Source organism: Humulus lupulus, chromosome 2, assembly GCF_963169125.1.
Source record: "Humulus lupulus chromosome 2, drHumLupu1.1, whole genome shotgun sequence".
Lineage (NCBI taxonomy): Eukaryota > Viridiplantae > Streptophyta > Magnoliopsida > Rosales > Cannabaceae > Humulus > Humulus lupulus.
The window spans coordinates 1861265-1928371 of record NC_084794.1 but is presented as its reverse complement, the minus strand read 5'-3'; the positions used below and the strand labels follow the sequence as shown (position 1 = coordinate 1928371).

Below are 67107 nucleotides of genomic sequence, written 5' to 3'. Positions count from 1 at the left end.
TGTAAGGTGACGTCATCGAAATTTTGAGTAGCGTTTTCATATTCGCTGTGTGTTTGTTTGGTGTGTTATTTTGGGGGCTACGAAAGTTGTGTTTGGCGCTCAAATCCCAATTTAGACAAAACAAATACAAAACAAAAGAAGTGAGTAGTAGTGAGTGAATACAATAGTGCACTACTATTTGCTTTACTATATCTATATCTATATCTATAGGCTTGAAAGTGATTTGCATTTATTACTATTTTAATCAAATGTCAATTTTAATTTTAATTTTAATTGTAATTGAATTCTACCGGCCAATTATTTATTCTAGTTATAGGCAAAGTTTAGTTTTATTACAAAATTATTATATTTTTTAATTAACATTTATATTTTAAATAAATAAATAATATTATAAAGTAGGGGATTATTTAATAATACATATGTACAAAAGTTAGAAAAGTTTTAACTCATTTATAGGATGTTTCAAACATTGTTTTATTTATATATAACTCAAAAGTATTTTTTTATAAAATTATGGTTTGTGTTGATATCAGATTTCTTTGTTCAATTTCTAAAGAAATTATTAAACAAAAATATATTTCATGGTAAAGGCATATATATATATATAGTATACATGTTTACATTTATAGAAATATAACTCATTTAATGTGAACTAAGTCGAGAATTCCTCTTTATCCTTGCCTATATATATATATATATATCATGTGTATTAAAAAGTATTTTTGTAATAAGTAATTTAATTATAAAGTTGCAATAATAACACAATTAATTAAGATAGTGTTCCTAAAACATCAAAATAAAATTAAGAATATATTGACAATTAGAGTCAAGTTGTTATAGAGGGAGTTTCCTACAATTGATTAGACGGACACCAGCAACATGTTAAGAACAAAGAGAAGAGAGACAAGAGTTCAATTGGGAGCACCGGTGGGGTGTCAGCCAAAGAGACTCCGACGCTCAAGTTAATCGGGTTGTAATGAGAGCTAATAGAAAACAATAAAATTACGATATAAATAACGAAATAATGATGGATGGAAGAGTCGTAAAATGGTTAGAGTGACGGTGGCGATGAAGGAGAAGCCGAGCGACTAGGTCAAGTCCAATCAGGCTGACTAACTAGTCTTGCTTGACTGGATCGCTCAAAAATAGAGTAGCCTTTGTTTCAATTAGAGAGTAAAGAAAGTCCGGTGATTATCTCCTCCCCTTTCTCAACCCCTGATGGTCTTATTTATTGTCCTTCTTTTCGTTATGTTATCCTCCGTTTTTCTGATTCGTTTGACTCGCTCCAAGTGGTTTTTTCCGAAATATTCTCGGCGAATGTGGTGGGAGCCTTGACTGTTTCAAGGTCCCTGGCTGACTGAGCGTATCTGGGTTCATGTTCGGGTATGGTTTTGGGCGTTTGGATGGTACATTGTATATGCGAGCCCATTTACATGGGTTTGGGCCTTATTGGCTAATTAGGCTAGCTTATTGGGCTGAGTGATTGCTTGTTGGATTCTTTTTTATCAAGCATACTGATTTTGCCCACTACAGTTATAATGACTCAAATTCTCTAATGTGGTTTAATGCCTATATTAGGGGGTCAGGAGGGTCATAGTTGATTTATTATGCTATTGTATGATTAAATGCAAAATTATATGATGATAATTGCATGCATGTGGGTTCATTTATCATTATAAGAGCATTTTCGTAATTTGACCCGTTGAGGGCATATTTATATATTTATATGCATGTTGATGATTTATGGGTGAGACCACATTGTTATGTTGATATATTTGAGCTATTTGGCATGAGACGATCCTAGGATGCAAGTTATCAGTTTTGTCATATAGGGGTCAATTATTGGGATATTGGATAATGAGAATGATTATTTTATGATATATTGTGAGTTAGTGAGATCGTGAGGAAATTATGGAAATTTTGACTATTTTACCCCCGTGACATTTTTGGGACCCCGAGCACTAGGATTTACTTGAGGTTACTTAAGCTTTAAGTAACCTGTCTGAAGGAAAAAATATGTTCAAGCACTTTCTCTCTTTCTCTTGTTATCCATCTTTATTGTTCGTCGAATTTTCGAATGAAACTTGAGTTTTAGAACTCGGATTCAAGCAAGGATCGAGTTATAGCAATTCTAGGGAATATTATAAGTTTTTTAACAGGAGGATTTAGTGGGAAACGACTTAATCAGAGGTAATTCAAGCTTTAGGTTTTGAGTTTTTGAGTTTCTAAGTTTTGAATTGGATTTTATGTGTTTATGAGTTTTCGAGTTGTTTGAGCCTCGGAGTTTGAAGGCCTTGGATCATTGGGATGTTTGGGAACTTTGATTTTAGAATTTGGATATGTTTGGATAGGTTTTTGGAGGATTTTAAATGGGAGAAAACTGAGGTTTCAGTTGGGTTTGTGATTGGGTCGCGGCCCTGTTCTTGGGCGCCATGGCCCAGGCTTGATGAAGGAGGAGGCTTGCTGTCTGGGCAGTTAGGGTCGCGGCGCTAGGCATAGGCAGAGATGGGTTCAGCCTCTGTTTGGAGGCGGGGCACGGCGCAGGTCTAGTGTGGGGTCGCAGCGCTTAAGGGCATTTTTGGCCAAAATTGTGTTTTAATCATGGGAACTCAAACCTACGGCCTCGAGATCGTACCTAGTACTCAGTTTAGTAGGATTTGACGTCCCGAAGGCTAGGTCTGGGTCTGGGAACCTTTTATTACTTATTTTATAGATGGGATTTCATATATTGGTTATAATTAGGTGACCGGTAAGGAACTTAAGGACCGATCGTTCTCAAGAGTCGTTCTTTTGTTATTTCTCACTCGAACCAGATGTAAGAAAACTGCACCTAGTATGTGACATGCATGGTTATTGATGAAGCATGTTGAAGACTCTGTATATTGACATTGATTGAATAGTAAATGCATAGCAGCTTTGCTTATTTATGTATGGTACTGACTTATCAGTCAGAGAACGGCAATGGTGTTTAGTATTGATCCTGAAGCTGTGACTTACCAGACAAGTTCAGCGGTGATATGAGCACTGGTCGTATAGTATTGGCTTAAGAGTCAAGAACGACATTAATGTGTTTAACACATGCCGAAATGATTAGATCTAATCACCATGAGTATGAAATGCTTGACCGACCCTAAGTTCAATGAAATCTAAAAGCGTTTATCTAGTCTAAAGGCTAGTTACATGGAGCCAAAAGGCTAAAGTGACTGAATGTCACATGGCTTAGGGTGCAGAGCCCTAGAAATAGACTTACTAGTCATCTATGCAGAGATAGACTTATTAGTCACCTATCCAGAGATAAATTTATTAGTCATCTATTCAGAGTATGACTTAATAGTCACTTATCTGATTAGGGTGTAGAGCCCGAAGTGTGACTCACTATCTGATTAGGTCTGCAAGCCTCAGAATGATTACCATAATCATTTATTGATATTACATACTTGCAGTAATAAGTTTTCTTGCTAAGCCTTGGCTCACGGATACTATGTGGTGTAGGTAAAGGGAAAGAAAAGCTCACTCAGCCTTGAGTGGAGAGCTTAGGTAGCGATGTGTACTTATGCGGTCGCTTGATCACCACGGTCAAGGTGTTTCTTATAGGAACTAGGGGTTAACCCTATTTTTGCCGCTTAAGTCGGCGGGTTGTAATTTTTACATTGTAATGACCATTTTGGATTGTAAATAACTTTGTAAACACTTTTATGGGCACATGTACAGTTTTATGTTTTAAATAAAATATATTAATTCATTTTTATCACAATTTTTCGCCTTAGCCTATTACTAACACCTAGATGCACGTTTATAGTCAATTGACTCGTTTAGCGAGTTAAACACTGTTTAAAGTTCATAGTAACGGCATTGGAGTAACCAAGGCATTACACAAGTTATACAAGTCATGCAATTCACATGCGATTGGGATCCAAAAATGTCATCTACATCACATGCCCAAGTTTTATCCACTTATTTCAGATTAAATAAAAAAGTTTGATTCACTTATCAAATAATACACATTGTAAAGTTGAGAATAATTTATCTATACTTATAATTAGGTTGCATGAGTTTGCATTAGAAGTTGCAGTGAATTTTGTTATGATGTATTGGGTTGCATTTGAGGTTGCACCGAGTTACATTGAGTTGCATTGGATTTGTATTTAAGACTGTAGTGAGTTGCTTAAGAATAAATATTGGGTTGAATATATTTACGGGCTACTTAAGGTGATTTATGGGTTGTTCTACATGTTTTTTTGGTTGCTTTTTTAAATTGTTTTAACATGTTAATTAAGTTTTTTAAGAAGTTATCATTGAAGACTTTTAGAGATTGCTAGCAACAAGATTGAAATCAATAAAGATGATAAAGAGCATGAAAGTTGTACGGATGAAGGAGCAAGAAGGATATAGCGCCATTTAACGTGAGATGAAACAATAGTTTAGCTATTGGAAATGTCTAAATGTTATCTCTCATTATGATAAGTTTTATTATTTCTAAAAGTTAAAATGAATTTTAAAAAAATTATTGTCTCCATATTTTTTTTTATATACAAATTTAATATTTAATTAAATGGCCGGTGATAGAGCCTTACAGTATTTAATAAAATTCCTTGTTATTTTGATCAAAATTTAGTTTAGTACTATTTTAAATTTCTAACTAATTTATAAAAAAAGTTATATCATTTTGGATTTTGTGTTTGTCAATTATTTGTTTCGACTCTATATTTTGATAATTTTTTTTTTAACTTTATGTTTTATAAAATTATTTAAATAGACCCTAATTCAAATTTTGATCAATTTTAAAAAAATTCAAATTAAAAATAATTTATCAAACTAACAACTCAGCACAAAAATATAATTATTTTGTCTATCAACTATGTTGCTATATTCAATTTTATTTTCATCAAAATTTGGTTTAAGAGTCTATTTAAACTATTTTACGAAACATAAGGTTTAAAATATAAATTATCAAAACACAAGATCCAAATAAGTATTGAAACAAAACACATGATCTAAAAAATTATAAATCATTTATAAAATATAGAAATCAAAAATGTATTTTTCAAATTAGATAATCTAAACTACATATTGAAAACAAAGTTACTTGGTTAGACTATATTCTGCCTTGTATTATGACTAATGTACTTCATTTTTCTTATTAATGAGTATTTAGTTTGGCAAAAACAAAAAATTAGGTAGTCTAAAATGTTATTTAGTTATTCAAACAAAATGAGCCTAAAGACCTATAGAATTAATGGAAGAATTTTCAATTATTGTGGTTACATTTTTTGTAACAAGCTATAAAAGGTTAAAACAAGTTATCTATAAATAAGTTTATATTCAAAATTGTATTTCCATATTTGGATTTTTTATTTTAATTTAAAATCGCAATCATGCAATTATAGGTAATAAATAATTTATAATGTCAAAAGTCTTTATATACGTAGTAGCAGTACTAAGATCTATTAAAACTTATGTTTTCACTATTACAAAAAATGCTTTTTAGCGAGTCTTGAAAAATCTCACTGAGTGCCTTTAAGTAAATTTTTAGGATTCGCAATGCGTGTCCTAAAAAATCCAGTTGAGTATCTTTAAATTAAATTTTTAGGACTCTCTTTGCATGCCCTTAAAAGTATATTTTTTTAAATGCAGCTACAATTTTCATTTTAATTTAAAAAATATATATATTTTCAGTGTCCAAAATATATTAAAAGAAAATACTAAAAACAGAGAAAAAAAATTTTAAAAATTTAAATTTCTCATTAACATGTGTTGTAAGCTAGCTTATAACATCTTTAAACATTTATCAATAAAAATAAAAATAAAACAATACATAAAAAAAACTCAAACCAACTATAAGTCCTACTAACAATCTAAATATTTCAATATGATACTCTATTTCTATTGATGGATCTTACAAATAATGTCACTCTAAAATTGTTATAATTTTACATTATTTATAAAAGGACAAGCCAAATGGTGTATGAGAAGTGTGTGTGAAGCTTGTCCCCTCAACAAAAAGTATCAGATTGCAATAAATATAATCTCGGAAGTTCTCCTTAGCTGTCCAGTGGCATATACTGCCATTATCCCTTTGGTTTCTGAATCCATGTAAGACTACAACAAAAATATTAAGAACATCACGAACCAAAACACTTGGCCTACAAGGAATTAAATTTTAATTATATTTATATACATACTTCAATCAAGTACTAAGCTAGTGAAAAATGCACATATGATGATTTAAAAGCACCAATATTCCTAGGCTAAGACCAAAGCATATATATCACAAGAATCCTAAGACCAATGTCACAAAATATGTTGTTCAACCTGCGTGCACCATCTGCTAGCAAATGTTATTGACTTCAAAAGAAAACAACTGAAATTCTAACAACAAGACCAGCTTGATATATTTACCTATTGTTATGTCGGCATATATTTGACAAACCTCAAACAAATTCTAAAAATAAGGGGAATTTTCTCCAAGATTATCTAGCAAAAGAAACAAATATGTATCACAACTATAACATTTAGAAATAATATGAACAAAGCCATCAAGCATAATAAGATGACAACAAATAACAAGTCAAATATCATAGTCTCTAAGAGCACTCTCTTTGGATGAGATAAAATATTTTATTATTTATAATATAGAGAAAAAATAGTTATATAGTCTTTCAATTGGTGATGTAGACTTATATTTTTTTACCTAAATAAATAGTATTTTTCTATATGTAGTGAAATACTATTCACCAAGCTATAAATATTTTATTATTTTTTTATAAACTTTTGTATATTTATGAGTGTGATACTATTATATTTAATTATTTTATTTCTTAAAATGAATAAAATTTTTAAAAAATATATAATATTTATATGATTTAGAGAAAAAATAAAGAAGGTGATGTATGGTATATTGTAAAAATTTGAGGTAAATTATAAAAAAAATATGTTTTGATGATGTATTTTGTAATACACTCTCTATAATATTTATCTAAAACTCACAAAAACATATTTTATCAGCTCATTTATACATATATTTATAATAACTATGCACAAACTCTAATTAATCAATATCTACATTTACATATCATTGATATACTATTTTAATATTATTATTTTTCTTTATAAGCTTTCTCTCTCCCATTTAGTATATATTTATTATTTCTTTTTTCTTTTTTAATTATTTTATTTTACTTTAATTAATAAAATATGTTTAAAGATGTAATATTTATATGATATAGAAAAATATATAAAGAAGCTGATGTGTGGTATAATGTAAAACTTAAAGGTAAAATAGAAAAATATATGTTTTGATGATGTATTTTAAATAATGGATTATAGCATCCATTAAGAGTACTCTAAGTAAATTAGATGATAAGAAGTCATCTTTGTTTATAAAAAGAATGGTGAAACTACAATCATAACTACATCTAATGATTCCAGTCCTTACAAAAAGAAAAGTTTGGTTGTTTCTTTCGAGCCAATGTTTCCAACAAATCAAATAGCTACATCCAAAAAAAAAAAAAAAAAAAAAACCATAACTTAGTTAAAAGTCCAATAGTCCATAACCACAAATCACAATTCATATTTAAAAGTCCAATGTCTAATAGAGTAATAAACTAGTCTAATACAACACAAACCATTTCTAAGTCCACAACATAATAGAGAAATCACACCAAAAAGTCCAAATCGCAGAGTCTAAATATTTAACAAGTCTAAAAGCAAAAATTCAAATTAAAACAAGAAGGTAGAAAATAAAGTCCAAACCAAAATTCAACATTCATGGTGATATCAATTTCCCATGACCACCCGCGCCAAAGACAAAGCAAATGGATACATGAATAAATAATAATGTATAAAATACTATAATATTTAGGGATATACATAATGTTAATTGAAATACAACTCTAAGAATTAAGTTTCTTGTTACCTTGAAATTAATTTCTCATGAACAACAAGAAATTAATTCAAAACAAGTAAAATAAAGATAGTTCTGGATTTTTTTTACTAAAAACACAAGACATTAAATCAAAACAAGTAAAATAAAAACAGTTTTGAATTATATTTTTTATACTAAAAACAATACATTAATTCAGAACAAGTAAAATAAAAAGAGTTTATGAAACTACTTTACTACAATCATGTCAACCTAATCACAAAATACATAATTATTATATCCAATATAAACACAATTTCAGCAACAAAGCTATGACATAATGAAGTGAGTTCATGAAATATTTTTACTAATAACAGAGAATGAATGATCCAAGTAACCAATCACAAATTTAAGTATATGACCCATTAGTTTGACAAATCAAAACAAGTAAAGAAAAATGTCCCTGCAGCAATGGAAATAATTATTTTTAAGAAATATTGAAACAAAAACAAACCCACCGCGAGCACTAAGCAGAGATAACTTCCAAACAACTGAAATTAATGAAAATTGATATGATAATTTTCCCACCCACCAAATCTAATCCAAATTAATATTCACAAGTCATAAATTTCAACCACAAGAATAAGTAAATAACATCACCAATTCAAAATATCCAACAGAAACAAAAGAGTTGGAATACAAATCTCTATCTATATCTAAATCCAAGTAACCAACATTTGAGATTTGACAAAACTCAATCCATCCAAAAGATGCAAAACAGAAAACTTAATCAAAATAAAACAATAGAGTAATGAACGTACACAGATGATAGATTTTTTATAAAAAAAAACATAACACAAAAGCAATCAATAGATAAAAAACAAACAAGATAACCCAAGATATTTGGACTTATACCTCTATGAGCAGTGAGCCTGTGTGAAGCTTTCGGAGGGCTGACCCCCGCCGTTCATCCGGAGCCATTGTCATCGTCATTCGTCCCACGCCACCATCATTCGTCTCGAGGCCCCTTCGTTCAGCCAAAGTCGCAGCTGCTCCAAGCCCCTCCGTTCGGCCCAAGCCGCAACCACCCCACTGTTTGTCCTAAGCTGTCGCTGTTCCGAGCCCACCATGCTGCAATGGAGATTGATAGATGTAGTGTGAGAGAGGGAAAAACATTCAGAAAAAGGGAAGGAGAGAGTGATACGGCAGGGCAGCTGGGAAAAATTTAGGGAGAGAAAAAAGAAAAATAATTTAGAGTTATTAGAGAAAGTGGGCTTCGACCCATGTCAATTTTTTTTTTTTTAAATACACATTGGTTTTTTTTTTTAAATTTAGTTATTAATAAAACTTTAATTTTTTTCTATTCTGATTTAATATATATGTAACGCCCTGGTTATCTCAGAACAATTACGGTGAATCAAAAATTTAACTCGTTACCCGAGTTCTTTGGTTAAAAAAATGTGCTTCTAGGTATTATTAACAGGCTAAAGTTGGAAAAACAATAAAAAGGAAATGATATATTTTATTTAAAACATAAAACTGTTCATGAGCCCATCAAAATATTTACAAGTTATTTACAGCTCAAAGTGGTCATTACAGTTTCAAATTTACAACCCGCCGACCTAAGCGGCAAAATAGGGTAAACCCCCTAGTTCCTCTGAGAACTCATTGGCCGTGGTGGTCAAGCGGCCGCATTTGTACACAACACCACCTAAGCTCTCCACTCAAGGTTGGGTGAGCTTTTCTTTCCATTTACCTGCACCACATAGCACCCATGAGCCAAAGCCCAGTAAGAAAACACAATATAGCATGAATATAATATCAACAATGATCATAATAATCATTCAGGACTTTCAGTCCAAAACAGATGAGTGACGGTCGCAAAAGTCACTAAGGTGGATTCAGTTCCCTCTAGCCATGTGACGATAGGGTCACCGGGGCTTTACATATAAGTGATCATTTCACTAGCTTAATCAGGATAGGTGCTCGATGAACCAGTCACCGACATAACCTTCCTCGTGACCATAGAGTCACAACCATGGGATTCCGCTCCCTAGCCATGTGACAAGCAATCACTTAGGCTTTTTGGCCCTGGCTCTGAGTAACTAGTCTTAGACTAGTCAAGCGCTTATAAGTTTCATTGACCTTAGGGTCGGTCCAGCATTAATGCTCCTAGAGCCATTCAACGCTGATATCGATTAGATCTAATCTTTTATCGATCCTGCGTTCAGGACGCTTATGTCGTTTCTAACTCTCAGGTCAGTAATATGCGATCAGTGTCGTCATTGACTAATCAGTGCCATACACAGGTAAGCAAGCTCTGCTAAGCATTTAATATGCAATCAATGTCCACATTTATCAATCAACATGCCTCAACAACAATCATGCATGTCATATACACATGGTGCAGTTTTCTTACCTCTGATTCGAGCGAGAATGAATAAAAGAACGACCCTTGAGAACGATATGACTTTTAGCCCTTTAGCGGTCACCTAGTCATAACCAAATATGGGACACCATCAATAAAATGACTAACAAAGGTTTCTGAACCAAGATCTAGCCTCCGAGACATCAACCCCCACCAATCCAGGTAGTAGGAACAATCCTGAGGCCTAAAACCAAGTTCCCGAGGTCAAAACACTCAAACAGCCTCAAAACCACCCAAGAGCTGCGGCCCTAGAAGCTTGAGCCGCGGCCCCCAGCCACAATAGGAGCAAGGGTCGCGGCGCCCAGCAAGGCCAAAAGCCTCCACTTGCTTCTTCGAGCTCGGGCTGCGGCGCCCAAGAACAAGGCCGCGACCCCCCACCCAGAACCAGCCAAGAACTCGATTTTCATCATCTCAAACCTTCAAAAAACACACATAAACATCCCCAAATCCAAAAATCAAAGTTCCCAAACTTCCCAATGATCCCAAACCATAAAATCCCGAGGCTCAAACAAACCAAAAACTCAACGATTCACAAAATCCAATTATAAGCTTAGAAACTCTAAAAACTCAAAACTTAGATTGTAACGCCCTGGTTACCCCAGAGCAGTTACGGTGAACAGTGAACCGGAAATTTGACTCGCTACCCGAGTCCTTTGGTTAAAAACGTGATCTAAGTGCTATTATCAGGTTAAGGTGAAAACCCAACAAAAAGGAAAAGGGTACATTTCATTAAGTAAACAAACTGCTCATGAGCCTTTCAAAATGTTTACAAGACGTCCTTAATACAAAAGAGTTGCTACAGTTTCAAATTTACAATCCCCGCCGGCCTAAGCGGCAAAAATAGGGTAAACCCCTAGTCCCTCTGAGAACTCCTTGACCGTGGCGGTCAAGCGGCCCTGTATGTACACAACATCGCCCAAGCTCTCCACTCAGGGTTGGTTAAGTTTCTCCTTTCCTTTACCTGCACCACATAGCACCCATGAGCCAAGGCCCAACAAGAAAACACAATAAGACATGATATAATATCAACAACGATCATAATAACCATTCAGGATTATCAGTCCAAACAAATAGGTGACAACAGCCAAAAGTCACAATAACGAGCATCGCTCCCTCTAGCCTTGTGACGATAGGGTCACCAGGGCTTAGCGGATAAATGATTCTTTCATGAGCTTGTTCTGGATAGGTGCATGGTGATTAGTCACCAACATAACCTTCCTCACGACTCTAGAGTCGAAGTTATGGACAACGTCCCTTAGCCATGTGACAAACGATCACCGGGGTCATATACCTTGGCTATAGTCATCTGGTCGTAGACCAGGCAACGCTCATAAGTTCTTCGACCCTAGGGTCGGTCCCGCATTAATGCCATAGAGCTATTCAACGCGTGATCATCGACTTTAGAGTCGGTCCCTGACTAGTCAGTGTCATAAACAGGTAATCAGCATTCATTAGCATTTAATATGCAATCCACGTCCACATATATCAACCAACACGCCCCAATATCAAACCATGCATGTCATATACCTATACAGGGTGCAACTGTATTCATACACTATTTTCTTACCTCTGGTTCGAGTGAGAATTATTATATGAACAACTCCTGAAAACGATCAACCTTTAAATTCCTTGATGGTCACCTGGTCATAACCAAATTATAGGATTCATTAATAAAAATGATAACTGAGGGTTCCCAAACCAAATCCCAGCCCCCGAGACATCAAATACTACCCAACCGGGTACTAGGTCCAGCCCCGGGGCCTAAGGTTTGAATCCCCAAGCTAAAAACATCATTTTGGCAAAATTGACCTTAAGGGTCGCGACCCTCCCCTGTTGCTATGCCGCAACGCGCCCTCAAACAGAGAGGGCTCCCCTTTGCCAAACGCCAAAGGCCGCGGCGCACCCCTGCTGCGCCGCGGCGCCCAGCCCAGACCAGCAACCGACCATACACGAACCTAGTTTTTCCCCTGTACTCCTTCCTCTCCAACCAGCCCCTCAAACCATCTCTAAACCTCCTCCAAACATATAATTAAACCCCCAAACAACACCCTTAGCTCACTCTCATCAAACCCCAATCAAACTAACACTAAAACCCCCTTTGATTCACACTTTCTACATCAAAATTCTATGGCTGAAACTAACAACCAAAACAGAGCATATATGAAAACCAATGGCTAAAAGCTTACCTCAAGTTCAGGTTATGGTGCTCTTCAACAGTGGAACACTCTCCCAAAGTATCAAGGCTTAGCTCCCAAGTTCAAATCCTCAACAAGCTCACAAAATCTCACAAGGAAGATGAGGGAAAGAGAAGGTACGGGAAGAAGAAGAGAATTGCCTCTGTTTTACTCTGTTTATTCTACAGCCTTCGAATATCATATATATCCAAGCCAAAAGACTAAAATACCCCTAGGTCTTTTATAGCTTCTAAAACCACTTCAAGGGTAATTTTAGCACTTTCCGCTTATCCCGTTAATCATAATTAACGCTTCCCAATTCCCGCTAATCTCAATATCCTCAAACACCAATAATTCATATCCCGTTACCCTAAAATCCCCGGTAACGCTATAACCATTAATATCACCCCGAGACTCACCCCGAGCCCCGAGCTCAAACCTGTTATGACCAAATCGATAAATCATGTTTAAAGATCGTCTCATGTCGAAATACTCGAACCAATCCACATTATAATGTGGTCTCACAATATATATCATAAGCACGCAAACAACTATTCAATTATACCCTCAACGGGCCAAATTACCAAAATACCGCTGTAAACAAATGTGGACTCACATGCATGCATTTAACATCATATTATAATATAATTCTCATAAACATGCATAAACACATTTAATGACATAATTAAACAGTTATGGCCCTCCCGGCTTACTAATCCAGCCTTTAACCATAATAAGGAATCCGGGGCATTACATAGATTACCTTCGATTGGGTTGTTTTCCGTCAAATCCTTCGGTCAAGAAGCTTTTAATCTTTCCTAGGATCGTTATGCCTCGATCCTCGCTTGATTCCGACTCCTATAACTCAAGATTTCTTCGAAATTGCCTCGAACGGTAAATGGAACTAACGGGAAGAGAGAAAGGTGCTTTTAAACGTACGGTTCTATCTGACAAGCTACTTCAAGCTTAAGTAACCTCAAATAAAACCTAGGGCTCGGGGTCTCGAAAACACCCCCGAGGACATTATAGTCAAAACTCCAAGAACTTCCTATTGATCTCAATAACTCCAAATTTATCATCAAATAAACATTCTCGTTACTCAATATCCCAATAAAAGACCCCGTTATGACAAAACTGCTAATTAATAATATAAGACCGTCTCATGCCGAATAGCTCGAATATATCTCCATAATAATGAGATCTCATCCATAACTCATATTATGCACCAAAATACACAAATATGCGCTAAATTATCAAAACACCATAATAATCAAATGTGGACCCACATGCATGTATATAACATCATATTATAATATAATTCACATAAATATGCATATATTTATTTAATGGCATAATTAAACAATTATGACCCTCTCAACCTACTAATCCAGTCATTAAACCACATTAGGGATTTCAGGGTATTACAATATACAATAAAACTTTTGTTAAAAAAATTATTTAAACTTTTAGGACACATAAGTTTTTAGGGCTCGCACTGCGTGCCCTAAAAGAATTTTTTTAAGGACTCTCAATGAATGTCCTAAAAAATCCAAGAACTTTTGTTAAAAAAAATCAACCTTTTAGGACACACATAAGTTTTTAGGACTTGCACCGCATGTACTAAAAAAATTATTTAAAGACTCTCAATGAGTGTCCTAAAAAATCTAGGAGGTGTTTGTTAAAAAAAAAAAAAATCAAAGTGAGTCATAAAAGAAATTCTTTAAGGACTCGCAACACTAGTCCTAAAAAGTTCAGAAATTATTTTTAGGACTCGCATCGAGATGAATGCCCTAAAAAAGTGTCTTAAAAGAGTAATTTTGTAGTAGTATTTTACATATATTTTCTTAAAAAAAAAAACTTAAGCATTCATCTTGTGTTATATAATAAGTGTAATATTTTTTTCTTGGTCATTTCTAACCAGAAAGATCAAGATCGACTTGAGATTAGATTTGTTCAAAAGAATAAACAAAGACCGAAGGACCTGTATGTTGTTTGATGGAAGATTTATTCATCATTAAGTATTTTTACATTTTGTTTGGTAGAAAAGAAAGAAATTAGGATGGAAGGAAAAAATAAAAGGGAAAAATTGTGTTTCTATCATAATTGTTTGGTAAGTAGAAATGAAATATAGTTAAATTATTTTATAATTATATTTATATTTTTTTATTGTTATTTTAAAATTAAAGGAATAAAAGGTATATTAGTAATTAAACTGAAGTTGGAGAGAAATTTTTTATATGGGAGTACATTTTTTTTTTCCACTCATTTTTCCTTCCCTCTTATTTTCTCTCCTACCAAATATACAATTTTTTAATTTCTAATAATTTTTCTCTCCAAATTTTTATTTCCTCTCTCTTTACCCCTTACCAAACATAGGGTTGAAAAAATAGAGATCATGTAACATACTAAACATTAAGTAATACCATAACTTTCTATAAATAAGCAGCATTAAATTAATTTATTTTTTCTATTTCAAAAAATTGTGATACTGATTATAATTAGCTAATTAATATTTTTTTAATCATCAACACTCTAAGGTAGAGTTCGTTAACCATTAATAAAATATTTTTCTATTTATTTGATTAAAAATATGAAAACAAAATTCAAAATTATGTTCGGTAATATTAAATGTATTTTCTATTTTTTTTTAATTTTAATTAAAATTTTGAAAATGGTTTTTTAATAATTTCAAACCATTTTTAATCTTTGATGAAGTCGTTTTTTTTCAATATTTCTATTTTTTTTCTCTACCTTATTGATCGACTTTCTCCTTCTTTTGTGATTTTGAAGAGAACATGTGAGGCTTTCTGTCACTGTCACCATGGTTGTCGGCGAAGATGCAGATCTAAAGATCAACCTATTCCCTCCGACAGTATCACCATAGTCGTTGGCGAAGATGCAGACCTCAAGATCGACCTATTCCCTCGAGCATATAACATCTCCTACATCCTCAAGAATAAACTTTCTTCAACATGCCTAGCATTATGATATTTCTTCTCTTACTGATGATTGTTGCCATGGTCGCCGGAAAACATTGCCATGGTCGCCGGTGACTAGAAATAAATGGTGATGTCCCTATTGTTTTCTATTTTTTATAAACAAAACATAAAGTGGTTAGCAAACAAGTTTTTTACAAATAAAAATAAAAAACTTAAATGAAAAATCATTTATATTTTTATATTAGAATAAACAAAAAAAAAAACAAAAAATATTACCAAACAGACCCTAAATTAATAATTCAACGTAGTTCCTCACAAAATAATAATAATAATTCAACAGAGTTTTGCAACTATAAATTTAATTTTATTGTCGATACGAATATTGTGATTGTTTAAACTAGAGAAGAGTGCTTATTTTGAACTATGATGAACTTTTATTTAATGTTTGGTAGAAAGAATGGGGAGATGGAGGGATAAATTAATTAAGATGGATGGAGAAGAAATGGAAGGAGATGAGAGTGATAATACTTTAAAGTTGTTTGATATAAGAGTAATGATACGTGTACCCAAATATTACACACAGTGACATGCCACTGCTTTTTAAAATAGTGGGTCCTAATTTTAATAAATGTGATTGGCTACCGTGTGTAATGTTTGGGTGTATATTTTGAGTGGATATATCATTACTCTTGATATAATAGGAATGAAATAAATGAATGATTTTTTTTTTTACAATTTAAATAAATAACAATATTAAAAAATTTAGTCATTTTAATTATTTAAGATTTTTTTTTTGTTCTACAATCCACTCATATATGGAAGGATTGATTTTTATGGACACAAAAGATTTACAATCCTTAGCCATTTCCATCCTTTGTTTCCATCCATTCCTTCTTAGTTCTTACCAAACAAATTTATGCTAAGGAAGGATTGTTTCATTCCACAATCCTTACGGTGATATTTGGTTGAGGTTAACGGAATAAAATCAAATTGAAATGAATCAATTTTCATTCCATTCATTTGTTTGATTGTATTTTAGAGTATTGAAATGTCATTCCAATGAAATAGTTTTTTCACTATTTTGGTGGAATGACAATTCTATTTGAAAATTAGAGGAAATACCGTTCTAATGCAAGATTGAAATAAGATTAATAATTATTTTTATCAATTTCTTTTATTTTTATTCCAGTCATATTCATTTTTACATTCTCATTCTTATTCCTCAATTTTCATCCCCTCAAACCAAACACAACCTAAATGTTAAATAGAAATATAAAATTGTGCATTTAAAATCTAAGATTAAACATAATATGAATTTTGTTAGACATTTAAATGTAAATTTTAAAATTAGAAATTTAAGTATACAAAATGGAAAATAAATTATGAATTTTATTACTACAAAAAATTATATAAATTTTTTTGATAAGAATAAAAACTAATTAATAATTAAAATTTTAAAATAAAAAATTAATTTCAAAGTAAGACTAAATCTTAATTATTTATTTTGAAATAAAATATTTTAAATAAATATCATTAGGTTATTGGTCATTAATTACTATTTATTAACTTTTTTTTTTGGTAACTATCAAATTAATCACAGTAACTAAATAACAATTTAATGACTAAAATTAATATAATCATAAATTAGGAAATATTGACGTAAGCATTAAGTATTAACCCTAGAATTAATATATTAACTATTTTTTTTAAAACTTATCTCCCTTAAAATAAACCAATTTCATATTTGAGCAAAAAAAAAAATTATAAATGAAATTAAAAATAAATATATAATAATAAAAAAAAAATATTTTTTTGATATGTTAAAAAGTGAAAATACCCATGTTAACCTTCTCCTTCTCTTTCCCTTCCCGTTTCTGATCCGAGAACCTCTAAACTTCGAAACTACGTCGTTTCAAAACTCGATCACAGGAAAAACCCTCTCTGTCTCTCTCTCTCTCTCTCTCTTTGCTTTCGATAGCTTTAATTGATTTTCCTTTGCTTTCAATACACTTTCTCTCACCGAAAAACCCTCCCAATTTTTTTTCTTCATTCTAGGGTTTCCCACGTACCATTTGATCGCAGGCAAGTCAATCTCCGCTAAGGCTATCACAATTCTCTTTTTCGATATCTTGTAAGGGTGTTTGGTTCCTGAGAAAATGGAATGGTTGTTATTAAGAACGAGAAATTTGAAAAAAGGGATTTGCATTTAGAACTCAGTGTACATATAACATATGTGTGTATGTGTATACATATATACTAGATGAGCGAAGTTATTAGACGAAGTGTGTACAGTAATTAGAAGGTGATAACAAAAGATAGTTTATTTTCTGATCATATCTAAGGAAAAGGGAAACAATCCAAACCAAACTAGTGAGTATATAAGAAAGTGGATTGCTAACTTGTTGGAATGAAAAAGAAAAGCTTTGTAATGTGTTTAATATTATTCAATTGAATACTCCTCCTAGTTTATCCATTTACTGAAAGATAATATTCTTTGCTTTTATCGAGGATGAAATCTTTAATTTTTATTTTAATATTTCCAGGTTGCCTGAAGTTTGTTTGAATGACCTTGCAACGACAATTGGAATATGACATCAAGTACATTGTCTGGAGATCGAAGGTAAGGTGTTCTCTACATTTCAGATGCTTCTTTAAGTATGGATCTGATCTGTTTTTCGATGATTTATTTGTGAGAAGTTTGGCATTGCTGGTATTATTGGCTAAACTCTGAATGTTCAGGAAGAGTTGATCACCTGTTTTTTTATTTTTTATTGACAGACATTATAAAAAGCTAAAAATAAAATAAAATAAATAAGAAGTCTTGAGTTCATAAATACATGTGGTGTTCTGCAATGGCATCATGTTAATTCTTGCATTACTAAGTTGTCTACATTTTAATGTGTTTTTGCAATGTTGTTGCAGATGGCCCTCTTCGGCCAAAAGAGGTGGCTTGACTGTTCTGGGGAAAGTTGTCGTTCCAAAACCTATTAACTTACCCAGTCAAAGGTACTTGCTTGTTATTCAGTTTTTTCCCCCAATGCAATGAACGGTTAGTTTTCCCTGAAACTTGTATTTTTCTGTTGTTTCAAGGTCAGAAAATAATGGGTCGGATCCCAAAGTTGAAATTGTACCCAAGTGAGTGATATCTCTTTCTCTCTCCTGCTATTACATATCCTTCAATACTTTTTGTCACTTAGGATGAATGCTCACCAGTTGCTTGAATTGGATGCCTAAATGTAGGGGTACCCTTGGTTGGGGCAGCAAATCCTCTTCTCCATGGGGTTCTTCATCACTTTCTCATAATACTGATGGTGGTGGCGGCTCACCAAGTCATCTAAGTGGCCGCCCTTCTTCTGGAAGTGGCACTCGCCCATCTACTGCAAGCAGTGATAGAGCTCATGAACCTACAACTAATGTATGTGGTCCAAATTCTCGGCCATCGTCCGCTTCTGGGGCATTGACATCAAACCAGACATCACTGGTAGCATTGCGTCCCCATAGTGCAGAAACAAGGCCTGGTAGTTCACAGCTTTCTCGGTTTGCTGAATACTCTGAACAAGTGGCATGGAATGCTGCTGGGACTGCAGAAAACTTGGTATGGTAAAGCTTGAATATTCTTTGTATTACAAAACTATTGATGCACTTTTTTGGAAGAGGAGGATCCGGACAAAATCGATGAAATGGAATTAACTGCATATGTTGCTTCTTATATTTTTTAGTCTAATTTGATGTAAAAATCTACTTTCTTTTCTTACTTAACAAAGTTGATTCAAAACGCTGCCCATATATAAAAAAGACAGAGAAAAGGAATTAGCCTTACTTTTATACGTTTACACACTTAAATGATCTAGTAAACATGCATGTTGTATAGCTGTATTGGGTGGATATATGATAGTGGGAATTTGGGTAGGAGAGTATTCTTACGTAGTTAATTGCAATGTCCATTATTATTATTATGTAAACAGCCAATACATTATGCATTTGGTCCTCTTTTGTTATTCAGCAGGGAGTGACACCATCCAAGAATGATGGATTTTCTCTTACTTCTAGAGACTTTCCAACACTTGGTTCAGCAAAAGAAAACTCTGGTAAGATTGTGGACTTTCCTACACTTTTGCTTTGAACTTGTTTTGGTTTGCATTACTGTTTGATTCTTTATGCTATAGTTCATACTTCTGTATATTTTTTCCTGTTTGGAACCTGTCCTACTGTTACCTGGATGAGCTTGACTGCATTACTGTTGGTTTGCTTGATTGCTAATAGCTATATCTAGATGAGCTTCGAAGAATCTGGTCTTTTTTTTCTTTCCCAATTCATATTAAATTGGATAAAGTGATCCTACACTTACCTTTTGCAGTTGGGTATAGATAAGTTGGCATAATATGTTACTACCAACCTTCCTTAGGCTTTAGTAGAGGTACAGTGACCTGCCAATTGCTTTAAAGAGTTACCTTTATGGCTTCCCCTTTACGTTGTAGTAGTTTTTTCAACTCTGAAGTTTTGGTAAATTATTCTTAGTGGTGAAGGAGAAGAACTAGCTGTAGCGAGATTTCTCTCTATCAATAGTAAATAAATAAAAGAGGAGAAAAAAGTTTTTGCACAACAGATATATTGTATTGGATTATGCGATATGATTTTGAAATGAGTTTTTTAATTAATTGTCTTTTTCTATGCACTTAATTTCCTGTACATGCATTTGTCTTTCTTTCCATATATTTTCAAAAGCACACATGCATAAATGTATGTGAGAAAATTGAATGGAAAATAACATGGAGCACAATGCATTTCTTAAAATTTAGTTGAGAATGGGTATGTGCATCAAGGTGATGAGGATTTTATGTGAAATCTTGTGTTGCGTTCTAAGCTGTTAAGTGCTTATGAATTTTTTATATGCCACATTTGATGACAGATCAGAGTTCTCGTAGCCGTCCTGGCTCATCCTCTAGTGGATTGGGAACAACTAAAGAGAGGATTGAAACATCTGGAGCTAGTTAGTGTGCATGCTCTTATAACTTTCACTTTCCCAATCTTTTACCATTTTATTAATACCTAGTCTACAGTTTGTAATGGGTAATAGTTAATATATATATATTTTAAATTCAGGCAATATTTCTACCAGCGACAATGTAAAAAATAGCACAGTGAATTCTTGGAAAAGAGACAGTCCACCAAACTTTGAAGATGGAGGTAGACCTGGTAAGGAAAAGTGGCAGGGGAATCCCCAAACTTACCCTACCTTTCCACAACATTATGATGGTTGGTGTGGTCCTCCATTAAATAGTCCTCAAGGGGGTGTTTGGTTTAGGGGACCTCTGGGAGGTCCATATGGAAACCTGGCTGCTCCCGCTGGTTATCCAATGGAACCCTTTCCATATTATTGTCCACAGATTCCCACTGCTTGTCTTCCAAACCCACATCCAGTTCCCCCACTTGGAGTTGGCCCAAGAGGTCCACATCCTAAAAATGGGGATATGTACAGACCTCATATGCCAGATGCTTTCATGGGCCCAGGTATGCGTATCCGGCCTGATTTTTATCCTGGTCCATTAGCCTACGAGGGTTACTATGGTCCTCCTACAGGATACTGCAGTTTAAATGAACGAGATGTTCCTTTTATGGGAATGGCAGCTGGTCCTTCCATTTATAATGTGTACTCGGGTCAACGTGCTATTGATCCTGGCAATTCCCAGGGAAGGTCCAGCGAATATGGTTCTACCAACCAGACACAGATAGGAGAACAAGTGGAATCTATTCATCCTAAGGATAATCAAGGACCATACAAGGTTCTTCTGAAGCAGCATGATAGTGATGATAGAAAAACTGAGGAACATAGAAGCAAGAGTGTTGTAGCCACTGATGCATCAAGGGAAGACCAGCCAAGAACATTTTGGGAAGATGATTGGAGATCATATAAAAAGGATGAGGGGAGTGATTTAAGGAAAGCTCCCGTTGAAGAAGCTTCATTTCAGAATTCTGACAACAAAGGTGCTCCTTTAGTCCTTGCCAAAGTGAAATCCCCTAGAATTGGGGGGAACATGAAAGCCATCATTGACATTTCAGGGAAGAAATTGGAAAGTGAGTCCATTGGTTTGTTAAAGGTTCCACAACCACTCATTGCTGCCCCAAAAGATTCCAGTCTGATTCAGAAGATAGAAAGATTAAATGCAAAAGCACGTGCTTCTGATGGACGTAATGAAGCCATTAATGCTTCCAGTGGGGAAGATCGAAAAAATAAATTTCAAGCCAATGCAAAAGTTATGCAGAATAGGAATGAATCTAGCGTCGGGTCCTCATATCTTGAGACTTGTACAACTGAAATTAGCAACTCTGACACCCAACAAGTTGTCATGTCAGTTGGAGATAAGAACCTTGATTCAAGAGCTGGCACCGAGACAAACATCACAAGGTTGTTTATACTTTTCATGTCTCTTTTTTGTTTTTCTTTGTAGTTTTTAATGCTGTTTAGGAATTACTCATTTGATTAAATACAGGAGATCTACACATTCCTCACAATCCAGAGATGATCATTATGGTAGAGGAAGAATTATTACCCAGGAGGTTGAAGGCTGGCAAAAGGAGCCTTCAATTTCTGAATCTGCTGCTGTTGTATCCACTGTGTATTTGGAAACTTCTAATATTCATGTGCAGGATCACCACAATGGATTTTCTGAAAATTCAGGTTCAGTGTCCCTTTCTCATGGCAAATTTGAGGGACGATCTGTGCTGCCAATGTTTGATCGAAGTGATAACCAATCCCAGGTAAATTCATTAATTTGCATAACTTTATTTTATTTTATTTTGGCTAACATTTGATCTTTACTTGGGAATTTTTTTTGTGGTTGGCTTATTTTATTTAATTTTTTTCGTGTGTGGTTTACCAGCGTGCTAAGATGAAGGAGTTGGTTAAGCAAAAAGCCAAGCAACTACAGGAGGAAGAGGAGGAGCGGAATAAGAAGCAGATAGCCAGGGCTTTTGCAAAGTTAGAAGAATTGAACAGGCGGACACAAGCCATTGAAGTGTCAACTCAAAAGCTGGAAAATCCTTCAAGTGGTACTGTTCAGAATAAGCAAGAAGAATCTCAGCCATCGGGTGAATCCTCTATAGGTGACAAGAGCTATGGGATGCCAAAGACAGGTTTGGGTTCTAAATTAAATGTAGTTGCTCAAGTTGACAAGGGCTGCACAAGTGGAGTTGAAAATTCCTGTTTATCACGTGGAAAACTACCTTCAGAGGCTCTAAAGAGTGTCTCTGGGGAACCTGTAAGGATGCATGCTCAATCCATGCCCTTGCAGCAAGAGATTAATGGTGCTATTGCTGCTCATAACAGTAGTGGTCCTCAAGCTCATGAAAGTAAGGTCTCTAAACAGAAGCATACAAGTTTTAAGCAAAAGCAAGCCACCTCCACTGAGGCCCCAAAGACTCAGGCGGATGTAGAAGATAAAGTTACATCTCTTGGTGTTGTAGCCAATGAAGTTCTCTCGAGTGGTGGGTCAACTGTCACAGTAAAATCAAATGCCAATGTAGATTCCTCTGTGCATCCTAGAAAGAAAAATAGTAAGAATGGGAAGAACAAGCACAAGTTAGAAGATGCTTCTGCATTATCTACTTCATCACCATTGGGATCAAAAGAGAACCTTGCAAATTTTTCTGTTGAAAGTTCTCAGCCAAAGGCATATGATTTTCAGTTGAATCCTAGTGCAGTTCAGTTGCAGACCATTTCGAGAGATGCAGATCGGTCTTCAGAGCAACACCCATCTTCACCAAGTGACGACTCTCATGGTAGAGTAAACAGCCGATGGAAACCTCAGCAGTCCCACAGAGTTCCAAGAAATCCACAAGGTAATAGACCTTTTGAAAAGTTTCACGGCAATGATGCTGTTGTTGTTTGGGCACCAGTTCGGTTACAGAACAAAACTGAGCTTACTGATAAAGCAAGCCATAAAAATGGAGTTGATGGTGTTGATCCATCTGTCAAGTCTCATCCCCAAGTACAGAACAATTTGAAAAATAAGAGGGCAGAAATGGAGAGGTATGTTCCAAAACCTGTAGCAAAAGAAATGGCGCAGCATGGAGGTAATCACCATCCCATGACATCTGCAGTCGATCATACTATCTTTGATGGATCTATTGGTAGAGATAATTCTGAAAGTACTCATAATACTATGATGGTTGCTGGGAAAATGGGCTTCTCTGCGGAGCCCCAGAATGGGATTAGCAGGCATAATAAACAAGGGAAAGCACAGGGGTCATGGCGGCAACGAGTATCAACAAAATCATCCAGCACACAAGTTTTGCAAGATGCTCCATCATATACTATTAATCATGGCCAGGAAATGCAAAAACTAAATGCGCATGAGCACGTGCAAAACCCTGATGCTATCTCAGTGCAAGAACAACAGAAGAGTACTACTGATGAATGGAGCGCTACTGATGAATGGAGCACTACTGACAACTCTGTCTCTGTTGAATCTATCCCAGTACCTACAGTAAAAGATCAGGGAGTGGCAGTTAGAGGGAAGAGACATGGTTTTAAGGGACACAAAAGCATGTTGAATAATCGTGATCTTGATCGAAATAAAAGCTCTAGTGCGGAGAATGACAAAAGTTTCACTCAATCTTCAACCTCTGAGATGAGTCAGATAGAGTTATCTGTTGTTTCAAAAGAAAATCTAGGTATTGGGGAACAATCAATATCTCATTTGCAACCAAAAGCTCAGGCAGTTTCAACTGGTCATCAACAGGGGAACAGACATAATATTAGTCAAAATGTTGGTGCTGAAGTTGTTTTGACTAACAAATCACAATCCAATCGGCATGATGGGGTGTTGCCACCACCGACACATGGCAAAGTTACTAATGATTCTTTACGCCAGATTTATCGTGATCAGCCAGTTTCTGGAAGAATCAATGCTGAGGATGCATCACATGTTAGGCAGCAAGAACCTAGAAGAGAGAGCAAGTCTGCTTCACTCGAGGGAAAACCCCACTTGCCATACCAAGGTCCTGGTAATCCAGTTGAACCTCCCCCCGGGAATTTTGATGCCAGGCAGGAGCAACACATGTCAGGATTTCGCAAAAGAGGAAACCAGAACAGCATGTTCAACAAATCTCAAGAATCACGTGGAGATTGGAATTATTCTGGACAAGATAACAAGCAACATATCCCACCTTCACACAGGGAGAGATCAAGGCGAAATTCACATTATGAGTATCAACCAGTTGGACCGTACAACAATAAATTTAGCAATTATGATGGACCCAAAGATGGTACTGATAGTTCAGGATCAGGTGCAAGGGCCTGGGGGAGGGGGGGCCAGAATCATTCAAGACGTGGTGGTGGAAATTTTACTGCACGACAAAGTGGAGTTTGAGTAGATGCTGGTTAGGATTAGTACCTTTTTGGACGGCAAAGTGGAGTTTGCAGTGACTTGTTATGGTTAGTGGATCATACAAAGGAAAATCTCTACTCTCAATGCACATTGGGAATAAAATCAAATTTCCAGGTACATAAATGATATGCTTTTAGAATTTTCTGATGTTGTTGATACTTGTAAAATCAGAGGGGTGGACTGATTGATTCCTATGAAATGAGCAGGGTGGTGGAGCAGTCTGCTGATCAGCAGTAACAAAGCGGACTATATTCCAAGTGGTTTGGAGTTTGGGGTATTTGGATGTGGAATTTTTTTATTTATTTTTAAATAGATTTATCTTGAACGAACATTGTGGTTGGTCGCGGTTTCCTGTGGACCCCTTGTAGTTAGTGACACTTTATTCCTTTGTTTTAAAATGTAAAAACCCTGTAGAGGGAATGAATTAGAGAAGTTTTCTGGTTCTCAATCTGATTGCTGCTCACGGTGGATGTGTAGAACCTAAACCGTTGTATTTGCATTTCTTCCACTCCCTTTCTCTGCTGAGTCTAAAAATCCTGTAAAAGGACATATAGTGTATATCTGGTTTGTTAATTCCTCTTACTTGTAATGAACTTTGGAAGCATTGGGAGTTGGCTCCTTTAGCTTTTCCATTCTGTTCAACTTTTTTTTTTTATTTAATTTTTTATAGGTGGAATATCTTTTGTTTTAATTGATGAAATGTCTCACCAAATTACTTCACTGCCAATACAAAACATCCACCTAGAGTTTTTGCCATTGAGACCTAATGAATGTTACACGTGAAAGAGCAGGTACAACAAATAGAGCATTAGACCTCATTGCTGCAGCATTTGGAGCTGATTCCATGGCCTCTAACTGCATAAACTCAAGGATAACTCTAAGGTAATGGGATTTTAGCTTTGGTTAAATAACATTTCCTTTTGTTTGTTTTGGGACTTGGGTTTTTGAGCTGGTTATGGGGTGAGGTGAAGTGGGCGGTAGTGCTTTGCTAGCGTTGGATTGACAGCAATGGTTTTTGAATGAGGATAGGTAATGGGTTGTGGTAATTTGAGTTCCACTATTTGAGGTTTCTTTATTTTTCAGGAGATTGGTTTTTGGGGATTTGGCTAATTTAATCTGTTCTCTTTTATCTTTTCGTGTAACTTTTGGGCAGCTCACAAGGGAGAATTACTTTGTGCTGAGACAAGAAACAAGTGAATTTACCAGACTACTCGAATGCGAAACTTGATCAAGTTATTGTTGCTGATAAATCTCTAAAACTAGGTGAGCAAGTCAGATCTCTTGTTTACTTGTATGACTTGCTCAAATTAGATAGGGAAAGCTTAACTTCTCCAAGACTTTTCTTTTGGACCTTGTTCAGTTTTTTTGGTATGGATTGATTTTTAAAACTATTGAGAGGGTTGTTTTTGCAATAATGATAATCATTGGTACCTTACCTTGTTCTTTGGGTTGGGGATTAGTTGATCATATTGTGGGTTATCTTTACTTTTTTACAGAGATGAACGTGGATGTCAGATCAATTTTTCTTTGAGGCTGATCAAGGGAGAAGAGAAGAGAAGAGAAGATTGTTACTCCATATATATATATATATATATATTTGGTATCAAAAACTCACATATCTATTTTCTCAAACTTTGTTTAGCATTCCCTCGTTTTTTTTTAGCTCAAGACAGTTGTGTAGGCTATGTGGGATTGATTTGACTAAACTGCCCTCCAAATAATTTTATAAAGATGAACACCTTTATTGGAACTTGTTTAAATTATATCTTTCAATAGAAAATTAAAAAAAAAAACATGACAAAGAAGGATCAAGCTCCTAATGAGAACCGAGAACTTGAACGATAACATTTACAAATGCACCACCACGGCACCCAACCCATTGATATTCCATTTTTACATTATACTTCATAATAATGCAGACTTGTACATATTTTTGGAGTAAAAAATAATTTTCATCAGAGATCCTTCTTAGAAGATAAGATGGTTCAGAGTACCATCCAGCTAAATATTGCTTCCATGAACGAGTCCTCTGCCACCAAATATAATGGCCAACATATGGCAACAAAAATTACATATCAGTATATACACCTATGTAGAATTAGAGGAAAAGAGAGACAAATATATATATATATATATATAGACAATTCTCATATATTATCTTCACTTTAAGTCATACCTGTAAATCCCGACTAGTGAACAAATTTTGGTGTGTGTATATTGTAACTATTTAAAGTCTTATACAAATTTTAAAAAAATTCTGAATAGTTTATAATACCGAAAACTAGGGTGAAATCATATTTTTTTTCACGCTTATAAAAAAAAAAACATGTTGTTTGAGCATCCGTAAATTGTATATTGAACATTCATTTACAAGAGTGTGATGTCATGGAATCACCATCAGACTCCATTTCCCACCAAGAACAGTTCTGATCTTTCTTCAAACTACTACCACCACCACAATCTTCTTCCTCGATCCTTCTCTCAAAATCCTCATCATCACCAGAACCAAACTCACTCTTCTCCTCTTCTGGCTTATTATCAAGCATGTACCCTTATAGACAATCAATCCCATCCTATTGGAAGATAACTATTATGTCTACTCAAGGAGTTGTTGGGTTCAGAATATGAAAAGATTAGCTGTGTTGGGTTCATAATTTCAAAAAATTCAGAGGGTGCCGAGCCTGTTTGAGCCATAGGCCAATAGTGTTTTCCCATTATCAAAAGCAAACAATATTAGAATTTCCTATATTGTAAAACTAAGGTGTAATATAGCAACGATTTACAAATGTTCTTGCCAAACCAACCAAAAATGTCATACTGCCGCACTTGGTTTGCATTGGCTGAAAAGCTCGAAATGACTGGTTTTAAAACTAATTTCAAGAAGCAAAATGTGTTTGAAGGAGTCGCCAAAATGTGTTTGGATAATTTTGACATGAAACAACCATGGAGATACTCGAGAAATCAAAAACTTACATAGTCAAGGAATGCGGAGGAGCTTGTTTACAGCTGAATCTAGCACATCGACATTTCTCCTCAAGATTTTTAACTGTGTGGCTAGATTGTCAATACCCTTCATTTCCTCGTTTAATCTGAGGCATGAATTTATGTATCGATTTCCCTTTGTTGCAGCATCAAGCACGGATTCTTGAAGACGACCAGCAGCATCGCTGAAACACTGCATGTGGTCAACCGAGTTACTAGTAACCCCGGAGAGAGCCACGCGAAGTGAGGCGAATAGAGATGCGAAGCTCTCCGAGATCGCTAGCGAATCCTTCTCGACGATTTCGAGAGCTCTCAAAATCTCAGCTCGGTTAACCAGTGGTTCCGATTCGCACTGACCATCATCACCCTCAGCAGAATCAGTAGTAATGCGTTCGGGACTTGTGGAGTGTAATTCAAGGCCTGTTGGTGAGACTAGGGTTAGGGTTTGGGAGTTCGTCGGACGATGATCTCCCTCCGGTGCTTCTCTTTCTCCTACACTTTGCTCCATTTGCCGCAGTTTTTATCGGATGAGGCACTCTGTACTTATCAATCTAGAGGGACAAAAACTTCAATAAAGTATTTTAATTACTCAAGGAAAAAGTATAAAAATAAAAAGAAAGCCATGATTGTTAAAGAAAACCCAGAAATGAAATGCTTCTGTGTACTCATACAAAAGAAGAGTAATTAAAGGCGTCAAAGAATGGAAGTAACGAAATTAGTGCTATGATTCATTGCAGCAACCAAATCATCAAGAAAGAACAATACACTGACTGACTGACTGACTGACTGACTGACCTCATTCACCGTCGACGACGGAGAGAACAAGGTGGCTTTGCTAAGACTAAGCCTTTGTTTGTTAAAGATGAAAAGTGGAAGGAGGGAATCATTTGGAGAGAAGATAAAAAAATTGGTGGTCTGATAGGAGAGAAAAAAAGGGTGGAAAGAAAAATGTTGAGAAAAAAAGTGGTGGATCTACACTAAAAAATTTCTCTCCAAAATGTTGTAGGGTTTGTATGAACATAATACCTTATGTTTTTTACCTTAAATATAAATATTTCAACACATAAGTATTATTTAAGTTTATTTAAATTTAATCTTAGGTTTATTAAATTATTATCATTTTAGCTATAAAAAATAATTTTATAAAATCACACGTTATCAACAATGATAAATAATATTCCATATATAATGAAACATACACATACCATCTTTATCAATTATTTTATAATTATAATTATATGTATTGTCAACTATTTACTTTATCTTCATAATAAATTTGAAAAAAATATTTTTATTTATGTTATATGTGACAAAAATATATATTTTTAAATATACAAAAATATATTTTTTCAATAATGAGTAATACATAAATACTAATATAAAAGTATAAATGTCAAAATAATATTTTTTTCCTCTTAATTCTAACTCAAATACCAAACAAAGGTTTCTTTTCTTTCCTTATACCAAACAAGAAGAAGAGAAAATGCATTTCTTTCCTTTCTTTTACTTTTTCTCTCCTTTCTATTTTTTCTTCTTCCTACCAAACATTTCATAAGAGAGATAGCTGTACCTGTAATGGAAGATGGGGATGGGAACATGAGACCTGACACCTTACTGTCTCCACTTTTTTATTTGGGCTCCTCATTTTTATCAAAAAGTGACCAATGCCAATCATTCAATTTTAAAATTTTGACCAAGTCATTTTAATGCTTTAGCATCACTTCTATGAAACTATTTTACAAATGGCATAGAAAAGGATTTTTTTAATAAATTGTAGGGTAAATAATGTACATTGTGTTTTATTGAAATCTAAATTTGGTATCTTACGATATCCTATAATTGTAAATCCCACATATTTAGTAACTTGAACTCAAATTTAGTTTATCTATTTTTAAAATATGGCTAAATTATCCCTTAGTTATATGTAATTAATTAACTAAAATTAATTTGAAAAAAAATAAAAAAAATATCTGCCACAGTGTTGTATTTTCATTAATCCAATTTTTAAAAAATATATTAATTAATAACCCATCAAGAATATGCAGTGTGGCTTCATTACTGAGATTCAACTTGAAGTCCATAAGCAAAAAAAGAATGCACACATTTTATGAGCTTTTGTATTTTTTTTATTTTTTTATTTTTTTTTAAGGATTGTATATATTGATTATTAGAATATATAACAATATTAGTAAGAAAATCATGACGACACAAGTTAAAGATAGGATAATTGTATAGTAATAGTAGTATCACTTCAAATATTTAAGATCAATCATTAAATCTCTGACATATTTTTCCCAGAAAATTTGAATGATATACATGTATTTTGGCAACAGATACTGATTTTTCATATCCCTTTTACTCACCCATCTGTTCTGACAAAGAATCTCCTTTCCATTCTTGGTTTGTGGAAAATGGATTCCTTGAAGAAACTAATCAATGCTTCATCAAATGGCACTAACATAAGCATAGGATCTTAGTAAAATGCAACACATGATTAGCAGAGCCACACTTGATTTGATTTATTGTTCTATCCTATGATTTCTTTTCCTCCATTGCGTCGGCATCTGCATCATCTGTTAAATTGCCTAATCTGATAATGTCTTCCACTAGTATTTTTCCCTCTGTTCGAACAAGTTCGATGTTAGGATAATGCTCGAACAATGTGTTATTAAAAGAGAGAACGAAGCTCAGCTCTTGCGGCATCTGTTAGCCGTTTCTATTTCGATTAAGGTAGGAGGAAAGGATATATACTAACCATGATCCTTGGAAAGGTTGCTAATAAGTTCTTGCATGCCCTCTTTGCCCAAAGTGTCCTTAAGGTACATAGCAGCAGAGGCAACCTCCTCAGGAGTTACTTTCCCATCATAATCCCTGGACAACATTTTTATAGTTTATGCACACAATCTTATGACAAAACAAAAAAAGAAAAGAAACTCTTTCATTATGTTTATACTTTTTTGGACTCTGTTTTGTCCCATTAACTGTTTAGACCCTGTGTTTTTACAAATTATTTTTTGGACCCTATGTTTTGTAAAATGATTAAAATAGAACTCTAAACTCAATTTTGATGAAGAAAAAATTGAATATAACAACACAGTTTTTAAGCAGAATGATTTTATTTTTGTTCTGAATTGTTAGTTTGGTAAATTATTTGTGATTTTAGTTGAAAAAACATTGACCAAAATCGAGTTTAGGGTATTATATTAAAAAATTTACAAAACATAGGGTCCAAAAAGTAATTTGTCAAAACACAGGATCCAAATAGGTAATAGGACAAAACACAGGATCCAAAAAGTTATAAACACTTACTATAAAGTTACTGCAGTTTCAGAACTTGTTTCATAACCAGCTAACATTACAAGCAATAATAAAAAAAGTTTCAACAAACAGTATCAAATGCATAACTAATAGTGATAAAAAAAAACCAGAAAAGGCAACTAGAAAAACCTGTCAAGCAACTGCCAGCGATCCCCGATTTTTGCATCAACATCATCGATTTCCTTTTCAAGCTTCTGAAGCATAGCATCAACCTACATGTGCATATGAACCATGAGTTAATTTCTCATAGCACAACACCACAATGAGTGTATACCAATCCTTGGAAGATAGCTGATGAGTTTAGTTGTAATTGAACTTAAAAAGAAGCTTAAGATTGTTTTAGTTCTATTTACCCTGTCTATAAGTGCTGAAGAAGCCTTGTCACCCAGAGCCGTCTCGGCAGCAAGGTTACTGTCCTTCCTGGCTGCTTTGTAAGCCTTCTTAGCTTCTTCTTCGCCATCAGTTCCCTCCTTCTCTACCATATGATTATAAAGATCTACCTGAAAAATAAATATGGCAACATACAAATATCACCAAAGAAAAATCAAATCAACCCAAATGTCACTTTGATGGATTTTCCAAATGTCATTTCTTGGTGAGAAATACTAAAATATTATTAGGCATACCTCCTTTTTCACAAGTCTCAAAAACTCTTCACGCTCCAGCCTGACCGACTGAGAGTGGTAGACAAAGAACATTGAAAGTCAATGTCGAATTTGTTACTTAACAAAGAAAATCACTTGGTCAACTTACAACAAGTAATTACTTATAGTCCTTACAGATGCTGAAGCCAAAACAGCCAATGCACGACTGAGCTCACAAAGCTGCCCCTGTTTTTCTAAAGCTTTCGCTTTTGCTTGTTCCTGTGCTTCTCTAGCTGTTGGAATAGTCATCTCTTCCAGAGCCACATCTGTTTGTTTACTAGCAGATTCCTTTAATTTGGCCTGCTCTTCTTCCTCTTTCTCTTCCTCCTCCTTCACAAACAACCAATTAGACCCACTAATCAAAGTAAATGCAACCATAACATTTAAGATTGCATTAGCAAAACTCATGTTTCAGTAGAACAGTGATCACTCATTAACAATAAGTAAAATCAGCCATGAATAATTCTCACAAAAATATTTCTTTTTTTCTCTTTTTTCTTGATAAGGAGTAAAATGACTTTTTTTTCTTTAAACATTTTATCTGATGTTGTTACCAGACAAAATTACAGTAGAAAGTGAGAACTACAAAGTAAACAACTTCTAGCAGAGCCAATCTGCTTAACTATATCAGTAATATTTTCTAGGGGGCCGTCATGTCTTGTTCATTTTTGACATTTTTGCGATTTTTTTAGTTATGAAATTTATTATCCGTTTCTTATCCAAAAACACATACATAAAGCACTATTTAGTAAATCCCCACGAAAAATATAAATGCGCAAAAGGTAATAAAAAAAAGAAGCTAAAGCATATTTAATCAACCAACCTTGATCAATTCTTCCTGCATTTCTAGGTACTCCAACTTTCTTCTTCTTTCTGCAACAGAGTCTTCAGATGGCAAAGTGGTCACCCCAACTGTATCCACAACCTCATCAGGAAGAGAGGAGAGTGTAGCTTGAACAGCTTCCTCTGGCTTGATTTTACCATGCACTGAGAAAGCTCTGCATAGTTTACCAGCAAAAGGAAAAAAAGTTACACAGTTCTGCCGAGAAATAGTTTAAAACAACACATGCTTTGTAAGTACCTTGAAAGTATCAAGAGCGAAGATGGTACAGAGTAATTGAGAGACAGATCCAACCAATTATGCAACTGCAAAGACAGAGAAAGTTACATGCCCAACGAACAAGCTTTTACTATTATTATTTTCTTCTGATTTTATGCAAAATACATTTTCATGCAAAAACAAGGTCCAACTAATATGCTTTTGAATGGAGGCCTATTGTCAATAAGGAAAAACCTGTTCAATCTTAGATGAAAAAATGGAAAGGGAAAAGCCTGTTCAGAAAGTTATTTGCTATTGATCTTTTACATGAAGTTAAGAGTTTCAAAAAAGATAAAACTAAAATAGATCCATATCAGCATTATATAATACGATATGATGCATATTGTTCTTTATAGTATACTTCAAAGAAACGTAAGCTGATGATATAACTATGGGCTGTTTAGAAGAGGTTGCAGCCAGTCAAAGCTTACATTGGCTTATTGACATCCCTGACAGTAACAAATGAGGCGAAATCACCATGAAAATATAGTATTCATGAACCATAAGTGATAAATTTAATAGACATGTTTCATTCTATCTTCAGTCAATGAACAAACTAAAGAAGTCTAGATTAAGCTCAAACCTCTTCTCGCATTTCCTCTACTGAACGTGTTCCAAGTATGCCTCGTTCTCGACAGGCTGAAATAAGCTCTTTTTCTGAAAGGGACTCCACTCCCTCAGCTTGAATCATCTTATCATCCTCCTTGATCCTGTCCAATTATGATGAATATATACATTACAGAAATGCCAAGCAATATTGTCAATTTAAAAAGCTTATCATCTGAACCAAAAATATAACTATAAACAGATAATGAAAAAATTATCTTACTGTTGTAGTCTTTTTCGAAGCATATAACGCAAATATGCATCTGTTCCAAAGGGGCTAATGCCCATATATTTGCACATATTTACTAAACGTGGCCTGTATAAAACATCCAGAAATGTAAATTATCAAATCACCATAACATCACATAGACAAGGATAATCTTCACCTGTAAAAGAGCAAACAACTTCCCAAATAACTTAAGCTCATAAAAAAATTCAACCTGCTAATGTTGTCTAACGTAAGTTCATCATTGAATAGCTTGGCAAAGCCTAAAATCTCGTTATTAGCAACACGCTCGCCTGTTCTAACCTGTAGAATGGCAGAACACAGCCAAATGCAGAATGGTAAAACATAAATCATAAAAGCGTTCTTTTCTTATGGAAGGGAGAAGAAAGATTAAGAGTTAAATCCTACCTTGTTCATAAATTCATCAAGATCTTCTGCTGTCTGCTTAACTTCTCCACTTCGTGAGGTTTTGATTTCCTTTGCCATTTCTTTTACCGTGTCTTGAAGAAACTTTGCATATTCTATTCTTGCATTTAGCTTTCTTTTCAATTCCTCCTACAGTGTAAATTTTAAAAATGTATTATCACCTTCCTAGACAAATGGAACTTGGAAAACAAAACGGATATTTCAAAGGGACGCAACAATGTTAAAATTAAACTCTGGTTCATGCTTACAGTAATGTTGATTGATGATTTGAAACCAGCATAAAAAAAACATTTAACATATACATTTACCATAAGTTATGATTGTCAAAAAGTTTCATGGACCATAAGCTAAAACCATTTATATAAAGAGGTACTGGTATTAGTTTAAAGTAAAGCTAGCCCTATTTTGCATCAGTTTAAAATGTATAACAAATTTGATCATCAATTGAAGCCTAAAAACAAACTGAACAGCAGCAAACATCCACTGATAAGATTTTATTGGCAAAAACAACTTAGGAAATAGTCTATGCAAAACAAAATCTTGATTATTGTTTTAGTACAATCACCAAATTCTAGATATAACAAGGGGGTGAATGTTCTAATAGTTGTTGTTGAGAAGTTTACCTGCTCTTTCATCTTGTCCTTGAAGGTTGATGGTAACATGTTAGGGAACAATTTAAGGAATACTGGCAGCAAGAATTCCATGAATGGAACTATAATAAAAACAGCAAAAGGAACTAGTCTGAAAATGTCAGCAGTGGTGCGTGTAAGTTGTTGCCTCTCCCTTCGAGAAAGGTTCTTCCCACTAGCAAGCTTCAGCAACAACCTTGAGCTAATCCTAACATCAGCCCAGAGGAGTTTTGTACCCAACCAATAGTGTTGCATGGTAGATTTAAATTCATCCTTCCAATGAATTAACTTCTTAGCCCAATCCTCCCTAAAAAACGAGATAATTACTAGATGCATCAAACTAAACCAAGCATGAGATTGTAAAGAGAAAAGTTATAAACCTGCTCATGGAAGCCACAGCTTTTAGGGCAGGACCAATTCCCAAAAGCATAGTCCACATTCTCATCATTACAGATTTAACACTCTTTGGAGAGTCCTGCATCTGTTTAGCTTTGGCTTTGGCTTTTACTGAGCTCAAACCTTCGACTGCTTGATCACATTCCTCTGGTGAAGCTTCTTTTTTCTGTCCAGAAACCTGCTGTTCATTTCCACGCTTGCCGTTCCCAAATTCTGGTTGACCAGCCGTTGCTGTGGAGTAATAGTGTGTAGACTGCAAAGTCTGCACAACTCCCATTGAAGAACCAAAGTATTTCCTTTCAACTCCATTGCTCCAATTTAATAGACCAAAGGAGTTATGCCTGAAAGATCCCACTACACTAAAAGTTGGAGGTACACTCTTAGGAACTAAAGTTATACACTCATCATCTTTATCATCAGTAGTTACCAATACTTGAGTCACAAACGATCTAACACTGTTTAAGTCATTAGAATGGGATGATTGTTCATGCTCAACACTAGAGGAGCCCCGAATCAAGAATGTAGGCTGATTTAAGGAATTGAAGGGGTAACGCTTCCTTCGCAAGATTGCTCGTGAAACCATTGTGTATGTTGAGGCAAACAGCAACAGATCTCATGCGAGCACTTGACTTAGCCAGTTTCAGTCTGTATGCAATGCAGCCAACAAGCAAATGAGACTGAAAGACAACCATTCTGATTGACCATTATTTGTATGTAATAAACATATTTTTCCTAGTATGTTTTCACCATTATTTACAAATGACACAATTGAATTTTCTGAATAGATACCAATCATCAAACAACCATACCTTTACTCATATATCCAATTCTATCCATCACACCTACCAATATTAGTACAATTCATATGTATACGAAAGAAAAGTGTAAAATGGGACAGACTTATAGTATCCTATAACATATTTCTTATTAGAACTCATGATAGGACAAACCAAGAGACAGGTTTATCACAGCTAAAAAGAAAGTCACTTTCTTCCCACAAAGTTGGTCCAATGTTTGAGAAACGAAAGAAGACCCAAATAAAAAACAAGAAAAACAAAGCAAACCCATGATCTGTGACGTCTTAATTCTGATTTTTTTTAGTGACCCAGAAACCAACAAATTTATATTATTAAATTTCATACATGTATGTAGAATTTGAGTTGGTGCAAGTAACAAGAAATTGCAATTGATCTGATACTGATTACATACAGAGAGAGAGAGAGAGAGAGAGAGACACACACCCTTTAAAGCTCGCTCAGAGTCGCAGCAATTGGGTCAATCGTGTAGCTTCGGTAGAAAGAGAAAACGAAACAAAACAAAATTGCAGCACTGGTCAGAGTCAGAGAGCAAAGGAGGAGAAGATGGAGAAGAAGAAGAGAGCAGGCGCGTGATGTGCACGTGCAGTGCTTCCCGAAGCTACATGCTAAGATGTTTGATTCAAACTACCTCACATTGTCGTTTTTCTATTTTTAGTATAACGTGGTCGTCGTTTGGAAAGTAACTCTATAAAACCATTGTCGTTTTTCTATGTTTAGGAAATCTTGGTCGTCGTTTGGAATGTTACTCTTAAAATCATTGTCGTTTTTTTGCTTCTTAAAGTTCTTATGCCTGCTTTTTTCTTGTCGTAGTACGAAACGCATTATTTAGTGATGTCGTTTGTTATGGAGAGATAATATACTTACGTTATGCTTTTTCGATAGAGACTCCACAAGTCCAAAACCTTTGAGTACACACGTTGTGTTTTCTCAACAACTTTGTCCTTAAACTCCAATTATTATAAGTCTCTTATGTTGTCATCGAGGCAGCAATAATACGAATTTCATCCTCAATAATCTTCTTTAAACGATTATGGGAAGGATTATTAATAAAAATATTTTGGTATGGATGGACAAATTTAGTGAAAAATAAAGTGAACCATAATTGTCTACACGATTATGGGGAGATTATCAATAGAAATAATCTTCAAAAATAAGATTGTTACTGTTGCATGAGCTCTAGTTATCATTTCTCTGCTATTTGCCACCAGGCCCAGCCCGGGCACAGGTGGGCCAAACTTGTGCCTAGGCCCCCATATAATGATGCTCAATTGTTTTGAAAAATAATATTTTTGTATATGTACATAGGCCCTAAAAAATTAAAAAATATCATTTTATATATAAAATTTTAAAAAATAACAAATTTTGTTAAGGGTCCCCTACAACTCAGGCTCGATCCTGCTTGCCACATCTGTCCAGTCTTGCTTAATATTCTGTAGATTCCAACAATACATAATTTATATAAATTCTTAGACCAAGGCATGACATTTTAAAAATATTTAATAGTTTTATAAATTAAATTAATTTTTAGATAATCTAATTACTAGTATTAATTATAAAACAACAATATAGGTAGTTGTACACCCTAATTTTCCACGGGCTATTAGCGAGCTGAGATATGACCTAATTATATCAGCCATGTGGATACCACCTGGCCGGAGCTGCTGTTGTTAGGTCCTACCTCTTTAGCTTGAGGTAACCAAAGGTTTATCAAGATTATTTAAGGGCCGAGTCAGGAATATGAAGACTGCAGGTCAAGAAGGCATTCAGCTCGAGGCACGGGCTGGAGTTGGAAGCTGTGACCCTTTATAAAGTCAACCACACAATGTAAACGTGCATATATCAGACATCACGTGTCTGATATATCCCTGAATTCTCGGACACGCAGCATGAACGTGCGTGTTCAGGCACCCACGACTGGGTTGGGTCGTGCGGCCCATTATCTCCCTTACCTATTGATTAGACCACACTTCATTTGTCAGGTTTTAGGAATTAATCATGAATGTCACAGAAGTGACATGATAGGTAAGAAGGTCACGGGATGACCCCCCTTACCAACTCCCAGGTGCCCTCTCCTATAAATATGGAAATCCTGGGAGTTGCAAATGGTTGGATTCAATTGTGTAATGAAATACCTTGTAAGGAATACCAGAAATATAGCAATAATATTGGCTGGAGGAGTAGAATGATTTTAATCTTTGAACCACCTAAAAACGTATTCGTGTCATCAGTCCATTTTAAGATTATTCATCTGTTTCGGTTCATTATTCAGCATTAATCATTTTCTCTTATTTTCTTAATTACCTGTTGGCGAAGAACCGCGTCAACAGTAGTAATATTATTTTTAATGAAACATTAATGTAATTTAAAAAATATTATGTATTTTTAAAAATGTCATGAAATATTTTTTCTCATGTTATGTTTGTTATTGTCATAAATTAAATGTTTAATATTTTAATAATGATTCACTATTTATTTTGTATTTTTTTAAATATATTTTAAAAGAAAAATAAATAAAAATAGCATTTAAGAACCTAAATGATACAATTTAAAAAAGTTAGGGAACTAGCTGATACAAAATCAACTTTTTTGACGTAAATGTTACAAAATACAAAGAATGGAGACTGCAACCGAAAAAATAAAACCCATATTTTACATGAAGAAAGAGAAAGAATGATGAATCATATTGCAACTTTACAAATGCATTGTGTTATGTTCTACTCAACTTTGTTGCATAGAAAGTGCATGGGAAGTTTGGTTTCAAAACATTTGGGCCTTTTAAAAGCTAAAAATCATTTTTAACTCTAGAGTGAATTTATCAATGTTTGGTCTTTTTACTATTCAAAAGCTCTTTTACAATAAACTTAGTTTCTAAAAAAAAAAAAAGAAAGAAAGAGATAACATTAATAAACACTTTTTTATTTTTAAAACCAAACAATTCTTACAAAAACTTTTATAGCTAAATAATTGATAGAGTAATGATATGTGCACTCAAAATATGTACTCAAACATTACACATTGTGACGTGTTGCTGCTTTTTGAACAGTAGATTACAGTTTTAATAAATATAATTGCCTATGTTAAGCTACCACATTACTATGTATAATATTTGAGTCTATATTTTAGGTGCACATATCATTACTCATAATACATGTGTTTGTTTTGAGTTGCCTTAGAAAGTGTAAAGAGACTTAGGACGGATTCACCTTAACCTTAAAATATATATGAGACTGACACAAATTATTAACTTTGCATTCTTAAAATTTGAAGCAAACATAAAAATAAAAAAAAATAAAAAATTTAAATTACCATATTTACTCTACCTCTAACCAAACAACCCGTACTATTTTTGCAATTAGTATAGCTTTTGGAAGAAGATGCATCTTGAGCTACCAAACATGTCACGTTCTACTCGTGTATTGATTGAAAGTGTGGCTTCTTCAATTATTTAGGCATTGCTACTTAATTTTCGACACGCATTAGTTCAATTAATTCATTAATATAATTTACTTATAAAAAAATAATTTATCAAAAACAAGGTTGCGCAAAAAATAATTTATCAAAAACAAGGTTGCGCGAGTAATGAGGCAATCTAATAAAAGGTACAACCCTATTATTATTGATCATTACATCTGACATTTTAGAGAGAGGAAGAGGAAGAGTGAGAACGATGAATCATCTTGGAGGAAATGGAGAAATGTGGGAATGGAAGATGATTGGTTTTGGTTTTGGTTTTGGTTTTGGGTTTGGGTTTGGTTTGAGATTGATGATCAAAGCAGTCAGGAGGGGCTTGCCACTTAGAATCCTCAAGCACAGCACCGACCTCGAAGGTCATGACATGAGCATTTCTGCCAGTGTAGAACTCCCAATGCACGGGCCTCTTCGTCACCACATCCTCGTAGTACCATATGAAATCCACTTTCTCCCACACGTTGCACAAGAACCCGTCAACCTCCCTCTGCCCTAGATACTTGGCCCCCTCCAGCCAATTGGGCCGCAGAATCCCCACCTCCAGCTGAGCCGAGCTGCACTTCTCCGCGCGGTCGTCGTAGAAGAAGAACGAGGTCCCGTTGTTCCACTCCAGGTCGTACAGCACGTTGCCCAGCTGGTGCTGGATGATGTTGTAGTTGCGACCGTTGGGCCAGTCGTACCACAGATCTATTATCTGGAGTATTCCCGAGTAGTTCATCATCAGGATCGAGTGGAATTGATGCGGCCATGGGGTTGGGGTTGGGATCTCTGGTGATTCTGATGAACAACGACCCATTCCGATTCCAATTCCGAAGACGAAGACGAAGACGAAGACGAAGAGGTTTGATTTTGAACCCATTTCTTTCTCTCTCTCTCTCTCTTTCTTTCTTTAATCAAACAACACAGTCAATCATCAATGATTAATTAAACAAAAATTGGTATAAATAATAGAATAAAAGTATGAATTATTTTATTAAAAATAAATAAGTGAAAATTAGAAGAAGAATAGTACCTAGCGAAGTAAGTAGTCTTCTCTCTGCCTCGTCCAATAATAGCGATTCTCTGATAATAATCATAATAGGATAAAGAACTCAGATAAAGATAAAGGAGGATAATGAATTGATATGAGTGAGTGAGGAACTCAATATGTTTGGGCCGTCATGGGCTTTTATGGACTACAACACAACCCAACCCAACCCAGCCCAGCCCAACCATTCATAAACCAACTGACACTCTGTTTGATCTGATATGGGCTTTCGTGGGCTCTGCAAACTCAAGCAACCATTCGTAAATACATATATATATATATATATATTATATTATATATTTTATATTTGCCTCAAAAAAACTCAAGATTTAAGATTTGCTAACATTCAATCTTTTTTTTTTTAATATAATTTAACATTTTTTAAATTAGCTTTATTTATTTTAAAAATACTTTTTTATGATTAAAAACTATTATAAACCCTACCCTAAAAACTAAAGCCAATTAGAAGAAGAAAAAAAAAACTAATTTTCTTCCTCCCCTTCTTTCTTCTTCTTCCATTGTCGTGCCCTCCCCGACCTCCCCCATTGATGTCCTTCGCAACCTAGGACCACCGTGCCTTTCCCAGTCTCCCTCGCCGAAGTCCTTTGCTCGCTTCGAGTCCTTAACCTAGCTATTGATTGGTCTCTTCGACAATGGCCTGGCACTAGAAATCGGAGCAAGTTTCAATTCTTTTTAAAATATATTTTATGAGTAAAATTATTTATGAATTATAATCAAAGGAAAAATTTGGTAATTTTTTAAAATGTCAGTTGCTATTTATACTTATATTATTTATTATTATTTTAATGAAATATATTATTATATTAATTTTATGAAAATATGAAAACTTGACAGATTCTTAAGACAACCAAACATAGAAACTGATTTTCTCATGAATCATAGATAAGATTCCACTGCATAACCAAACATAGTGATGAAAATTTCTAGACTATTAAATTACCATCTTCAACTTTTCCAGTAGTATGAAAATTGTGAACTCCTCATACCAAACAACCCTAACTAGTTGTTGTCTGTGTTTCTATCATTAGACACGTGGCAGTTAGAAATTATTGATGACAAGGCAATTCGTGGGGCTTTCAGAGTATGAACTCTTCGGGGCGGCCTTGTCCGACCAAGACATGGGTGTCTCCGAGTGAGGCCATTCCCTGAGGTCTGTTTTCGAAGCGAGGATGTCTCCGAGTGAGGCCATGTTCGTAGAATGCCCCGAGCCAACCTTCAGGTCGTGGATGTCTCCCAGCAAGGCTACGTCTCGAGGTTCGTTCTAAAGGCGTGGATGCCACGTTCCGAGGGGCTCTCCTCATTCGCCAATTTCCCAGGTAAAATATATGTTTACCAACTAATAAATATTTTTTATAAATAATTTTATTTTGATAATTATGTATAAATACATTAAAATACAAATGTTAAATAATTATTTGTTTTATTTAAAATTTTATATTATTATTTTTTAATAATGTATAAGATTAATGAGAATTTGACCAAATATTATTTCAACCAAACAATGTAATTCAATTAATGGAAATTGGACCAAATATTTTCATGTACAACCAAACATGCTTTACAAATTTTCCTACAATCCTATCATCCTCCTTAATATTCCCACTAATAGGATTATTTTGAACTTCTGGTACAAACGACCCCTAAATTATAAGCCATATGATAATAAAAGTGTCAAATGTAGAATAAAAGTCAACAATATATTAACTTTTTGAATTTTGAATAATTGAACAAAAACTTAATATTAACCAAAAGCTTATATATACAAGGGGCTAGCTGCCAAAATACTATACGCGACGGGTCTTTAGTTGAGCCACCTAAAACAATTTTTATTTTAGTTTTTTTTAGGACGATATTTATTATAGTTATAATATAATTTTTGTAAATTTTTAAGAAATTTATAATAATTTATGATGCAAAAATTAGGGTTCAAAATTTTTATTTTTTATGCGTGTCTATTTTTTTATATGCATGAAAAATAAATTTTAAACCTTGATTTCGGCACTATAAATTATTCTAAATTCTTCAAAAATTTTATAAGAGGCCTGCTATGACTACAATAAATATTGTCATAAAAAAGCTAGAATAAAAATTGTTTTAAGTGCCTCAATTAGGATATTTTGGCGTGTTAACCACATCATTAACCTTGAAGTCAAATTGCTTTAATTTTTATTGCAATCTTTTTGAGTAATGACATACTATTTTTTTTAAGGGGCATTATATTTGCATAATCTGATACTCTTTATTTAATTAGTACAACTCATTTTTATTAAAAATTAATATATAATATACACTTTTTTCAACTTATGTGTTGAACGAAAAAAATAATATAAAATAAAAATATAATAGTATTATTGTTAAATTTATTATTATAAAAATTAGTACCAATCAAATTAGTGGAGATGAATATCTCTACTTTTCTCTCAACTTTCTCATTTTCCACTCTCACTACTATTTGCATAACGCAAAATAGAGTCTATAAAAAGGAAAGTAAATCAGACAAAAAAAAGAGAGGAGAAGGAAAAGAGGAGAAAACTCTTTCAAAACACAAGAGAGAAATTAAGGAAGAAATACAGAGAGTTAAGGGTCTGATTGGTTCGCGATTAGAAAACTGTATTTTTTTAAAAGTGAGATTCTGAAATGAAAATCTGAATTTAGTGACTAAAAACATATTTTCGAAAATGTGATTGGTTCAATGTCTATAAACTGTTTTTGAGTTTTAAAAAAATAAATCTGTGATTGGTATTAAATTTGAGAATATAATAGGAACTGAATATGTGATTGGTTCAAATGAATCTGAATATTATTTTAATTTTATATATTCTATATACATAGGTTGTATGATTTTAAATTTTTCAATAGATTTAATTAAGTAAAATTTAATAATAGTGCATTGATTATATTCATAAAATTGCATCAGTATATATGTGCTTTATTGCTTCAGTATATATATATAGAATATATATATGGAAGACTTCTCAATGGTTACTACCCATAGAATGGTACTAACAATTATGATGATGTGGCAAGACAGTGACTTGGTATAGCAAGTCACTAACAGGTAAATATTTTTTTTCTATATTAATTTCGAATTTAGTTCTTTTTTGTCATAATTAATGTTGTTTCCAACTGATGAGAGACACTACCTATATTTAGAAATTGACATGTATTTGAAAAATGAAAATTTTACAATATTATATTTTTATAATAAATACACGTTTTTCATCAGGTAACCCTTCCAAAAATTTGAAAAAATCAAAATTTATTTTTAGAAATATTAATTAACAACTATAAATATAGACATGTGATTTTAATTCAATAGTTAATATTAAAGTAACCATCAATGGGTAGTAACCATTAAAAGTGCACCCATATATTTATATATATATAAATATATATATACTCGAACACACAGTAGAATCAAGTCTTACTGAAAAAATTAGAAAATAGAGAAAACATATAGAGATAAAACATAAAACTATGTTTTATCGTTTTCAACTATATAGGCAAAATTATCTTTTGTTTTAGGAAATAACTAACCAATCACATGATTATTGTGGGTCCTACATACTTTTAGTATTTGGAAACATAAAATTGATTCCTAACCTGATACCAATCACGCCCTAAGATTTTCATCTTCAAGGATTTCTATAAAATGAGTACTAATGTTTGCCCCTATTTTCTTCCTGGTATTCCAAACATCTTTTATTTTCCAATGATTTTCTTTTTTTGTCTTTGGTCCACTTTGACCTAGGCTTTATAAGCACAAAATGTCTTTAAAAGTGAGATATAACCAAAGGGGAAAGGAGAAAATCTGAATTCTCCATGTTGTTATGCTGCCCAAATCTCTCGTAAAATTATAATTGATTTTCATGTTGTTCATGATCCACTTTGACATATGCTTTGCCAACAAAAGGCCAAAAAGACATAATAAATCAAAAAATTCATATCTGGTTATGTTGTCAAAGTTTTCTTAAAAAAATAAATTTTGCTAAACATTAAAATCAAGAAAACAAAACTTTGCCAAAATCTAATATCTCGATTGAATTTCAGAGCCAAAGCCTAAGAATATAGAAATCTAGTTAACAGTGGTTGTTGATCTAAATTCTCTACTCATCAGGCAACGTCAAAAAAAAAATTATATATGTATGCCAAAACATATGCAAAAAATTCACTTTTAGAAGAAATATATATGCGTAATCATACACATATATTCCATATTCAATGGAGATGGGCTATTTTAGAAAAAAAAAAAGACTACACCAGTCAAATCATCAGTCTCATGCTATAAATGTGATAAAGACTACAAATGTGAGAAAATGTTTTTATTTTGAGAAATGTTTATATGTGAGAAAATGTGAGAATGGACCACAAAACCTCACATGCTATACATATATAAATCATCTTGCTTTTGGGCTTTTGAAAAGTCAAATGTGACTTTGAATCTATAGTATATATATATATATATGGTTTTATTTTCTTTTTTTACCATCTCATTTTTCCTATTATCAGTTTGGATCTTGTGTTTTGACAAATTATTTTTTGGACCCTATGTTTTGTAAAATGGTTAAAATAGAACCTTAAACTCAATTTTGGTCAATGTTTTCTCAAATAAAATCACAAATAATTTACCAAACTAACAATTTAGAGCAAAAATAAAATTATTCTGCTTAAAAACTGTGTTGTTATATTCAATTTTTTCTTCATCAAAATTGAGTTTAGGGTTCTATTTTAACCATTTTACAAAACACAGGGTCCAAAAAGTAATTTGTCAAAACACAGGGTCAAAACAAGTAATGGAGAAAAACACAAGGTCCAAAAATGTATAAACTATATATATATATATATATCTTCTATATAATAAGTGTGTAGATAACGGAAATTATTAGTTTTAACGGTTTTTTATTTTTTTTAATGTTAACTTTAACGGAATATTCTTATATTTAACAGAATATTCTTATATTTAACGGTAGTTTGTAAACACTTAAACTTACATAAAATAAAATAAATAATTAAAAAAAATTAAAAATATGATATTTTTGAGATATTTTATAATGATAATTATTTAAAAATAATATATAATTAAACAAATTAAAATATGATATTTTTCATATATTTACAGTAATAATTATTTTAAAATAATAAATAATTAAAGAAATTAAAATATGATATTTTTGAGATATTTTACAATGATAATTATTTAAAAATAATAAAGTCATACGTTTTATAACATAAATGAAATTTAATTAAATTTAAACCCACTTATTAGAATAATATCATATTAAACATATAATATAATTTATTATGAATTAGCAACAAAGTGCTTTTTTTTTTTAAAAACTAACAATAAACTTAAATTTAAAATCAACATATAATATTTAATATTAAAATAAACATTTAATATATAATTGTTATCCATAAAATTCGCATTAGTGACGTGGCAAGTGATCCCTGGACACGTGGCTGATACCTGGAAATGTTCGGCTAGAGTATCGACCAGAAGATGTGCTGAAGGTAGTAAACGACCCAGTCCTACCTGCGACCAGTCTGGTCAGTGGTTCCGCATACACGGCAACATTAATGGGAAGATCTTTGTGAATCCCGAATTTATCTCACACAATCTCCTGAGTATCCGATTATTCAGGAAATAATATCTGTAACAATCTTTTGTAATCCCCCTTGAGCTTATAAATAGCAAGAGATAGCTCAGAGGAGGGGACTTTTGGCTTTTGAATCATTGAGAGACTATAGTAATTCTCCTAGTAAACTTGTATTGTTCTTCAGAGATTAGTGAAACTCATTGAACCCCAGTTCTTTGATCACACTTCTAATTTCTATATCAATATCATTCTAAGTGGACGTAGGTCATTGCCAAATCCTGGGGCCGAACCACTATAAAATACTGTATCTTATTCCCTTTTGTCATTACGTTCTTCTTATACTTTCATTCATGTTATACCCAGATTTCGAGCCATAGTAAATATGACCTCGAAAGCTGAGTTCGCAACAAATGGTCTCGTGAGGATTAGTGATCTAGGATTGTAAGTCGAGCCTGCAAAGTATGATGTATGATTTCGAAAGCGGTGATCTCGAAATGACCTCGATCTCGAAAGGTAGCTCCGAGAACACTTTCATCTTCAGGAACTTCGGAGTATGGTTCTTGAGCTCGATATCCCATCTCGAAAGGAACGTTAGCTCGGGAGATGTCAGTGGCTCGCCCAATGACATGAGACCAGAAATGCTGGAGACTTGAAGATACGCCATAACCACCTTGAGTATCTACAAGTGTAATAACTATGAGATGTAGTCCTCATTAGTTGATGTGAATCCCCAAGAATTGTGGGATATTATTTAATACAGTTATACGCCCCCTGATCTTTGGGGGACGTTTCCTTTAATATCTGATTATTGGCATTTAAAGCCATTTATTTGTATTCACAAAAGAGTAACTACCCAAAATATGTGGGATAGTATTCTGCATCATTCTCTATAAATAGAGAAGGCATGCACCATTGTAAAGGACCGAAATCCTAATCCTTGAGAGAAAACTCTGGAGAATTCTTGCTAAAGAATCGTTTAGAGATAATCTTGAGATTAATAACAGAGACTCGTGGACTAGGCAGATTTAACTGCTGAACCACGTAAAAAACCGTGTTTGATTCGTTTGTTTATTTTTGGCCATTGTCTTAAATTATTTGCGTGCTCTATTCTTTTATCTGTTGACGAAAAACGGCGTCAACAATTCACATCAAGCATATTCTGACTCCGTGTCAGTTGGCCAAATCTTGGGTCAACAATAATCTTTTGTTGTCACTCCTAAATTAAAAAATTAGAACAAATATAAACTTAAACAAAAATAAATAAATTATTTAATTAAAATAAGATATTTATTTCAAAATTTATATGACATTAATATAAATTTAATAAAAATAATTAATAAATTCTATAAATAAAATTAAGCAAACGTGCATATTGCACGTTACTTGTATCTAGTATATATATAAATATATGTGTTAAAAAAAATGGAAACCAAACGAAAGTTAAAAAAATAAACAGCAAAATCATATATTCTTCCACACTCAATCAAAACAAATCAAAAGCAAAGTATACATGCATGTGTATGGATATAGCCATATACAGACCAAGAAATAAATAAATAAATAAATAAAGACTCATATTTATATTTATATTCATATTCATATGCATATATTGTATATGTGTAAACGTAAGTTTTGTTTACCAAAAGTAAAGAAGCAAACTGTTTTACTGTTTTAAGGAGGATTCTTTAAATCAAAAAATAAATGGCAGTTGAAGATAGATAATTGCTACAAATAAATCTTCGTCGTCTCCTAAAAAAAGATATATAAGAGATTAAGACTATATTTATACAGATGTTTATGATATAAACAATCAAGGAGAACAAATATACATATCAAAATATATGCTTCACTTTCTTTTTTAAGGTTAAAACATGTCTCTAAAATTTGAAGAACTTTGACGAATGCATTATGTTGAGTATGGTAAAAGGTTTAAATAAACAAAAGATGATATCTTAATTCTATTTCAAATTCAAATTGAAATTTAGAATATGAAATAATGATATTATCTTATAAATATCTATATCAGTTTTTATCACAAATTTTAAAATTTAAATCCCTAAAATTAAATTTTAATTTTAGTATATAGATATTATCTGATATGAAATTTAATTATTCACTACCAAATTTTGGAATAATTAAATGAGCAGATTATAGAATCTGCCAAAATTAGTTTTGATCTCTTTATTTTATATAAAAATAATTTTCTATAAATAAAGAGATTTCAATATAAAACAAAATTCTAAAATCATATCAAATGATAAAAAGAATTTTAAACAAGAGGTCTTTCACCTGAATTTTTTTCAAAAACACCTAAAGAGTGTTTTGAACTACGTTTGACTTGATTCTTCTAAATGATACGTAGGCAACTTAGTCGCTAAAACTAAGTGCAGTTACATGATCCACAAATTCCCAAAATTCTCAAATATCAAACACAACTCTCAAAATTCCATAAAATGTCATTTACCTCGGAATTTTTCATAACTTCCAAAACATTAAATGATTCCATGATATGATCATCTATCGAAATTTCATAAATTTCTAAAAATACCATGAATTCCTATGAATGGTTATTTACTGGAATTACTTCACTCATTTCCCAAAAAATCTATTTAGAACTACAAGTGACTTGATCCTTCATAAAGAATGTATGTAGGCAGCTCAGTCAGTCAAATTTACTCAGTACAGTCACAATTTCAAATTCCTCAAAATTTTTCCAAAATTAAACAAGTAATTAATATCATCATAATTTGAATCAAAATGTTTTCCTTTAAATAAAAAAATGATAATAATTAAGAGGTTATTATTATAATCTTGGATGAGTCGAACTCAAATTAATAAACCTTATGCTATAAAATTGACATATGTGAAATTGTGTTTGACAATAATTTTAATATATTAAATTTAAAATTTTGGTCTAACATGCTTACTTTTTTTTTGTATTCTAAAAAATACATATAAATGATATATGTTTTAAATATTTAAATAAAAAAATGAAAAAAAAATATAAAAACTTGCTGAAATAAGAATTTTTTTTTCTAAAAATTATACATTATTTTTAAAAAAAAAATTATAAAAATAAGATAAAATAAAATGATTGAATTAAAAAAAATAATGTAAAAAAAATTGAGAAAAAGTGTTAGAAATAATTTTAAAAATGGATATTTGTGGCATAAATAACTAATGTTTTACACTTGTTACAGTTAAATACATAATTTTTTATTTTTACGACAAAAATACTCAATGTTCAGTATATGTTAAGATAAATAACTAATATTTTTTCTTTGCGACAAAAATACCTAAAGTTTTTAAAACTTTTTTTTCTTTTCAATACCTTATCTATTAGAGTTGTTAAGTGTTGACTCACCATATATTAATCACTCTGTAATTTAGGTATTTTTGTTATCATAATATGTATTTTTTAAATTTGTATTAATTTAAAATGTCTTTTCAATTCATTTTTCTAATTTAAAATATATTTTAAAAAAAAAATAAATATGAGATGGATCCATTAGAGAGTGACAAATATCTGCTTAGTCAATATGCTTATCGGTTCCAAAAGTAATGTTTTAACAACTTTATGTATTTTTGCCGCAAAGAAAAAAAATTAGCTATTGATCTTTAACATATACTGAACATTGAGTATTTTTGTCATAAAATAAAAAATTAGATATTTAACTATAACAAGTGTAAAATATTAGGTATTTATGCCGCAAATACCTTTTTAAAAATGATTTTTTTTAATTAATGGGATGGCTGAGTGCTTATATATAATTTTAATAAATGTAACTAGTTAAGTAAATGTAACACGGTAATGTTACCTTTGTTTTCTATCCGGAAACAAAATCACGATTGGAGGTCTTTGCTTTGGGCAAAGTCATTAATTAGTAGAAAAAAAGACTTGTTATGTGTAGTTTAGTCTTTAGAGGACCCAATGGATGTTTTACTTTATCCTTTAAAATTCCTCCCAAACCATATATTTTTCTATTTTACTTCTAAGTTTTACATTATACCATACATCAATTTCTCTATATATTTCTCTACATCATTTAAATATTATATCTTTAAATATATTTTATTAATAAAAATAAAATAAAATAATTGAAAAAGAAAAAAGAAATAATAAATATATATACTAAATGGGAGTGAGAAAGCTTATAAAGAAAAATAATAATATTAAAATATTATATAAATGATATATAAATGTTATGTAAATGTAGATATGTATTAATTGGAGTTTGTGTATAATTATTATAAATATATGTATAAATGAGCTGATGAAAGATTTTTTGTGAGTTTTAGCTAAATATTATAGAAAAAGTGTATTACAAAATACCCTACCAAAACATATTTTTTTTATAATTTACCTCAAAATTTTACATTATATCATACATCAGCTTCTCTATTTTTTCTCTACATCATTTAAATATTTTATTTAAAAAAATATTTTATTCATTTTAAGAAATAAAATAATTAATTATAATAATATCACACTCATATATATATATATATATACTAGATACAAGCAACGTGCAATTTGCACGTTTGCTTAGTTTTATTTATAGAATTTATTAATTATTTTTATTAAATTTATATTAATGCCATATAAATTTTGAAATAAATATCTTATTTTAATTAAATAATTTATTTATTTTTGTTTAAGTTTATGTTTGTTCTAGTTTTTAAATTTGGAGTGACAATAAGATATTATATATTTAATGTAATATTAAATATTATACTAAATTTTAAATTTAAGTTTCTTGCTAGTTTAAAAAAAAAGCAATTTGTTGCTAATTCACAATAGATTATATTATATATTTAATATGATATTATTATAATAAGTTAGTTTAAGTTTAATTAAATTTTATTTAAGTTATAAAAAATATGATTTTTTAAAATAATTATTATTATAAAATATCTCAAAAATATCATATTTTAATTTATTTAATTATTTATTATTTTAAAATAATTATCATTCTAAAATATCTAAAAAATATTATATTTTAATTATTTATTATTTTTAAATAATTATCATTATAAAATATCTAAAAAATATCTTATTTTAATTTTTTTAATTATTTATTTTATTTTATTTACCATTAAATATAAGAATATTCTGTTAAAATTAACATTAAACAAATAAAAAAAATGTTAAAACCAAGAATTTTCTTTATCTACACACTTATTATATAAAAAGATATACATAAAAGTTTATAAAAAAATAATAAAATATTTATAAATTAATGAATAATATTTCGTTATATATAAATAAATAGTAAAAAATTATAAATTTACGTCACACAGATTATTTAATAATTTTTTCAAAATATTATAAAAAATTAGACACTGATAGTGAGAGTGGTGTTAGTGGATTGAAGTAATGCCAAGTCAAGAAAAAAGATATAAAATAAGGAAGCCCCAAAGATGAAAATATGAATGAATTGATAACTCCACTCACTCACTTTGTACTATTTTTCTCTTCTTCTCAAATTCTACTTCCTTTCTGAAAAAAGAAGAGTCTTTGCCCAGTTCACCATGACAGCCGTCACACCTCCCACCATGGTCACCCAAAAACTCACTTCCAAACTGGATTTCCCTACTGGGTTCACCACAAGTTTCGATTTTTTGGGCCATCCCAGGCCACCCATACGCACCAGGACCTCTCACCTCAACAGCCTACTTCTCTCCGCCACTGACAACAATGCCGTCTCTCTCACTGCCCCACTCTCACCACCACCATCTTCCCCTATCTCTAAGTCAGTAGTACCTCTAAATTTTTTTAACTTTGATTCACTATCACTCCCCATCGCATTGTTTATGTTTTGTTAGAAACCTGCAGCGTTTGAGTCCTAGCAGCTAGCTACCTCATTCTGCTTGCTTACTAAGAACAGACTATATACTTTTTTGTGTTTATATTTTTATTTATATGTATAATATGGTCTCAGGGTGAAACGCCATACAATCTCTGTGTTTGTTGGGGATGAGAGTGGAATAATAAACCGAATTGCAGGAGTTTTTGCTCGGAGGGGTTACAACATTGAATCCCTTGCTGTTGGGTTGAACACGGACAAGGCTCTCTTTACCATTGTTGTGTCTGGAACTGAGAATGTTTTGCGCCAAGTTGTGGAACAGCTCAACAAGCTTGTCAATGTCATCAAGGTATTTTTTTGTTGGGGGGGTCATTTAGCCTAAATTTTTGTATTATTTCCTCATCAATCCACGTTTCTGTTTCTCTCTTGTATTTATTTGAAAAAGCCATTTTTTTTTTGTTTTGTGATTCATCTCTGAAAACTTTCTTCTGAAATCTAGTTTTGGCTGCTTTTCACACAAAGGTGTTATTGTAAGTTGAGACTTTTAAAATGGTGTTTCCATCTTTGAGGTGTTACTATACTGAAAGCTGAAGCTTTAGTATAATAATTCAAAGTGAACTATGGTGCTTGCTGAGCTTTTAAATATTTATTTGTTCAAGTTCATACGAGACAAAATTGTGGTATTAGGCTCAAACTTCTTCATCCCTTGGAACTCAAACTGTATATCTGTACATATGGTATTCTGTTATGTGATGCCTCTTTTTTTTATTTTTATTATCAGGTGGAAGATATCTCTAGGGAGCCACAAGTGGAGCGAGAACTGATGCTTATTAAACTTAATGCAGATCCAAGTACTCAAACAGAGGTAATTATACATATAGGTCATTCGGCTAAATGTCTGACCTAAATGAGCTGCTCTTACTTGCAAATATAACTGATCATCTCATGTTTCACCATTTAAATAGTCTATGAATGATAATTGTCTAATGGTCTTTATGAAAACTACGCTCTTAGGAATCTTATGTCTTTCAAGGCCATTACTATTTGTTTTTTGATTTAGCAAGGGATTGGGATTCCTTCTTCTTCTTCATTTTTTTTATAAAAAAATTCTGGGTCCTGCTGCTGAACTCTACCATCTTTAAGATAGTGACTCCTTTTTGTACTTCTCTTTCTGGGGGACTCTAATCCATAGCTATGCTGTTCATTTTTCACCGAATAATACTTCCTTTTTCTTCCCAGCAAAGAAGAAATAAATTCCATGAATAAAAGTAAGTGTTGGATTAGATACAAAATTTCTATTAGTTTTGTGTTTTTCTTCTTCTCTTTCAGATCATGTGGTTGGTGGACATCTTCAGGGCAAGAATTGTGGATATTGCTGAACATTCATTGACGATTGAGGTGATTTTTGACAAGACCTATTGCTTTTTTAATGGTTATGGCTCTAAAAATGGAAGTGCATTTGAGTAATGGAAACATAGGTTCAACTATTATAATCACTAACTCCCAGACATTAGCAAGACAGCCTGTTTCAGAAATTGAACATCATTCCTGAAAATCATCTCAATAAATTCTATATTTGTAGTTGGACTAGAACTTAGTGAATCCTAATGATGAAAGTACTTGAAGTATGTACTGGATTTTTCAGGCTTTCATACTTGGTTAATGTGAGCTCACTTTGTATGGATGTCAGGTCACCGGAGATCCTGGGAAAATGGTTGCTGTCCAAAGAAACTTGATGAAGTTTGGAATCAAAGAACTTGCAAGAACTGGAAAGGTTAGATGCTCACAATATTAATTGCACGTTAGTCTTTATGTATAAGAGGACATATATGTAGTAACATTACTACCTTAACTTTAACATAATTATACTGCACTGCTTCAGAAATTGATTATTATAATGTGTGTGGCCCTTGGGGATCATATAATATGGTTATTTTTACTAATTCCAGATGTCATAATCTGAAATAAATGAATGACATCCTCAATTTCTCAACATCTACCGCTATTAGGCTGTAACTGTCAGCATTATGACATAAAACTCTAAATGAGTGCCCTTTTCGATAGTGGGTAGATACTAGCATAAACCTCTGCAGGATTGGACTCATGTGTCACACACAGTTTCAAGTGAAAGGTCTTACAGATTACTCATGAGCACATGCTATGGTCCAGTGGCTGGTGATTGGGCTAGTGATTACTTGTATGGAAGTTCAAGAATTTATATCATACTTAACATGTGCTCCTTGAGTATGCAGGTGTCGAGAATCTAATTAAGTTATGCTGGTCAGTACTGACCATATAAAGCATTACCTGTTATAATTTGCTATACAATGTAATGCATATGTCATTTCTGATGTTGATTTTTTTTCACTTGTAGATTGCTTTAAGACGAGAAAAGTTGGGTGAGACAGCTCCATTTTGGAGATTTTCTGCAGCTTCTTATCCTGATCTCGAAAGTGCAGTTACTGTTAATGATGTTGTGGAGAAAACAAGTCATTCACCTGATGACGCCAATATATCATCGAGTGTAAGTAATTCTGTTTGACAGCCAATTCTACCCGGCGACTATTAAAATGTAAATGCTTGTTTATTTTTGTTTGTCATGAATAAAGTTGGATAAGTAAATTTCCCATATAACCATGCAAATTATGTTTTTACACCAGATAGTTAATATGGTTGCTTATCTGAAATTAACATTTATAAATTCTGCATCATTAATATTCAACTGAAAACTTGTTAACTGCTTCTCCTATTGTTTGAAGAATAGTTGATTAAATTCCTTTTTGATGTGTTATTATGGTACAGATGGTTGGAGATGATTATAATAGACTTATGGTCCTATTCTCTTTTCTCACCAGTAAGGTTTTCAAAAGTTTTACTGGTAAACCCGGATCACAAATTAAAAAAAAAAAAATCATTTCTAAATATTACATAATTGAAAAAAAAGAGTTCTTTTGTTTTGACATGCTAGCTGACTGAAAATGGATGGACTAAATTGTTGACAAATAACTTAGTATGTTCTTTGATAAATGGTTTTAATTTGCTTCTCCATACATATCCGCTTCCCTGTGGTTCATATTATAACTTTATTTAATCATTTTCTTATCCTTTATCCTTATATTTAATCATTTTGTGTGTCCAAGCTTGGGCCAGCTAAAATGAACAGTTGGACATTAAAATGCAATCTATAATTCATCAGAATAGAAGTCACTATATTTGCTGACATCAAGATGAGTTGATGGCCGGGCACATGTTTACGTCATACTCTTGAGCTAATAATAATCGACTTCGTTATGTAATATGACTGTCATACATTACTTACTGAGAACTATCTAGCTTTTTGTAAGTTGTAAAACTTCTACTCATAGCGAATAGTGTTGAATATTTATTTGATTTTCATTTCACCATTGAAGGGTGATGTTTATCCTGTTGAGCTGTATGAAGACTATATGGTGAATCAAGTTCTTGATGCTCACTGGGGTGTTCTCTACGATGAAGATGTAAGTTTTGTATTGGCTTTATAAAATCCACCACATGGTAGTTATGTCATAGTTATTATACCAAATAAAAAGACCTATGTCACAAATAAATGCCATAAAGGGTCTTATGGAAGCTCCGTGTGTGATCAGTTCATGTGTTTGCATGCTCTAAGCAAACTCCGTTAAAATCTATTCAAAGCAGAAGCAATACCAGTATAAATGCTCTAAGAACTCCATTTTAATTATGTCCAGTAAAAGCAATAGCATTTGTAAAACTGATATTGAGGTCATTCTGATATTCTATTTAATGTTTCAGTCAACTGGTGTTCGGTCACACACTGTGTGTATGATTGTCAATGATTACCCTGGAGTACTGAACTTAATTACTGGTGTAATATCTCGAAGAGGGTATAACGTCCAGGTCGGTTGATCTTCTATTTATGCAGATATTTTTAGGTATATTACTCATATAATCTTACATGTACGATAATTGTCTTACACTTTGCAATCATAGAGCCTGGCTGTGGGGCCTGCTGAAGTGGAGGGGCGTTCTCGGATTACTACTGTTGTTCCTGGTACTGATGACTCTATTGCCAAGTTGGTTCAGCAGCTTTCCAAGTTAGTAGACCTTCATGAGGTGAGGTTCTGAATTGGCATGTGAATTGCTAAGTTAGATGATAAACATATACAGCCAAATTCTGTACAGAAGCCAAAATCCACCATGTTTTGATTATATGAATTAATGTTAATGGTTTGAGCTTGATCAGTCTGAACCCTTCCATGTCGATCTCGCCTAAGCCCATCAAGGCAGTTTCCCCCCAGTCAAAAGACATTTATTTTATTTAGTCAATATTTGTCACATCTTGATGAACTAAGAAAATTATCGCATTTCAAGGATGATTAGTAACATTATTCACATTTTTTGTGTAAAAGTTTCTCATTTTGCCTTGAATCCAAAGGAGGGTAGTCAATTTGTCTAAACATTCATCTATGTTCATATTAGTACTATAATATCTCATGACTTTTATGATCCCTATTGGAACTTGTTATTTAGACTGAAAAGCTGAAATTAAATGGTCTTTGTTTCTTCAGGTTCGGGATATCAGTCACCTACCATTTGCTGAGCGAGAGCTGATGTTGATAAAGGTTGCGGTGAACTCTGCTGCCAGGAGAGATGTTCTTGATATAGCCAACATTTTCCGTGCGAAAGCAGTTGATGTGTCTGATCACACAATCACCCTTGAGGTCTGGTCTACCTTCTTTCTTGTCTTCCAATAGTGAAGATTTAGGAACTACATCCTACTTTTAGCACCATCTCTCATTTAAAAAATTCATATTACCTGGTCTACCTTAAGTGTGTTATTATTATTCTTATTGTTTTTCTTTTTTGAATTGTTTGTCTGTTTGTTTGTAATGCTATAGCTTACTGGTGATTTGAACAAGATGGTGGCGCTGCAGAAGTTATTGGAGCCTTATGGGATTTGTGAGGTCAGTCATTCTTCTTTTTGTCTAGATTTAACAACATTGCATATAGAACGGAGGAACCACTTGAGAATTATCCAAGAGAATTTGGTCTAAACTTTACTATCAGCTTAGTACCTAAGTTGATAATGCATAAAGGAGACAAACATCTATGATTCCCTACCTTAAGCAGCCATATCATGCAAATATGAAGTATGCTTAAAATTCATACCAAGTAAACATATCTAAATAGTTCAACCCGAGGTGGACCTGCCTAGTTATATAAGATTGACCTTATTTGAACAAACAAAATCAAGGTAGTAGAAACTTATTATTGTTATTATAAGCCAAGTACCACTAACTTCTAGTTTTCCAGTTTACTTGAATTTTCTTTCCTCGTTTCTTGAAGGTTGCAAGAACCGGAAGGGTGGCACTGGTGCGGGAGTCGGGCGTTGATTCTGATTATCTCCGGGGATATCCTCTTCCATTGTGATGCTAAAGTTGCTTTCTTGTTAGCCGGCCGACTGTCGTCTTCTGTGACCGTCCTCTTCCCATCTCTAATTTTCCCGTCATTATGCGACTTTTTCTAGATGAAGTTGTAATCTTGGTGTGATTGAAACTATCCATTATTGTAACATTGTTGTAGTATTTTGATGTTTATTTCTTATGTAATCTTGGTATGTTCTATGTTAGTATGTAATTATATCTAGTGTTGTATTAAAGGGGAGTTCTCAAGTCTCAAGTATGATGGATTTTGTGGTGTGTGAACGCAACTTCCTATCTTCTCAACGTTAATTAAATATTTTGATTATAATTTTTCACTGCCAAAGATAATAATGTACAGAATATGTTATGCACCCACCTAATTATCTCTAATTCATTTGTTAGCTTATTATTTGATAAATGTACTTTCACAAAAAAGCACAAAAGAGCCAAAGCCATTGTTACAAATCCAAGCTCAAACTGAAGTTTGAAAAGGCTTAGCCAACCAATACCATACATAACCAATAACTTCAAAACAACTAACAATGTAAATGTTCATAAAACATTCTATATTCCTGGCTGTCACACCAGATAACTTACCCCATAAACCATCACAACATTTGTGAGACACAATGTTATACATCTTCGCTTATTGCAATCAAGCACAACAATGCATAGCTAAAGAGCTTGATAGAACAGCCAACTAAATTTAACATATTGTCAAGTAAAAACAAGGGCCATAAAGTAAGCAGAGATCCCATTGTGGCGATAAGCTGATTTGAGTAAAGGGGATTTTCTTCATCACATTCTAATATATGTTTCTCCTCCTTTCCTTTCCCGTTCTGCTCTGTCCTGTACTTGATACCAATTGATGATATCACATATCTCTAGCTCCTTCCTATTTTCTCATCTCTTCACTTTATCCTTCTACCAAGAATAGCATGAAAGAAACCTCAATGGTGCCAGATCAACCTAAAAGCACGCTATTACTTGAAAATACCTTAACGAAACAGAAAAGAATCTACTTTGGGGTGCCTTGTTTTTTCAGTGAGCCACTGAGAGCAGCCTTCGTTTTTGCCCATTCTTTCAATGATGTAGCACTTCTCATAAATGAGCAAGTGCTACTTATCTCAACTTTCATTGGAGAAGTTTGTTTTGCTGCTACATCACCTTTTTCTTCTAACATCAGCATAGATGACTCGTTATTGCCCAACACCGTTTGTTGCTTCTCCTCCTGAGTACTCCTTGATCCATCCCTTTCCTTCCCCACTTCAGAAACATTAGGACCGACTTCTCTAGTAGGGTGTACTATGTCATTATTCTTGGCATTGGCAAAGTTGGCAACAAACGGATTTTTGGGCTTTGTGGTGATTTGTTGATTGGCAGTGACACCTGGAATTACTTGTGAAATGCTAAATGAACTACTCTCTCCAATCAATTGTGTCCACGAGGATTTATGCCGCCAAAAAGCGCCTCTCCCTATCTGATTTGAAACAACCTTTTCGTCAGCAGGTTGAGCTTCTTGTCCTACTAGATCCTCGGTTTCCATCCTGCAGGGTGTGCTTTCCAATTCTCCATCTCTTTCCAAGTTGTCTTTTTTGTCAGCAGGTTGAGCTTCTTGTACTACTAGCTCCTCTATTCTCATTCTGCAGGGTGTGTTTTCCAATTCTCCATTTCTTTCCAGGTTGTCCTCTTTGTCATCAGGCTGAGCTTCTTCTTCTGCTATTAGTTTGTCTGTTTTCATGATGCACGATGTGTTTTCCAATTCCCCATCTGTTTCCATGTTGTTGTTTTTGTTATCAGAGTCTGGGATATCAGGAGAAGTATCTGAACTTGGCTGGACTTTCTCAGCCGAAGTAGTACTGAACAAACTTTCTGAAATGCTGAATGAACTTCTCTTGCTATCACCAAGAAGTTCTTTCCATGAAGATTTCTGAGTCCAGGAAGCACTTGACTTGTGTTTAGCTGACTTATTTGAACCGCCAAGCGCACCTTCCTTATTTTCCAAGACAGGAGACTCAAATTCTTTTCCACTGGTTTTGTCATTCACAAGTGATTTTTTCTTTTTGAATGGTGGCTCCTTATCATTCCCTTTCTTGACTGTAGACACGTCCAGAAGAGGTCCCCTTTTCGGTCTTGGTTCCTATGGTGACAGATATAGCAGAGGAGACAACGAGTTAGAGTTAAGAAATAGAGGAGAGTGAGAGAAGTAAAGCAATTGAAGAGTGTGTTTACTTGACGAAGTTGTGGCGTCCCTAATGAAGGGACTGCTTGGTCTTTGGTGACAACATTGATTATGAGATTATCTTCATCTTCATCTTCATCTTGATCATGGTTTTGGCTTTGGCTTTGAAAGAGGCTATTCATCACTTTATTCATTATGTCAAGCTCTTGTTCATTGATCCCACCACTCTCTGACTCTACATGAGCAACTTGTTTGTCTTTCTCATTTTCAGGTACAGACAAAGAGTGCTCTTCGCAATCACAGAAGTACTTTGGAAGAGAAGGAACATCAACTCGCTGGAAACTATATTTGTGCTTACCACTTCCGCTGAAAGGCAGAGATTTCACCTGTACAAACAACCATAACAATAGCATTATTTATCATGTTCATGTACGCATATTTATTCCTTTTCCTTTACTATCATTCTCTCATCGATACTGTATACAACAATTCGAAATGAAAAAGTAAAAGAGTGTGTTTAAGATTCATGGGTTTTCTTCTCATTAGTACTATAAATACTATAATTCGAAATGAAAAAAAAAGGTGAGTTTTTGATTCATGGGTTTTCTTCTCATTGATACTAAATACTACAATTCGTAATGAGAACCAAAAAAGGCGAGTTTTTGAATCATGGGTTTTGTTAGATAAGTTGAAAAACATGTTTTAGATACATAAGAATAGAAGAGAGAAGGAGAGACCTTGTATAATCTGGGGAAATAGATGCGAATGAGGTTGGTGTTATCAGGATCAAGTTGTTTCCGGTGGATGTGGGAAGGAGGAGGAGGAGGAGGTTGAGCTTGGGCTTGGGCTTGGGCTTGAGCTTCTTCTTCTTGTTGTTGTTTTTCCTGAGACCACTCCCGAGTCAGGCGAACGAGATAATGTTCCTTGGCCTTCTCGAGCCTGAGCTTGCCTCCTTTCCAAGCGCAGCCATTGTACTTGGCAAAGAGGTTAGAAAGGGACTTGGGAGTGGAAGGAAGGAAGTCGACATAGGCTAAGGAGCGACCCTTGGTGCGGACGAAGTCGACGGACTCAACCACTCCGCCCGTCAACTGAAAGAGTCGACGTAGCTCCTCCGCCGTCACCGATTCCCCCAAGCCCCCCACGTAGATCCTCACTTTCTTCTCTTCTTCCATACCAACAAACGATACACTCTCAACTTCAACCCTTTCCTCATAATATTATAAGGCCCATTAGGTAGGCCTATTCTAATCGTATTTTTCTAATATTAAATTGTATTTATTATTTAAGTTGGAATAGTATGTATCAACATTAGTGTATAAAATAATTTATTTTTGTAGTGCAATCTTTATTTTATTTTTTTAAAATTGTTTTTATTAAAATCTATTTGTGTGTAAAATTTTGTGATTATTTTAATTAAGATTTATACTTTTTTGGACCCTGTATTTTGTTACATTACCTGTTTGGTATTTTCACAAATTACTTTTTGGACCTTATGTTTTGTAAAATGGTTAAAATAGAACCCTAAACCCGATTTTGGTCAATATTTTCTCAACTAAAATTACAAATAATTTACCAAACTAATAATTCAGAATAAAAATAAAATCATTCTGCTTAAAAACTGTGTTGTTATATTCAATTTTTTCTTTATCAAAATTGAGTTTAGGGTTCTATTTTAACTATTTTTCAAAACATAGGGTCCAAAAAATAATTTGTCAAAATACAAGGTCCAAACAGGTAATGAGACAAAACACAGGGTCCAAAAATGTATAAATCCTTTTAATTATTAGGTGTTCAGTTGGTGCCACCTAATATAAATTTAATTGGTTAAATGAAATTATTATTTTGGTGTAATATTTTTGTACATAATTTTAGTGCACATATTATTACTAGTATATTATTTGAAAGGGTAAGTATCCATTATTCAAGTGTGTTTTAACAAGCTATAATTTTGGTACTTTAAGTTCTTGATAATAATCATTAAATATTTTGTAATTTAAAAGTTCTTATAAAATGATAGTCATTAGGGTATCTCTAATTTGAAAACCAATATAAAATGATATCATGTTATTTATGAAAATATACTATTTTGATACCCTATCATTTGTTACCAAATTTAAGCTTGATCATTATTTTATTCTAATTTTGCAAATTCAGAATATCATATTAGTATTTGTAATCAAGGGTACTAAAGTTATATTTCCGTAAAACACATGTAATAATTGAGTAAGTTCCTATTTGTAAAGTAATAGTTTATAAATTTTAGTATTTTGCTATATGTGATTATAGCTTTGTTTAATGGAATATATATTTTTTCCAATGGTATACATTATATACGTATATCATAATAAAAACATAGTAAACATATATAGGGTCAAATGTTAATTTTTAAAACCTAGGAAATATATTAATGCAGTGACTATATAATTTGAGACAAAATTTCATAGTTCTGTGTATTCGTGTATATACACACATAGAAACACACATATTGTGCTAAAGACAGCTCTAGTACAATTTAGTATTATTTAGTGTTTAGGCCTCAATCAAGTTGCAATGATAATTCATGTGATTGAGCTACAATAAGTTCATTATTATCATCATCATCACCAGTGATGGTGTTGGATGGTACCAACATCTCATCACCCTCTGTGCTGAAATGGTATCTCTCACCAATGGCTCGGAGGAGTTGGTACACTTCAAACATGGTTGGTCTCTCTTTTGGTGCTGACAATACACAGTTACAAGCCACTTTTAGAAACTGTGTCTGCTCATTCTCCAAACCCTCCTCCACCAAACCTTTGTCAATGGCAGTTTGGAGAGCACAATCGCTTGAGAGTTGGCTAATCCACTCCACCAAACTCCCCTTGAACTCACCACCACCACCACCACCACCACCACCACCACCTTGGCTATTTCTGACCACGCCAGTTGCCTTCTCACCTGTAATCAACTCCAGCAGAACCACTCCAAAGCTGTAGACATCCCCTTTTGGAGTGGCCACCAACTTGGTAAGATATTCAGGAGCCACATAACCCAACTCACCAAACCCACCATTCACAAAAGTACTCAAATGGGTGTCAACTGGGTTCATAAGCCTTGCAAGCCCAAAGTCACATAGCTTTGGCTCAAAATCCTTGTCCAGCAGTATGCATTTCGAGCTGATGTTTCGATGGATGATTCGAGGGTTGCAGCCATGATGAAGCCATGCCAAACCTTTGGCTGCTCCAATTCCTATTCTAAGCCTCAATGGCCAGTCCATGCTGCTACCGCTGCTGCTGCTGGTGACCTCAGATTCCAAAGGATGTAGTCGATCATATAATGTTCCATTCTCCATGTGTTTGTACACCAGAAGCTTTTCCTTTTCTGCCAAGCAAAATCCCAACATAAGAACTAAGTTACGGTGCTTGAGCCGTCCCAGTGTGTTCATTTCGGAAGCAAATTCTTTCTCCAAACGTTGAGAGTCTTGCAGCCTCTTAACCATGAGGAACTGACCATCAGGAAGCATTGCTCTGTACATTGTTCCAGTTCTTCCACTGCTACCAATGATGTTGTCTTTGTGGAAGTTGTTACTAGCCTTCATGAGATCACTAAACTTCATTTTCGAAACTGAATTCTCGAACAATGACACCTGAAATCGTATTGCAGCTATCTCAATTAGTAACAAGATGTGAAAACTCTCACCAGTAAACTAAACACAATGGAAAAAAACTGTTAAAACACTTGCCTTGATGCCTTTGGTTCCTTTGATGCTCTTGGCCCATTTGTTACCCTCAAGATCATCTTCCTTCTTCCTCTTCATAACTCTAGGCGAAAAGTAATACAAAACAATGGCTGTTAAGGATACTCCACCAGCAGCAGCAACAATAATCCCAGATTGAGATTTTTTCTTTAAATCTGGGCAGGGTTCCAGCGGTTTCCCACAAAGTCCTGGATTATTGGCATAGTCATCTGCGGTGATGTTGGTGTTGTTTTGGAAAGAAGGCACTGGCCCTGTCAAGAGATTGTTGGCCACACTAAATGTCTTCATCCGACTGAGCTGGCCGAGTTGCAAAGGAATGCTTCCGTTGAACTGGTTGTTGTCAAGTTTAAGTACATTCAAGTAAGTACAATTTGCTAGGCTAAGAGGAATCTCACCAGAAAACCTGTTGGATGAGAGGACAAGAGATGTCACATAGTTGAGTTTGGAGGAAATGTTGGAAGGGATAGGCCCGGATAAGTTGTTGCCAGAGAGATCCAAGCCTGTCAAGCTGGTGCATTTCTCGATGCCACGAGGGAACTGACCCTCAAGGCCCAAGTTTGAAAGTTTAATGTTGAGAACTTTGTTCTCATCTGGGTGCCAACACTCCACACCTAAGAAACTACAGATGAAGCCTTGGGCTTTGTTGTTGAAATTCCAAGAGCTCAAGTAGCGATTAGGGTCACTGAGAGATTGCTTTATGGTTTGCAAGCACTGAATATCACTCAAACTGGCATGTGTTGGAGTAATGGTTGTACCAAGCAAGATCCCAGTCAATGACCAGATTATGAGTATAGTAAAAGCAAAAGCATCAACATCTTTACTACTCAAACCCAGAATAAGCCTAAGATATTTCATTGAAAACCAAAAAAGAGACACAAGGTCCAGCCAAAGAAGATAGCAGCAGACAACTATTTCATCTCAGATTTTTGCTATGTATACCCAGATAATGAAATGGTCCAATGATTTAATAGTAAAATCCTAACACTGAAAACGTAGAAGACCCTCTTAAGTCCATGGCAGTAGTAGTGAGAAAGAAGGAAAAAGTGGAGCTGAGAAAGAGGCAGGAAACATCAGTACATTAAAAGTCAATATCTAAGCGTGTTTGGGTTGGAAAATGAGAACACTTTGGGATTGGGAGGACTAGTGTACTAGTCAAGTCTCAAGTCTTTTAGCTTGGAATGCTTTTTTTTGTTTGTTGTTGGTGGTAATGGAATGGACCAAAGACTGGTTATTGGTCTATGGTGACTTGGTCATGATGTGTTTCTTTCATTGAATATCTACAAAACACAACACATACGTGGCCATTGGCCATTGGGCAAGGCATGTGTTGTGGTCTTTGTTAGCACCAATACCAAACATCAAGATAAGATTCAAAACAAAACCCCATCATTTACTCACACTTTTCAAAGGCAATTCAATTCAATAAAAACATTTCAAACAAGATTCAAGACATCTCCTTAGTTAGTTAACATCCTCACATTGAACACTAAAAATAATCCTAAATAAATGATGCATATCAACAAAATGAAAGATTTCTAAATTAACACATCATAACATTAACAAACTCATCATTTTTATAAGTATTTATACAGAAAAAAAAAAAAAACCTTACTAATGGTTTAGACTTAACTTACATAAGTAGGTGAGAAGAGTAAATAATAAATAATTATATTATTAGACAAGAGAGATATTGATGACCAAATGAAGCAATTATTTTTATTTTTTCTTTATTTCTGCTTAATCTTTTAGTATTATTATTATTATCATATACAAATTTAAACTAAATAATGTGATGTATCTTTTAGTATCATCAAGACATTAAGAAATACATATACATAATTTTAATTTAGATGTAAATTTTTTATATGAAAAATTTAATATAATAAGGGAAATGGAAAATAAAAAAAAATAAAAAAGTAATTAAGACACAAAATTTAAACTAAAAAAGACTCAATTTATATTAAAAAAAAATAGCTCCAAAAGTACCCAATATTTTAAAAGACTTGTAAATTAGTATTCAATCTTTATTTTTTTTTTTGGGTGAAAAGTAGCCAATATCCACTTACATGGGTTCGTTGTCACCACTCTAATAGAGTAGTTGTTTGATGCTCATTAGATGTGCACGTGTTAGATCCTCATTGATCAACTTTATAATTTTTTTTTATAAAAAATGATTTTAAAAGTAGAAAAAAAGTAATAAAAAATATAAATTTATATAAAAAAATAAGGGTGTACATGTGTCAACTCCTCATTGGTCTACCTTATTTTTTTTTTAATAAAAAATCATTTAAAAATAAAAAATATAAATGTGTATATATATAAAATATTTAAAATGATTTTAAATTAAAAAAATTAATAAGAATTATAAATTTATATAAAAGATTTGGGGCTGCCTCATTGGTCCACCTATTGAGCATATAAGAGATTGCTTACTAATTTACATACTTTTGCCGTTAATTCTCTTAAAAAAAAAATTATGGGTAGTTCTTCGGTCCACCCCAAAAATGGGCACATCAGTACACCCTCTCTAGTTTTTTGCTCAAAAAGTATTTTTGGCACAATTTTTTTTATGGTCGTATATATTGTAGTTATTTAGAGTATCTATAAATTTTTAGGAAAATTTCAAATAATTTAGAGTGTAGAAAACAAAGTTCAAATAGTTTGTTGCACACATGACTGTTTTTTTATGCAAGTGGAAAACAACTTGTTTGAACCTTATTTTCGGCATTGTAAATTATTCGAAATTTTTTGAAAATTTACAGAAATAACTACAATGTATACAGTCATAAAAAAATCACCGAAAATACTTCTTGAGCCAAAAATTATTGCCATATTTTTTTTTTACTACAATGAAATATCTAAACAACATGTCGTAAGAGTAGAGTTTCTATGCTTAGTGGGGACTCCTAATTAAAAAATATGACGTCCACTGTTGATCTTAAAAAATGATATTATTCTTTGATTGTTTTCCCAAAATGCCCCTAGCATATATTTTAGCCTAACTCTTTATCTCCTCTCTTCTCCTTCTCTCTTTCTCTTGAATAAAAAATTCATAGGTAAGATAAGTGTAAGAGAACTCAATGTAATGACAAGTAATTATCACTTAAGTTACTAATTATTACATTTTGAATAGATTCGGGTATGATTTTTAAGTTTTTTTTAGTAATTTTTGTTTTCAGATATGAAACTCTAAAATCTGCAGAAAATCGACTTTGCTCAATAGTGCTCGATGGGGCTTTCATAATCAAGATTTTAATGAAAAAATTGAATTTCTCAATGCTTTGCTCGATACTGCTCGATGGTTACTTAATGCGATTATTGTAAGAGGTGTAATTTTTCACTCGAGTGTCAAATTTGAGTGTGTTGGGGCAACAATTTGTCTTTCTATATATGGAGGTAAAGACCCGACAATGTTTGGCGACTTGCTTCTTCTCCGGTGATGAAATCTGCCTTTGACTCGTCGGGATTTCCTGCAAGAAAGACACTCCGATGCTTAAGTCAGTTCAAAGTTCGATCCTTTTTTTTTTTCTCTTAAAATCTCATATTTATAGGATGAAATATATAAAACAGTTAGTTGGTTCAAGTGGACCCTGGAAATGAGGAAGGAGAATAACTAAATTTCCCTCCAAAAATACCAACTTTTAAAATGTCTCGCTCAGAGGTCAGAGGCGCGGATTGCCTCTGACCTATAGCTTCTGCCTTCGGATCATTCCCGTGTGTAAACGCTCCGTTTTGAATATTTGATAAATGAGGCAAGTGTTTTCGGGCCGAGCATTTTGAGCCCAACAGATGCCCCCTGGCCCAAGCTTCAGACAAATGTGGCATGTTAATCTGTTAGAATCTTGGGCCGACTCTTCAATACCAAAAGGTTCGGCTAAAGCCGTCATTCTCCGTAAACCGAGGCAATCCGT

General features: G+C 33.3%; 7 protein-coding genes across 14 annotated transcripts; 2 read left to right on the top strand and 5 right to left on the bottom strand.

Annotated features, from left to right (window-relative positions):
- Nucleotides 1-17238: 17238 nt before the first annotated feature.
- On the top strand, nt 17239-25467 carry LOC133816841 (protein MODIFIER OF SNC1 1-like). 5 transcript variants are annotated; one of them, XM_062249143.1, is made up of 11 exons: nt 17239-17484; nt 17946-18022; nt 18325-18408; nt 18493-18537; nt 18643-18997; nt 19406-19490; nt 20312-20392; nt 20506-21808; nt 21894-22161; nt 22284-24905; nt 24998-25467. In XM_062249143.1, exons 2-10 carry the CDS (start codon nt 17991-17993, stop codon nt 24771-24773), a joined length of 4743 nt encoding a protein of 1580 aa, XP_062105127.1. In that variant the 5' UTR covers nt 17239-17484; nt 17946-17990; the 3' UTR covers nt 24774-24905; nt 24998-25467. The 5 variants fall into 5 exon arrangements, with proteins under 5 accessions (XP_062105127.1, XP_062105128.1, XP_062105126.1 ...); XM_062249144.1 differs by having other exon boundaries at nt 17239-17533; XM_062249142.1 differs by having other exon boundaries at nt 17239-17772.
- A 1045-nt stretch (nt 25468-26512) lies between these two features.
- LOC133816843 (uncharacterized) lies at nt 26513-28785 on the bottom strand. Of its 4 annotated transcripts, none has more exons than XM_062249147.1 (3): nt 28569-28783; nt 27765-28324; nt 26513-26820 (listed from the first exon to the last, which is right to left on the bottom strand). In XM_062249147.1, the coding sequence occupies exon 2, from the start codon at nt 28279-28281 to the stop codon at nt 27769-27771; it is 513 nt and encodes a 170-aa protein (XP_062105131.1). In that variant the 5' UTR covers nt 28282-28324; nt 28569-28783; the 3' UTR covers nt 26513-26820; nt 27765-27768. The 4 variants fall into 4 exon arrangements, with proteins under 4 accessions (XP_062105131.1, XP_062105133.1, XP_062105132.1 ...); XM_062249149.1 differs by lacking the exon at nt 26513-26820 and adding an exon at nt 26903-27472 and having other exon boundaries at nt 28569-28785; XM_062249148.1 differs by lacking the exon at nt 26513-26820 and having other exon boundaries at nt 26903-28339; nt 28569-28785.
- A 1200-nt stretch (nt 28786-29985) lies between these two features.
- Nucleotides 29986-36513, bottom strand: LOC133816839 (uncharacterized). Its single transcript, XM_062249140.1, has 15 exons — nt 36359-36513; nt 35102-35762; nt 34716-35028; nt 34075-34221; nt 33881-33969; nt 33664-33756; nt 33418-33544; nt 32817-32881; nt 32559-32733; nt 31871-32065; nt 31718-31765; nt 31445-31591; nt 31221-31303; nt 30529-30644; nt 29986-30394 (listed from the first exon to the last, which is right to left on the bottom strand). The coding sequence occupies exons 2-15, from the start codon at nt 35698-35700 to the stop codon at nt 30306-30308; spliced, it is 2286 nt and encodes a 761-aa protein (XP_062105124.1). The 5' UTR covers nt 35701-35762; nt 36359-36513; the 3' UTR covers nt 29986-30305.
- A 3012-nt stretch (nt 36514-39525) lies between these two features.
- Nucleotides 39526-40553, bottom strand: LOC133816838 (uncharacterized protein At4g14100-like). The gene is made up of 2 exons (XM_062249139.1): nt 40416-40553; nt 39526-40290 (listed from the first exon to the last, which is right to left on the bottom strand). Exon 2 carries the CDS (start codon nt 40260-40262, stop codon nt 39573-39575), a length of 690 nt encoding a protein of 229 aa, XP_062105123.1. The 5' UTR covers nt 40263-40290; nt 40416-40553; the 3' UTR covers nt 39526-39572.
- A 10931-nt stretch (nt 40554-51484) lies between these two features.
- On the top strand, nt 51485-57606 carry LOC133816837 (acetolactate synthase small subunit 2, chloroplastic). The gene is made up of 12 exons (XM_062249138.1): nt 51485-51801; nt 51991-52204; nt 52637-52720; nt 53185-53253; nt 53546-53629; nt 54230-54379; nt 55266-55352; nt 55648-55752; nt 55846-55968; nt 56424-56576; nt 56754-56819; nt 57202-57606. Exons 1-12 carry the CDS (start codon nt 51581-51583, stop codon nt 57283-57285), a joined length of 1440 nt encoding a protein of 479 aa, XP_062105122.1. The 5' UTR covers nt 51485-51580; the 3' UTR covers nt 57286-57606.
- Nucleotides 57607-57756: 150 nt separating this feature from the next.
- On the bottom strand, nt 57757-60653 carry LOC133816836 (protein REPRESSOR OF SILENCING 3). Its single transcript, XM_062249137.1, has 3 exons — nt 60198-60653; nt 59511-59846; nt 57757-59418 (listed from the first exon to the last, which is right to left on the bottom strand). Exons 1-3 carry the CDS (start codon nt 60630-60632, stop codon nt 58297-58299), a joined length of 1893 nt encoding a protein of 630 aa, XP_062105121.1. The 5' UTR covers nt 60633-60653; the 3' UTR covers nt 57757-58296.
- Nucleotides 60654-61838: 1185 nt separating this feature from the next.
- Nucleotides 61839-64331, bottom strand: LOC133816835 (probably inactive leucine-rich repeat receptor-like protein kinase At5g48380). The gene is made up of 2 exons (XM_062249136.1): nt 63182-64331; nt 61839-63085 (listed from the first exon to the last, which is right to left on the bottom strand). Exons 1-2 carry the CDS (start codon nt 64049-64051, stop codon nt 61997-61999), a joined length of 1959 nt encoding a protein of 652 aa, XP_062105120.1. The 5' UTR covers nt 64052-64331; the 3' UTR covers nt 61839-61996.
- Between the last annotated feature and the right edge of the window lie 2776 nt (nt 64332-67107).

Excerpts from the sequence above, each read along its gene's own strand:
- LOC133816837 (XM_062249138.1), top strand. The coding sequence starts at position 51,581 with ATGACAGCCGTCACACCTCCCACCATGGTCACCCAAAAACTCACTTCC. Across the intron at positions 52,205-52,636 it reads AGCTTGTCAATGTCATCAAG|GTGGAAGATATCTCTAGGGA; the intron begins GTATTTTTTTGT and ends TTTTATTATCAG. Across the intron at positions 56,577-56,753 it reads ATCACACAATCACCCTTGAG|CTTACTGGTGATTTGAACAA; the intron begins GTCTGGTCTACC and ends GTAATGCTATAG.
- LOC133816839 (XM_062249140.1), bottom strand. The coding sequence starts at position 35,700 with ATGGTTTCACGAGCAATCTTGCGAAGGAAGCGTTACCCCTTCAATTCC. Across the intron at positions 34,222-34,715 it reads AGGACAAGATGAAAGAGCAG|GAGGAATTGAAAAGAAAGCT; the intron begins GTAAACTTCTCA and ends TTTACACTGTAG. Across the intron at positions 32,734-32,816 it reads TCGCTCTTGATACTTTCAAG|AGCTTTCTCAGTGCATGGTA; the intron begins GTACTTACAAAG and ends TAAACTATGCAG.
- LOC133816835 (XM_062249136.1), bottom strand. The coding sequence starts at position 64,051 with ATGAAATATCTTAGGCTTATTCTGGGTTTGAGTAGTAAAGATGTTGAT. Across the intron at positions 63,086-63,181 it reads AAGGAACCAAAGGCATCAAG|GTGTCATTGTTCGAGAATTC; the intron begins GCAAGTGTTTTA and ends ATACGATTTCAG.
- LOC133816838 (XM_062249139.1), bottom strand. The coding sequence starts at position 40,262 with ATGGGTTCAAAATCAAACCTCTTCGTCTTCGTCTTCGTCTTCGTCTTC.
- LOC133816841 (XM_062249143.1), top strand. The coding sequence starts at position 17,991 with ATGACATCAAGTACATTGTCTGGAGATCGAAG. Across the intron at positions 18,023-18,324 it reads ACATTGTCTGGAGATCGAAG|ATGGCCCTCTTCGGCCAAAA; the intron begins GTAAGGTGTTCT and ends ATGTTGTTGCAG. Across the intron at positions 18,998-19,405 it reads CTGGGACTGCAGAAAACTTG|CAGGGAGTGACACCATCCAA; the intron begins GTATGGTAAAGC and ends TTTGTTATTCAG.
- LOC133816836 (XM_062249137.1), bottom strand. The coding sequence starts at position 60,632 with ATGGAAGAAGAGAAGAAAGTGAGGATCTACGTGGGGGGCTTGGGGGAA. Across the intron at positions 59,847-60,197 it reads ATTTCCCCAGATTATACAAG|GTGAAATCTCTGCCTTTCAG; the intron begins GTCTCTCCTTCT and ends TTGTTTGTACAG. Across the intron at positions 59,419-59,510 it reads GGACGCCACAACTTCGTCAA|GAACCAAGACCGAAAAGGGG; the intron begins GTAAACACACTC and ends CTGTCACCATAG.
- LOC133816843 (XM_062249148.1), bottom strand. The coding sequence starts at position 28,281 with ATGGAGCAAAGTGTAGGAGAAAGAGAAGCACCGGAGGGAGATCATCGT.